This window comes from Rhyacophila brunnea, unplaced genomic scaffold, assembly GCF_057557595.1.
Source record: "Rhyacophila brunnea isolate RB1 unplaced genomic scaffold, BYU_Rbru_1.0 scaffold_3, whole genome shotgun sequence".
Classification (NCBI taxonomy): domain Eukaryota; kingdom Metazoa; phylum Arthropoda; class Insecta; order Trichoptera; family Rhyacophilidae; genus Rhyacophila; species Rhyacophila brunnea.
The window spans coordinates 45,587,851-45,659,939 of record NW_028232965.1 but is presented as its reverse complement, the minus strand read 5'-3'; the positions used below and the strand labels follow the sequence as shown (position 1 = coordinate 45,659,939).

Sequence of the window (72,089 nt, the reverse complement as noted above, 5' to 3'; positions counted from 1 at the left end):
AATAAGAATACGACCTAATAAAAACGTTATAAAATATTATATGTTTTAGGAATTCCTTGTCTACGATAAATGTATTTAAAATTCCACATTAAAATGCTATTTTTATAAATCAAAATACAAACAAACTAAAATTATCGTCAATAGTTGTCAATATTGAATTATGGTTAGTTCTACTTTTAAATCTATTCAACTCATATTATCTTGTCATCGCCTTTACTAAAAATCACACCGTGCAAAAAGCCGTTTATTATTTTCTGTTGTTTCTAGCAAAAAGTGCGTCCCTAATAGATAAATCAATAAAAAAAAAACATTTAGCAATCATTATTCGGTAAAATTTATGCTATGTTCTATCTTGACGTCGGGGCACCATTAATAACATCACATCTTGCGATATCTTAATTGATGACGATTATTGACAGTTGGTAATGGACGATTTCCATTCAGATTCGCACAATTTTCCGTACCATGATGGTCAGCACGTTATGAGATTTACGAAGCTGTTTTTTTATACTTTTTTCAAGGTTAAATTATATTTAACATCACCATATATTTACCATTTTTCTAATATACAAATTACCTGTCTACAATCGCATTGGTTTCCTCAAACCATAAATATCTCGGTTCATTTGCAATATTCCTACACCTTCTAACAACTATCAATCGTTATGTTTGACTGAATTCACCATTAATTCTACAGTCATCAAAATAAATAGTGTTTTGTGACGATTTATCGGGCGACTTACCTGTTTGATTACACTACTGATGTTTCTCAACTTTTTCATATATTTAAATTTGGTGAACCTATTGGATATCGTAGTGGATTTTAGAGACGTAGTAGATATAATATGATTAATTTTATCGTGCGGCGGTTAATCTATTCATAAAATCATGAGTATTGATTTGTTTTATAAAAAAAAATCATAATTATAAATATTATATATTACCACCTCAATACTACAACTAGATAATTCTGATTTGTTCATTGTTGGGAAAATTTACTTTAAAAAAAAAATTGTAAATTTAAATTTACATAACATAAATCTAGGCTATAATTATTATTTAAAATAAAAATGGATGTATGAAAAAATATTTTAGATATATTATTTTATTTATTTAATCCATTTATGGTTTTAAAGTTATTTAATATTTTCAATTAATAACTGTATTAATTGAAACCATTAAATTCTGATCTAGTTTTATCATTTCGAAGAGAAGGAAATCTAGAATCAAAATAGTTATCTTAAAAACAGTGAAAATCAAGTTATCTTGTTGTAATATTGAGGCGACGATTTAATTGATAAACATTAAAAAAGAATTAGTTTTATAGGTTATTATCTTTCCCAATTACTAATCCATTTTTATTATTCTAGTATTTGTTTTCTTGCATAATATTAAATAGATTCTTAATTTATTACTTTTCGTTTTATCATCAAATCTATACCCAACAATATAATATGGTAAATTGAATAAAAAAATATTAATAAATACATTCCATTTTCGCATAATGATGGTTTTCCGTTAAAAAAACTGTTTATTGGTTTAGCTTTAAAATAATATGTATTTTTCTTGTATTTTCTAATTAAGTATAATACTTCTCAAATGAATTAAAAAAAAATATTAGATGCTGTATTACTACATTCATCATCATCATCATCAGCCTGAATCTATCCACTGCTGGATGAAGGCCTCTTCAAGTTGCTTCCACTTCTCTCGGTCCTGTGCATTGCGTTGCCACGTACTTCCGCAGAACTTTATCATTTCATCGATCCAGCGGCCTCTAGGTCTACCTTGTGGACGTTTTGTACTTCTTGGATACCACTGGATGACTAGTTTTGTCCAACGATTGTCTCTTCTTCGAGCTATGTGTCCAGCCCATCTCCATTTAAGGCTTTTAATAAACTTAAACATTTAAAAAAAAGATGTAGGTCAAAGTTATACCGATAACAATTTTACCCTAAAAAAGATTTGATCACACCACTAAGTAAACATTCCAGTGTGAGTAATGTATCTGTGATTTTGAAAGACGTTACGATAAACTTTCTGATTTACCAAATGATAAGTGTGTTTGGTAAAACATCTTACATTGTTTTTGATGACTGGACAAAAAGTATAATAGTATTTAATTAGTTAGAAAAAAATTCAATTTGTACAACTTAATAAAGCCAAGCTGTGTAAGAGTACATATTATTTAATAATGTGTTCATCATAGTGATTTTGACATTTTGTAATCTATGTATAGGTAAATCATTCTACAGTGGCACCGTACGCGATTTGTATGTATATTAGTATTGTTTGCTACGGTGCCTTTTTCAATGCTAAAGATCATTAGCAATATTTGAGTGGTTCATAAGCCAAGTGAACCAAGTCAACTCTGGTCACATTTGAGTAAACCAGGCTGAAACCAAATATTTGAGTATTTCTAATTCTGTAAGGGTATGATTGCCCTGACAGAATAACTTAAATGTACTCAACATAACACTTCAAAATCGAAACCATGCCCTTACAGAATTTAAAATACCCAAATATTATGTTTGATAAACTATTTTTTTAACAAATTTAACGAATTTTAACGAATAAGACACAAGATTTGAGAATGTAACATTCTATATATTGAATATATATAATTTGAAAACATCTCATGCATATACACACTAGAAAAAATCTTTTTGTAGAAATACGACACCCGACGGGACTTGAACCTGTTTTTGCTGAATTCGCGCCAGTATACTTTTCCAATTAAGCTACGCGCATCTTAATTAATTAAAGCATACTGGCACGAATCCAGCAGATACGGGGTAAAGTCCTTCCTTTTATTTATTTACTCAAAATTAACCAAAATGGACTTGGTTCACTTGGCTTATGAACCACTCATCTACAACTGCGAATCAGTTTTTCTGTACCCATTGTGCCACTGTAGAGTGATTTTCTTATACATAGTTATTTAGGCTCGTACATCAGCTCCTTTCAGTAGTACAGACTATAATAAAGGCATGTATATACGAAACATTGTGAAGTGAGCTATAACATATACGCATTATTATGATGCTGTATTATAATATTGGGTTATTAGCAGTATTGTCATATTTTCTATGCTGATTATAGTAAAAAGGTGAAAAAATCTAGTAGGTACAGGAATATTTTTCGTCTCCAATCTTTCAAGAATATAGTATATTTTGGCATATTTGGCGCAAAATTATAGTAACGTACATACTATATTTATAATACGGTTGGTAACACTGATTATTATTATTGTACCTAATAATTTTATTAAGAAAACCTACTCCATACCTCTGACTAATTATTTATAGCAGCAGCAGCATCAAGAGTAATTTATATCACTGAATGGCCTCAGGCAAGGTGACGCTCTGGCATGCCTTCTTTTCAATATTGCGCTAGAAAAGGCGATTGGGGATGTAAAGATTGATGCCCGTGGCAGCGGCACGATATTTACTAAGCCTGTGCAGCTGCTGGCGTATGCCGATGATATCGACATCATTGCCATATCAGAATTGGCACTGAAAAAGGCATTCACAGTACTAGAAGCCTCTGCCAAAAGAATGGGTTTACAAATAAACGAGGCAAAAACTAAATACATGCCTGTCTATGTCACACCACGAGAAGTCGCACCAAAGTTAGATATTGGTGCATACAAGTTTAACACGGTCGACAGTTTCATATACCTTGGATCTCTTGTAACTCGACATAATGATATTACAGAAGAAATCAACAAGAGAATCATGTCTGCGAATAAATGCTACTTTGGCCTGTTAAGACATTTTACGTCCCGCATACTATCTCGCCGAACTAAAAACACTCTTTACAAGACACTTGTAAAGCCAGTGCTCACCTACGCATCGGAAACCTGGACATTAACTCTGAGAAATGAACGAGCCCTGAACATATTTGAAAGAAAAATTCTCCGCCGTATATATGGACCGATCAGAGATAGCACCAATTGGAGGAGAAGATATCATGCTGAGCTCTACGGGCTGTACGAAGATTGCAGCGCAGTTCAATCAATTAAGATTGAGAGACTGCGATTGCTAGGTCATGTGCACCGTATGAATGACAATGAACTGGCAAAGAAAGTGATGTCCAGCAATTCAATAGGACGCAGAAGAAGAGGGAGGCCAAAGATTCGCTGGTTGGATGGAGCTGCCAGTGACTGCCGTATTCTGGGGGTACCAAATTGGAAAGCGGCCACACTGGATAGGGACAGGTAGAGGGAGCTGTTGGAGGAGGCCAGGACCCACACCGGGTTGTCGCGCCCCTGATGATGATGATGAGCATCAAGAGTAATTATTGGCAAGTGTTTTAAGATTTCTACAACACGAATTGAAGAAAATTGTTTTAAAAGTTAACTAATGATGGGTCGCTCAATCATCGTATTAAATGGTATACATTTATATTGTATAGTTGCATAAATTGAATTTAAATGTTATGTCAATCGTAGAATGAGCATGCATAAATTTAATTTGGATAATAAACGAGCCAGTCATGGCGGTCACCAATGAGCTACTTTAAATTTAATATAATGTGATGTTGTGGTAGGCATATAAATTTACAATATAAGTAATACGTAAATAAAGCAATATTGTAATAGAATATTGGTATACATGCAATTATTTTCTTCTGAATTAAGAGCTTTGTTAATTTTGAAGAATTTATAGAACATTTACTAGAGACAATTCGTATATTAACAAAAAAGTACGTCAGAAATATGCGAAATTTACTTTCGCTAATCTTGTCGTAAAAAACACTTCCTATGATTATGATTGATATGCGGAAAATTTCGAAATATGATGTGCCTATAAATAGGCCCGAAGTTCTTCTTCTGGCATTAAGAATAATTAAGATATTGTGTCACTCAAAGCATTCATGTATGATTAAAAATATTACCTATATATATATTATTGAGAGAGTTGATGAACTTATAAAAGAAATCTAATATCAGGATGATAGTGTAACCAGTGTAATAATGCACCAATAAAATGTGATGTAAAAAGTGCTTAAACTAGGGCTGGTGAAACTTTTTACGTACTTACGCGTGCCTAAATTTTCCAAATATTATTTTTCAACTGTCTGAAGTACCGAGCAGTTTTTCACGGAGAAAAAATATTTTTTAAGAATGCTAATAAAAAAGTTTATAAGTTACAATTGAGTTCTTGAGATTCTATTTTTCATCGTGTTTCTAGCCGAAGGCATATCTTTTATTCTTTCAATAATTTTTTCCTTGTTTTCAAATTTTTCAAAAGAGTTCGTTGTAGTATTTTAACCACGCTTCTTTCATATATTACCTATCATTGAACAGTTTTCCATTTTAGCGATTATTTTTAAGAAAAAATAACAAGCAGTTACTTATATTTGAATGATTACCGAAAAAAGTCATCGGGTTTGTTGGTTGAATATTTTTAATTTCCCGTTAGGTCTCACTCTCAAACATTGTATATCGATCAAAATCAGAGTGTCACGACGCAGCTTCCCCGTCGCTTGATGAGTTCAGTGCGATAATATTATGTGACGCATAAACCCAAGACCAAACTATGCAATTATATATTACATTAAACGTAATGCTTATTTTGAAGAGTATTTGCCTGCTTTTTTTTATAAAAATCGATCTGCCATTTACCTATGTATGAATTTCGAATTTGCCGTAGGTTCGCCATCACTACCTTAAACTGTCATATTTAAATAAGCACTACTATATATATATATCCTTGAGTTTAACTAGATCTAATACAAAGGACCATCTGTAGAATCGCGATTCGCTAAGATGACTAGGAAAAGTCTATTTGGCCTTGGTGCCTCATAATATTTACATTCTATACCTATGTAATCGAATCGAATAAATACATATACTACACAACGCTATAAAAACATATATTATAACAATATAATAAAATTATATATAAACGAACTTGTTGTGATGTTTTAAAATGGTTTTCTTGCAGTCCAAAAATATTATAATTTCGATCGAGATTCGAGATAAAAAAATAGTTATCCGAATGGCGATTAATGCGTAATTATGTAGGTATTTAGGAAAAAAATTGAAATTACTATTTTATTCAAATCACTCGTATTAACCAGCCATTAAAATCTTAAATAAACGTCAATAGATGAATAAAATTCGTCTAGACTTAATTTATCGTTTCAACAGATGAATAATTATAAAATTATTTTAGTAAAAAAGATTAATTTGGCTATGATTTATTGTGTGAGATTTTTGGACGCGATAAATTAGTCGTTATAAAAAAGCTGTGAAAGAGTATTATTTTTGTTGCTTGAAAATAGAAAACAATATTTTTTTCATTGAATTAGTAATACGAGTTAATTTCAGTGGTAGTTTTTTTCTGAAATGAAAATAAAATAAAGAATACCCACTACAATCTTAATTATCGTGTATTATTAATCGCGCAGCCCATTACCGCTGCATGTAGTTGTTTTTTTATGTATGCACGTGCTCTCTAAGCCCCGCGCACGCAAACCACGCCGACTGACTCCTACATTTATTATCCATGCACAGAGTAATAATACTAAAGACAGAGCGTTTTATCCAGCTATATGAAGCCGTTTTATTTGCGTATAAACTCAAGTATATTATTATTAATTTACCTATGAAACGTTATGCTTCTCAGTACGGCTACTAAATTTGAACACACAGTTAGCCTTCTTTCCTACTAAATTATTGAAAAATTAATTAGTTAACTTTATTTTTCGCGTAAAAAATATATATTTCATCAATATGAGTTCCGGTTTTCCCATAAGCACATAATATTAAGTCAAACCAATATTTACCGGCTAGACTTCTAGCTTCATTAAGTCGATTATTCATAATAATATGTCTTTTATTTTTATTTATCGAATGCTTTCTCACTCGCACTTATGGCTAGTTTTTGTCTAGGCTTTGATAGTTGAATAGGAAATAGTTTAACGAATTTAAGAACCGTTCGTAATTTCATTATGAAAATCAAAAGCTCCTTACAAAGGTTTTCTTTGACATCTTTGGACTTTATAAATGGTGTTTTCTCTTCATCTTATCGCAATCAACATTTTGAAACAGTACTACGTATACGTCATTTTGTCAGTAGATTGCCACTGCAAAATATAGGTTCCATAATGAACGACTGTTTAATGTTTGCGTTTAAATTGTAAAAATTCTTCTCAGCCACTTTGAATCCACTGCTGGATGAAAGCCTCTCGTTGCTGTCTTCATTTGTCTCAGATATTAATCTTATATTATCTAGAATTTTCACAAAACTTGATTCATTGATTGAAGTAATAATTTTAGCCATTCTGTCATAATTTCCATTAATATATTTTCACATCTGTAAGTAAGTATAAAAATTACAACGTGTAAAACAAGCTACATCTTCACTTAGTGTGAAACTATTGTTTCAATAATTCTAAATAAAAATTGGTATGAAACCTACTAGTACCCTACTTTGAAAAAATCTAAACGATTCAAAAAGTTTAATATAAAAATAATAATTAAAGTAAATCTGTTTTTCAGATTTTATAATAATAATATTGCTATAAAATCAATAGACTATAAGTTTTTTTATTCAGAAGTGTTAACATCTAACTGTCTATTGTTTACATATTATATAAGACAAAGATTTTGTCTTATATTTAAGTGAATCGTTATTGTTTCTGTTTACTTATTGTGTACCTCCGTCTAATCGGTAGTCTTCGAAACAGAGAAATATAAAACCCCTACATTTTAAAAGGATTGGTTCCATTAACAAATGGAATAGCAAAAGGTTTGGTTTCGAGTTTTCCAAAAAACATAATGTAACCTAATTTCGACTAAAGAAATTTAATATGCAAGTTTTTCTTTTTAAATTAACTTGTATCAAGGATTCTTATATATTATATTCATTTTAACATTTTTTTTAAATCTTTACAATGTAGAACTCTAAGAGACTCAACGACGCTGTATGACATATTTAAACCGGTTTCAATAGTACGTATAACCATTGTAGAATAATAATATATTCTAAATGATTTATATTCTGGATTCTCAAAATAATAAAATAAGATTCAGCTTCGGCTTCAAAATAATTGTCGTGTTTTTAGTGTTCAGTACTGATTCAGTACCTAGCTCTGGACATGATTTAAAATACAGGAAAATCGTAAAGGTATTAAATTATTTGTAAGTATAATCGTTTGTTTGCAATTTCTTTATCCACTGCGCCATATAGTTGGTTGCAGATAAAAGGTCAACCACTTGGGAAATAATGATTTTCTTTTGTGTAATTAATTATTACAACCGTTGAATGTCGGCGCATGCAATGTTAAAATAATAAGATGAGGTTCATTAACATAAAATGCAACAAACATAATATGTTCGGTGTAAATATCTTAGGTAGGTACGTAGATTTTTTATTTGTGAAATGAGTCAATATAACGTTTGTTAGAAGTATTCCTCATCTAAATGTCAGCGGTGATTTTGAACACTGACAATAATTTATCAATTTTATTATTAAAGGTCTAAGCTATATATTATACCGGTTATTATAATTTTCTTGATATTGAATACAATAGATACACGGAATTAAGAAAAACGAACAAAAGTACATCGTTGAAACCATTTTTTGCGCCATAAAATTAGCAAATAAGCGAATATACATGCAATATATTATTATGTATAGTGAATTTCATAATCTATAGAATATGAATCATATATTTTAATGCAGGCGATCCATTGGCGACTTAAAAGTCCGCGTTCAAAAATTCATCAGAGTAAAATATTCCGGTATTTCACAGTAATGATATTTAAGTATAGGCTTACTGCAATGTTTTCTGATGATTTATGTGTAAATTTACATAATATAATATCGTGGCGGAGACAAAACAAATATCGTAGAACAAATTAGATTGCCTTTATTAATATATACTTACCCAATTACCTTAATTGGTCTATCAATAAAATTTAAATATCTAACTGCCCATTTATTAATTTATAAAATAATAAAATGGTCAGCAAGATTATCTTTAAAGCATTACACATGTTTTAGGTGCAAATGACGGAAGGATGGATATTTCGAGCTCACGCTACCAAACATGTTTGAATTTAACAGACCCAGATCGTCGAGGTTTTAGTCTGTAAACTTACAATGCATGCAAAAAAACTACGATCTAAAAACTATCTAATTTTCAAGTAAATAGATAATATTATATATACCGGGTGACGAGACTTTCGTCGTATATAGTATGTGAGACTCAGTTTATTTTGTGATTCGTCTACCTGAGACAATAGTATACACAAAAAAAATTGGTGCCAGACCGAGAAATAGTCGTGTTGTCCTTAAAATACCAACTTAAAGCGCATGGAGTAGGATCCATGACCACTTTCGTGGCAGGCACCTATGACTTTTTATGTTTACTAGGTATTGTCTCAGGTATACCTGAATAACGAAAAAATCTGGGCCTATCACATTATGCGGATGAATCCGATGCGCGCGTGCGGTTTCCGTCAGGTACGAAGTGGTAGCCACGACCATTTCCGGGTCAGGCACCATAATTTTTCGTGTATACTATCATATCAGATAGATGATTCACAAAATAAACTGCGTTTCTCATATTATGTGTACGAAATAGGTCCCAGCACATTAATCGAGGTGCTTTGTTTGCAAGAAAAAAGTTTGAAAGAAAAAAAAATATATCTGTAGCAGCCGTTCATACAAACATTTTATGTGCAGGGTTCATTTTTTATAAAATGGATAATATAAAACGCTAATTCGATATATTCGATATTCGGTATAAAAAAGACAATGATTCCGATGTGTGAATAAGTTTTTTATTTTAAATTAATTCCCACAACTATATATTATATATATTATGTAATCATTTTTTTTTGGATTGTTGAATCGGATTTGTAAATTAATAAATCATTTTTTTTATTTATTAAGAAAATCTCTACAAGTATGCACATGTAGCCAGAAGGAAAATTTTATAAGTAAAGCGCTTATCTTTAAAAATAATATAATTGTATAATTATTAATTAATATCGTATAGTTTTAGTGTGAGAATTCATTCGTGTGAAATATGAAAATATACTGTAGGCAGATAGATTGATGAAACTTAATATACTAAGGGGAATATAATATTCGCACAATTAAATATACAGTTTTCACAAAGTGCCGAGAACATTATTAAAAAGATGAAATTCACATCGGAAATGGATGGTTTCATAAATGAACGACAACTGTCAAATGGAAGATTTTCACTATGGAAAGAAATAGGTGTACTTGCCAATAGATTATTGTAGCACTCAAAAACGTATCGACGGAGAGAATATTTTCCTCTTCTTTGCAGTTAAATTAATTAAAAGAATATTTTAACATGAATAACGTAATAGTATCTATTACACATATTATATAGTAAGTGCCTATATATTTTTTTATTTATTTAAAAAAGACACATTGACCGCATAACAAATTATTAATTCAAGATATTCACAACATTAGATTTATAATAAAAAGTACAGGTAAATTAACTTTAAATTAAAGAAAGAAATAAAATTTAAAAAAAAAACAATATTATTTCAAGAAAAGTACAAATTAAACAATAAAATAGAATTAAAAAAAAACAAAATAAATAATGCATCGCTAAAAATATCTACATCTCTAGGGAGTGAATTGATCAGCCGTACAGCCCTTGCTAAATTGGTGCCTGGTGAACCTGACATGAGGAAACAGCCTTTATCCAAAATAGGACATGGCTGCGACTGAAAAAACGCAATCATATAGAAATACTCAATGTGGTGTGTTCTATAATTATTTTATAGATAGATACATGGTATTTTGAATGACTTCAAAAATATATTATCAATCTATATTCGATTTTATTGATATAGGGCTCTTAAAACGATATTTTTTACAGTTTTAGCATACTTTATTTAACAGATATGACATATTACATATTATGACATCTCACAGACCATAGTGAAATTAGCAACTTGAGTAAGGACTATTTTGCTTGGTGAAATATTGTTTCGTTTTGTGAATTCCCACTTTTTTCTATGTGATTAGTTGTCAAAACTATGTCTACTTATATTTTTAAGATGTGATACGTTACTTTTGTTTCGTGTTATTTAGTTTATGTGAAAACTATTTTCTAAATATTTGTATATTTTTTGTTGATGTTAATTTTTACTAACGCTATTAGTGATTAATTCCCACCCATATACTAATTCGATTTGTTTTATTCAAATCGATCAGATAAATGACGGTTTCACCAAGGGCTACTTTCCCAAACTTTAAAAGATTAATTTTTATTAATAGCTCCAACTGAACCTGTGAAATCAACAATGGTTGGGTGTAGGCACGCCTCACTTTACCTGTACCTTACTTCACTCCATCGCTGCTATTTCTGTCCACTTTATCTACTCATGATAAATTGTTGCAAATGCATTATTTTTGTGCGACGTTTATCTTAATTTAGGAAACGTTTGAGATATCGATATGAAACTCTGATAAATTAGTAGATACCAAAAATATAGCTATGAAAGTTTCATTATGTTTTTAGTTATAATGAAAAACAGCTTGACTGATATAAATAAAAAAGAAACTGTAATCGTGGGGTTATAGCAAAACGTTGGTAAGTCGTAATTGCATTTTAAAGTTTGTCATGCCCTCTAAAATCAGGCACAATGCTATTTTCTTTGTGGTTTATGTGCATGATATATATATCGGATGGGCTTGAATTTCCTTTCGAGCATACATATTTATATATAGACACATAATCCGCTGTTAACCCTAAATACCTAAATTATCGACTTACTAACTTTTGGCAGCAACCACACGATATATTTTTGTGCATATGTATAGTCAAAACACTAATCAAAATACAACTATTTCAAAATATCAGACATGCTCTTCACTTTTATTGTTAATGGTATAAATACCGATGCAGTAAAAAACAGATGGAATGTTTCTAAACAGAAATACTACTAAATTGTTTTCCGGAGAATTTAAATCAAAATTAAAAAATCCGCAATGTTGAACCCACTGTACTTACTACCCACTATTTTCTTTTTTTTCAAATCCTCTAAATCTTACGACCGTGGCAATGGCATACTTACAGTTTTCAATCGATCTATGGTCCGGGCTTGAGTTGATATTAACTAGAATACATATTATTTTTCGCGGCATCTGCGTAGGATTCCCAGTGTGCCAAGGCCGTCTACAGTCAAACCGCGGCACTAAAGTTTCGATAGTAGTGCTAGTTATTGCTTAATCTACTTTAAATGTAGTGCGGTAACCTCTTTGCAGTAAATTAATATTTACATTTGTCTTTCCATTCTTTTCAAATTGAACAGTTTACCAAATTGCATTCGAAGTATAATCAATAACTAACACTATAATCGAAAAAAAAAGTTCGGCGAAAATACGTGGCAGCGAATGACATAGGACCGAGAGAGTTGGAAAAAGCTTGGGGAGGCCTTCATCCAGCAGTGGATTGACCCCGACTGATGATGATAAAAATTGACAGTTTCATGCCGCGTCCTGAATATAGGTACTGGGCCTTGCAATGTGCGCTCGTATGTTAGCCATAAAGTTTTTACTGATGCTACACTTTTAGTTACAATTTTAGTTGTGTGAAATCAAAATTTATAATAAAGTTTATCCTTTATTCAACGATTAATTCACAAAATTTTAAAATGTTATATTCTTTATATTATTTTCAATATAAATAATGTTACATTCTCAAGTTTTGTGATTTATGTGTTGAATAAAATAAATAGCTTATTAAAGTATTTGCAAGTGCAAGTACGTTATAATTAGTCTTACCATACTTCCCGGTTTGACTGGGATTGTCCCGGTTTCACACATTGGTCCCGGCGTCCCGGCCGGTTTGGCATTTTTTCCCAGCCGTAGTAGCGTATATGTGATGAGACAGCGGGAAGGGTGCGAAAAAAGTTCATTCCAGCGAGAAGTACGACTGGTACCATGGCCCCCACAAGGGGGGGGGGCTGACAGGGCTCTAGCCTGGGGGCCCGGGCTTAAGGGAGAATGCGTGGCGGACCGACCAACCAGTGAGATAAACACACATTACGAAATTGCACTAAGAGTAAAAAATGTCGCCTGCGGTGCTATTTCACTTCAAGCATACTAACATTTCAAAATATGTACTTGTGCGATGCAATTTTAGATTATTTTTTATCGATATTCGACAACTTCACAATTTAAATGGGTATATTAAAAATACAAAAAATCGCTATAAAATACCCTAAATTACACAATTTGTATTACACAACTGTAGATCGTCACACTGGTTGGTGGTTAAATTTGTTTCTTTGCCCTATACCCCGTTCCTGTCCCGGTTTAGAGTTTCGAAATTATGGTAAGCCTAGTTATAACTAAAGTTTTGAGTGATCCTGGTGTCGGTTTGGTTTTAGGCCACTTAATTGATGCTTTGCGTTAAAAAACAAAAACCGATACATAACATTATAATACAATCTGATAAGCATTTCATCTTAGAACTACTAGTTAATTTCGTCGTTGTTTAGTAGGATGCCCGTGGTTTAATTGGTAGAGCGCGTTGGCGCGAATCCAGTGGTTACAGGTTCAAGTCTCGTCGGGTGTCGTATTTTTTAATAGATTTTTTCTAGTAAGTATTTTCTTGAAGTGTTTTAAAATTATGTATGATCAAAATTCATAGTTAACAATAAAAAAAAATAATAAATATTATGACATATGCATCTAATGCAGCACAGATTATTTAAATTACTTTTTACGATGAAAATGTCAAATATAATGATTTTTTTCTTGCACAAGGAAGTAAAATGGCGTAGCAGAGGCAAGAATTCTGCGACTCATTAATATTATGTTACTGCGAATAAATGAATGTATTATAATGAAAATCCAAAATGTACCACCATATATTTAGAAAACTGTCTAGACTTTAGTTGTTATTGGGTTTATTAGAGAAACATATGGGTAAAATAACGATTTGAATTTGAAAAATTCAAATAAAAATCAACGCAATAAAACACAAGATTGAACCAACTATTATTTTGAGGACAAAATACACCTAATAATTTAGTTTCATTTATTTGAATTTCAAATTTTATCATCGATAAGTGTCGATCATCATCATCATCTCTCTTTTTCATGGTCGTTCCTTCATGGCTGAGAATCATAGCCACCTTAAATTTTATAATCTTCTGAGCGACCAAGGCTTTCCACCCCTCTCAATCCGCTGCTTCTCGCAGGGCAGAGTAAGGGCTACCCCCAGTAAGCTCCTTCGCTTGGTAGCTCCAGCACACCGATGCCCATTTACCCTAAAGCTAATGCTCTACGTGAAATCCTGAACCATTTAACATAAAGTCAAAAGCAGTATAAAATTAATTTCATTATAAAAATCGACATATAGTTTTTTGTTTTTTTTTTCACGAAAACGGTAGTTATTCTAAACAAGAAGACAGTATAACGAGATTCATAAACAAAAATACAGCATCAATTGAAATTATTATAGAAAAGTTGATTAAACGTTAATGTCTCATTGTCTCAAGATGTGACATTGGCAAATAGCTGACTTCTTGCTTATAGGGCAGAGCAGCTCTGTGAGTTCTCTTTCATCAGCGACGATTAGTGTGGTATTATCTGTGAATCTTTTGTTTCTTATTTTCTGACCACGAATTGATTGTTATTCCGCCGAGATAAAACACATGCCTGACGGACTGGACTGCTTTTTCGATTCGGAAAATCTCAGAAAATGCGCTATTTACTTTTACTTTTGTGTGTCTATTATTATATGTTTTTGATGAGAGAGATAAGGTGTGCTGGAACTCCCATTTCCAGAAGTACCTTCCACACACAGTTCCATCTTGCACAGTCGAATGCCTTTTAATAGTCAATGAAGGTGAATCATTGGGGTATTAATTGAATAGTATTTACGGAGCTTATATAAACAAATCACGTGGAGTAGTTCTTTCATGAAAGTTTCATCAATAGTGACCGAGAAGTTTGTGAGTTATAACATAACGAACGAAACATATAGACATACAGTCCAATAAATTATTATTATATTAGTATTGAATATAAATTACAAGAGCGACAACTAGATTCATACAAACATACTTTAAAAGAATTTCCCTCGCTTGTTGACCGTCTTCGGGATCGCCCTAAAAATCCTTTCAATTTTATTAACGGAACAATAACCCTATGAACAATGGTTAAAAGTAATAAAGAGATGATAAAGACATTTAAAAAAAGGTAGTTAAAATTCGTGGAGTCATGCAACATGTATGCCTTTCCCGGAGTAGTTTCAACTAAACACCTGACAGAACATTGTGTTTCAGTTTCAGAATAGTTTCATTGTGACGTATTATATGATTAATTTTGTGATTTTATTTTTATGATTTTGTATTCTAATACATTAACAAACACACACGTCGATACATGTGTCAAATTATTATAATATAAAAAAAAATATCAACACTACAAATGAATGAATGAATGAATGGTCTCCATCATAAATTTAATAATATTACTCACTAAAATATTAAGACGTTGACATCAACCTCTAACTCTAAAAATGTCAACTCTACGAGAAAGAAACTCTTGCAATTATTATACTGAGTTTCTCAAACATCTGTTGACTGTGAGAAAATTTCACTACTGACTAATAAATTAATCGTTTTATTTTTCAATATGGTGGCCACAACGTTGCATACACGAATATTTTTAAATATGTTTGTTTTATTTACCTTGAACTCCTAATAGCTTATTAGTTAAGTGCCATTATGAATAACAAATAAATGCTTGTTAAAATAAAGTTCATGCGACACACCTAATTCCGCATTTTTATTTGAAAAAAATAATTAATAATAATTAGGTAAAACTAAAAAAATATCTAATAATTGTATGGAAATAATATTATGTTATTATATTATATAATATTATGTTATTATATCAAGGTATATTTTTATACATAACAAAACATAAATAATATACTGCTACTTTATGTACATTAGTATAATAATTTAATTTATTACTTTATTAATAATGTGGAAAATTAACGTTTTAATAATAATATAGGAAACATAAATACTATAGTATATATTCTTAGTGGGTAATGACGTTTAATAAAATATATTAACCATTAATAATTTACTAAGAAATGTAATATTAAACGGGTATTGGTATATTAAAAAAATTGAAAAGACTATAACATAAAATCATACTCGAACATATCGGGCAATAATAATAATTGTGTTATTATTTATTTTAACTATCCAGTGCTTTAACCAAAAAATTACATTAAAGAACTTAATAATAATATGTTTAAAATGTATTCGCAGTTTTTCTGTATTAAATTTTGTCGAATAGTATCGTCATAGTTCATAAAATTTTAAATCCAATTCGATTGACAAACGCATAATAATATTTGCTTGACTAGAAAACCAGTCGCAAAAATCTCGATCAACTTGACATAAAAATCTTTTGGCAAATAAAAATTTGCTGAAAAATGAAAATTGATTTCGATTACAATCAAAATGAATTAATTAAGTTTTAAAAATGATTCAACTATTTTAACGTGATAATATGACAATTGAAAATAATCAAAACGGTGTCCACATTATTTTGTAAGCATATTGTGCTTTGTTATACAACATACATTATTGAAAAACAAAAAAATTATGCATGCAGCCTATTAATTATGATAATTTATTTAGATCAGATTAGTATAATATAAGTATGAGAATCTTGACACTATCATTAGACTTAAAAAAATAGTTTTTATACCAAATTTGTCATTTTGCAATTTAGCAGAAGGTAATATAATATATGCATTAACTATCGAAAACATTCTTTATATTTATAGGTATGTATTCGGAAAAACTTGGATAATAATACCGTTTAATTGGTTGACAACTATTTGAATATGGTGCGATCTTCGTTAGGGATTGCAATATCGGTATTTCAAAGCGGTATTCCAGTATTTTTCGATACCGAAATACCGATCTTAAAAATTAGTGGAAACAAAAAGGTTTAATAAGACTATAATTTTTTTGTCGGGGTACATCGTTTGTTTGTATAATCATTAGTAAATTCAGCCCTAATGGCGAATATTTAATGATGGAATAATAATTATACATTATAATGGACTTACCCGTGCCTATTGTTTATGTTTATCTACTAAAGAGTAGATTACAAACAATGAAGAAATATAATTGTATTGAAACAGTTAGCAACGTCGTGTTAGGGTTTTCTTCTTACGGGATTAAAGTAAAGTGTAAAAAATGCAATAAACTAATAACACATTAGGTAGAATTGCCAGTGGGGTATATACACATCTAAGAATACATAATATAAATTTATTGAAAGATCATTCGAAGAAGAAAGTACCAATAGCTCAACTACTAGGTATTTGTAAACATCAGTATCTCTAGCGTATTTCAGCTTTAAATATTTTAAATTTTGCTATAAAATATTAATATTTTAAAGAGATTTTTATATCTAGGTATATTTTATTGGTAGACACTTCTGTTTTTTTCATATATTTCACGAAAACCGGTATTAATACCGGTAGCTAGATTACCATATTTTAGCTGATATTTTCGGAACGCTGGATTATCTAAATTTAACTCTATAGAAATGTTCGATTGAATACAAGCTAAGATTTTAAATTATATAAGTATATTAATTATTTTTTTTTTAATAAGTAAATATAAAATACATTAAATTATAAACTATTTACTAATTATAAACTAATCTATAAGAACGTTTTTATAAATATATTTTTTTAAATGTTTAATTTTCTTTTATATGTTTTTAGATAGATACTTACTTACGCATTCAATGTAAATTATCACAAAGCTATGTCCTTCTTGTATACAACACGTATGTTGGTTGGTTATACCGTATTTATGAAATAGTGGAGAATCGTTGATAATATAGAGGATGTTAGTCAATGAAAAATGAGACTAAACAGTAAATAATTATAATAAGTATATTATTAAAGTTTGTCATAAATGCACCGCTGAATGAAGGCGTCATCTATATCTTTCCATATTTTCATAGTTTTCTGTTTGTTGATATTATGCACTTTTGTCAAAATTAATAATTAAAAAAATCATCCATTAGAGTTTCTGAGATAGGTTATCACTTGGTTACCACTGGATGTTACTTTCTTAGTGTTATTTTGAATCGAAGATTATCTACCAAATTACGTATATCTCTCTATCCTGGTCCAGTCGTAACAGATCACCAACACCTTGGATATTGGGGCACTTTCGGATAGTGTATACCTACGCAAGAACATATTTTCCTTCTGTTTACGTCTCTGCTGCTCTCTAACTACACCTGTATTACATATAAGTTGGAGTAAATTAATCGTACATTTCATCATGGTAAATGTGACTGAAGTTTTCAGCCTTTTTGCTTTCGACGGTAGCAATCAGATATCACCGCCTATTTTACTACATTTTTATTAGCTCGTATTCTTGTTTGTCCAGTACAAATTTTTTCGTGTTTGTCCAAGATTTGTATTGGACGATTAAAGATTTTTAACTAACTTCCCGACTAGCTAGACATTTGAAACTTTTATAATATATCAGAACACGACGGCAATGCATTTTTTAATACTTTTAGCCATCTTTAAGCAGAATTGAATTCATTTTCAGTTAATTCTGTTTTATATGGAAAGTTATTTCGGAAAAAAATCGTAAAACACTATTATTGGTTGCTAAGGGGGTCCTAGCAACTAAATTATTAATATATACGTGCGTTACTATGGAAATCAATATGAAATGTCAAAATGACATTTCTGTATTCTATATTTATTCAGTATTTCTAGCAAGTACAAAAAAAGTATTTATTAATAGGTACATAGAATTGTCAAGATTATATGATTCAACGGAAAATTTAAAAACATGGTACTTACATAAAAAGTTCTTTTTATCTTGTAATTATTTCTAGTTATGATCAACTCTTCGCGTTATATAATATGTCGATCCCTTTACCAATAATTTAGACATTTGGCTAGATTTATTAACTATCTACTAATGATACATTTAGCTTTTATTAAGTTTAATTACCCGAATTACCCGAACCTTTAAAAACATTTGCCAACTATCTTCCTTCTTTCTTTGGACCGCGGAGTCTGTTAGCAAACAGTACCTTATTTTAGATATTGCTGTACTTATTTACATATTACATTTATATTATAAAGTGACAAAAATTATAATATATTACATCAATGACATACATATATATTTGAAAAAAAAATATATTATTTCAATACCATATTCATTAATATTCTTATAATTTAAATTATAACACAAAACTGAGACTGACTGTTAACGTAGTAAACTTTTAAAAAAACATAAACATTTCAATTGTATATAATATAACATTGTCACCGAGTTATTTAAATGCCCGATGAAACAATTTTGCCATACATAAAGGTTTTTTTTTATGTTTTCCATTCATTTATAATAATTACACCGCGTAATTTAGTGTACGAGTAACTCTCAAAATTCTATATATCACACAAAATTTAAATACAATGAATTAAAATACTCTGATTTCACATGTCTCATTATAAAAATATTATAATACCTTGAATTTACATAATAATAATGTTATTTTAGCAAACAATCAATGATCGAATGATAGGTCTTTTACTAGGTAATTTAATAATATTTTAAATTTAATAACTTACTTAATTTAGATAAATTGAGTCGACCAAATTAAAATCTTCGTTCATTTTTGCGATTATACTTGTAGTAGTTTTTTTGTCTCAATTTTGTCATATTGGAGATTTTAATAGCTCCACGGCGATATAATATTATAATAGTGCTTATTTGGAAGAAAAAACCTGTTGTTTTAATGAAAAAATGGGTATTTTTAAAAAGTGCATGAGTGTGATCAATTAATAAAGTAAATTAGCCGCACAAAGCATAATATAAATCCGGTGATAGTTGTTTTAAATTTTACGACTATACTGTCGTTTTAGCATAGTTACTTGTATGCAAAAACAAAATTATTTATATATGCCTACTTCAATATCTAAAGGTACATAACGACCATTTTGGATATTTTTGACAATTAGATGCAAGCCTGCTCGAATGTTAAAATATTTTCCGCAATGATTTTTTTATTTATCTTAAACACAGTTTTATTGAGTGGTCTCAATCATTTTTGATGTATGTATATGGATTAGTATAGAAATCCTTATTAAAAATATTTTTTACTGTTCTGCTAAGTTTACTACACTTAGGATTATGTACTTTTTAATGTAATTTAGATTAGAAAATATTTAAGTTTAACTTTCAATATAGGTTGTATTTATTAATTATATAGCCCAAGATTTATGAATATAACATTATTTTGTTATTGAACATTCATAATTTGAAAACTCATCTGAGAAAATAACGAACCAATAGAAAAAATCTTTTTTGATAAAAAATATGACACTCAGTAGAAATCAAACCGGCGTCTCTCGGGATTCGCGGATTTGTTATCTAATTGCGACATTTTTAACGAATGTCTCTTAACGAATACTCTCTGAAGCGCTTTCGAAATTGAGTTACCATTGGCGATCGGCTTTTGTATTTTAAATAAAAGTAGGCATTAATTACATGGATCACTCCAAAATTTTTTGTTATAACTTACTTGAACTTGCTAATAATTTATTAATTATTATAATTATAATAATAAAAATAATGTTACATTCTTAAATCGTGTGAATTATTCGTTGAATAAAAAAATAATTAATTTGTTGAACATATATAATTTTGAAAAACACTTTCTGAGAAAACATATTATAACCAACAGAAAAAATCTTTTTTGAAAAAAAGTAAGCCAACCCGACGGGGAATCGAACCCCGTATCTCCCAGGTTTACGCCCTATCCGTTGCATTACCAATATGCTACGAGGTGACATACTAATTGCGACAAATTTTAACTGTTAGTCAATTTTAATACCTACTCATCAGTGCTCTTCCAAATCATTTGTTATTGAATACACACAATTATTAACAAATAATACATTCTTAAATATTGAGTGTTATTGATTGAAATTATTAACGAGTGTAAGTATGTTGAAAAATTATAATTTGAAATGATCTTAAAGACATTAATGAATACAGTTTTGTACCTATTATCAATATCTAGAGTTCAAATTAGAAAAAATGGCTATCGAATATTAACGAAATTAGAGATCACATTACGCATAATTGTTTAATTTTGACGTACTTGGTATTAGATTGCTTAGTTTGTAAAGATTAAAAATATATAATTTGGAATACCTTATTACATAGGTTACTCATTATACAGTGGAAAAGCGGCTTGTAGGCGTAGTGAAATTGTTTGCTAACATTGAAACAAAGTATTGCAGAAAACAATTCAAATACACTGAGAAGCGTCAATGGTGCCACTGTATAATTATTCGCAAATTCACACCCATTAAAAAAAATATATGAAATGAATAAAAATTGACTGACTTGTGATGGATGTGAATTCCAGTCAGAATTTATACAAATATATATTAAACATTTTTTAATATTTATTTTTATGAAGTATCCCAAATTTTAATTTTAATATTTAACTTGCAGATATTCTTTTATGTAATTGTGTTCATAAACACATAGGTAATCTAATTGAATCTGTCACAAAAAATATAGTATTTGTTTTTATTAGTATCTATTAAAATTATTATATTATTTAGTATAACGTACGTTCGGAGTGGTAGACTATACCGAAAATGGCTGACGGCCGATACCTGTTATTTTATACGTAACCTTTGACGCGTATATAAACTTAGAGCCGAATCAGCTCTCGTGGATTCTACATATGATCCTCTAGAAGTTCAAAGTGCTTTTAGTGGTGTGTTTCTAACGTTTTGTGATTCATTATTTATCCACATGACGGGTGAATAAGTTATAATAATAAAAACAAAGTGAACTTATTTGACAGTTGGCGGACAGGACTTTTCTCAGTGCTGCCAGTAACTGAAAAATAAAATGAAGAAGGTGAGATCATATGGTAGTAGTAATAATATATAGTGACTTGATTGTGTGTGAAGTGTGGTAATTAATAATATAATATATAGATCGGTATAGTAGGTTAACCGCTTTTGAACTGGGTTACGTTACGATGCGTAGGCACTCATTTATTCAAGAAAATGTTTAATGATAATACATCGGATTATCTAAGTGAAAATTGTAGTCAATAATAAATATAAAATCAATAACTAAAATAAATCAAATTAATTGATTCAACTTTAAAAAGATTTACAATATTTGCTTATTTATATTAAAACCCAAAACAAAGCCTTTAATTTAAAAAAAATCATTACTCTTAAAATGTTTTTTAAAACTTTATTTAACTACAATAATTAAAATACAACAATCTGTCGTATTTTTTAAATTTATAAAAAGTGTGTAATGGGTAATTTTGTTGGTTTTACTATGTTTGATGAGAAATTTCATTTGGTCGTCATTCCAAACTATTGATATATTAAAAGCGCCAAAGTACCTATTTGATGGTTAAATTTCTTGGATTATAGAGAGCAATAATTAAGGGTTTAAACTCATCTCATGAAATAAATTAGTATGCACTTATCATAAACTGGCCAAAGACATACATATTTAATAATAACAATCACAGTGTTTATACGATTTTAAATAAACGGAGGATTTGTCGTTCGTAATATAGGCATTCGTTCAAATCCTTGACCCGTATACTACATCCAAATATGAATGTTGATTGGAAAAACATGAAGTAAATATTGTAACCCATTGATAGCAAACCTAGCGCGTTAACATCTGCTCTATAATGCGTAGTAAACAAACAATGGTAGGTGTACCTTGTATTAATTTTGCTCAGTAACGCAAAGTTTTTGGTGTTTATTTGTGTTTAAAATAATACTGACATTTTTGTAATTTACGATAATATCGTCCCTCTACAAATAGCCAAATTATCTCAAACATCTTTTTTAAATTTCAATAAAACCTACCTTTCTTGTTTGTTTTACATAATTAATTTCTTGTAGAAGGTGAATATTATAATTGTTGAAAACATTTATATTCGAGAATAGCTTTTTATGTTATTAAATTTTAAATATTCTATTAATAATTGTATTTTTAAAACAACGCACGAGATATTCTAGCTTAGAAGACTTTTTCATATTAAAAGGCCGCATTAAGTTGACTGTAACTTAATAAAGCCACGTTTTGTAAACATTAGTTAATTATACGTCAAACTATTTTGTAAGCTACTGACTAAAATACCGATTTATTTTCGTAATTTGGCGTAACAAATATTAATATTAGGTATTTAGAACTTTTTTTTGTTAATTTTAAAGACATCTTGACTGACTCTCTTGTGACTGATTTGTGTATGAACAGCTTGCTTAATTTTAAGATTAAAATACATAATTACAAGATGAAATGAACTTTTTATATACAAAGTTTTTAAATTTTCTGTTGAATTATTATGCTCAATATGCTCAAACTTGTACTTGATATAAAGTAAATAAAATACAAACAAATATAGAATACTGAAATGTCATTTTGACATTTCATTTTGATTTCCACAGTAACGCACGTATATATTAATAATTTAGTTACTAGGACCACCTCCTTAGCAACCAATAATAGTCTTTTACTTTTTACGGATTTTTCTGAAATAACTTTCCATACAAAACAGAATTAACTGAAAATGAATTCAATTGTGCTTAAAGATGGCTAAAGTTATTAAAAGAATGCATTGGCATCGTGTTCTGATATATTCTAAAAGTTTCAAATGTCTAGCTAGTCGGGAAGTTAGATAAAAATCGATTGCAAGATTTGTACTGGACAAACAACACCGGACAAACAAGAATACGAGCTAATAAAAACGTTGTAAAATTATTAAATAAAATAATTTACTATGGAAAAAATGGATTGATTGGAAAGGCCACACTTAATGGCATACAAGGCCGCGTGTCCTCTACCACTGGCTTAGGTTTGTGAAAATGATATTATAGTATTAAATTATTAAAGAATTAAAGTACAGGTATTTAAAGTATGTACCTATATTAAACGCGGAGTACCTACTTCGATGCCATGTATTACTTAAAAAAAAACAATCATCAACACAGTGTTACTTAATATTTCTTAATATTATTATTTCATAATGTTATATTGAGGCAACGGTCCTTACAATGTAGTATTCAGATACTTGATCTTTTGATGCAAACATAACAAAAAACGACATTTTCTATTTGAATGCCATAAAATGTGTGCATAATGTAGGAGGAAAGTAGGCAAAGTGATGTCATAATATACGCAGGTGCTGTATTGTGATTGACTCCGCGATAGCCTACCTTTTGTACAATAATAATATTGATAAATTATTATATAATTGCTGTATGGATTAAAATTTAGATGTATTAATCATTATATGGTAAGTACTACAGAAAACTGTATTAGGTTTTTATACTTTTTTGACATTTTTTTCCTAATAAAATCGTAATTTTATGCATTAAAAAATGGTCAGTATAATTGAAATACCTACTGAAGATTAAGCGAGTAAAGTGACAAATGATTTTAAAACGAAACAAATGCGTGAAACAGCATTCAAACATGTAACTCTTTTATATAAAAAGTTTATTCTTAAAGGTTAAAATAACGTTTATGGATAAACTGCAATTTAATACATTTTAACGAACGTACCTATGTATTTAAAAAAAATGTTCAATTATTAGAAAATCTTTTTTAATTAGATTTGAAGTTTGGTATTATGGTCACATCAAAGCTCGATTCGATATAACTAAAAAAATTCAAGATATTTTTATTAAAAAAAAAAAAATCAATATACGTTTACTTTGCATCGTTTTTTTAATAGTAAATTTACTCTTTAATGTCTTCATTGGGATAACTGTTAATTATGTATTTTAAATGAAAATCATCAATAAACTGTAGGATTATGGTCACTCTTAAAATTGGAGTATCTCCCATGTCTAAAATGATGTCATTATTTTCATAGTAACATAGTATAATCTCAATAATATTCAGATTACGTTGGCAACATTTATTATGTTGGCAACAATATTTTACGTCCCAACGCTTAAAATATTAATAAAAATAAAAAATACAGATATTTTATTTTATATTTATTTTATTTGAGATCAGGACCTTGTTCATTTTGAAAATAGTTATAATTAAATAATTTACAATCGCATAATATTTAACTTTGAAATCTATTTACTGAATTTTTCACCACCAAATTCGTATTCTCTTTATTTTTAATATGAAGATAAGTCTATTCGTTTCCTAAGTAAAGATTGTAGGCCTAGTTATATTTAACAATATTTTCTTACGGAGAATAGTTGTCAAGTTGAGTTCATCCAACACAATAAGGTATTTTATAGGAGTAAAACACATATCTAAAAATATATTCTAAATTCGAATCCTCTGCCCACGGCTTCGATTACAAAATCTTATATTGTCGCCTTAGTGTAAAAAACATTTTTTTAAGTAAATGAAGAACTTCGTTGATAATTTTTTTGTATTAATATTTTTTTCATTGAAATTATTTTTGTTTTAATATATCATACTCGTAATATAGATATCATCACTAAAATAGCACAAATGAATATACAAACACAAATCAAATAATTTAGTTACTTCACCATGTTCGATCATAAGTGGGTCATATGGACCTCCATAGAATGGATGTTGTATTGATAGATTTTGTTTTAAGAAAAATGGATGTTATATATAACCTTTTGGAATCATACTTATCACTTAAATAACGTAAACTGTCGTTTACAGTGTTTCTTTTTACAAACGCGGACCAAAAAAATATGTCAGTCAAAATATAATACAACCCCACTTCAAATGTTGGGTTTCTATGTAAACCCCGCTCCCCCCCCCCCACCCTCGTCCTTCTATGAAACGATTTATGACTATATTATACAATAGTGTCAGTCATTCCGGAAATGACTAGTTAAATTATTTTGAACCCTTGTAGGTGCACGAGTTCTGAAAGGTATTTATTACTTGAAATTTAATATACGCTTTTAAAAATGAATACTAACTATTTTTGAACTGCAGAAAATTTTTGCTTCCCACCCAAAAATCTTCGCGGACCACAGGTTAAAAAACTATGTTTAGAAGCCATATGGCTATCATTATTTTGTAAAAATGCGCTACAAATGTTGGACTTCGTCTTACGTACTTTCTGGGTTTTTTCGGATTTAACGGTATTAAAAATCCTTTATAATTCCTTAGTAAGGAGCCGGCTTGACAGTAGATCGATTGCTTGGGTCCCGTATTAGTTGAAATACGACCTAATGGCGGAGCGAGTTCAAAATATTTTTGAGACTCCTTCAGTTTAGGTTGTACGGATGGATAGTGGATACTCTCCGTGCCTTTATGCTACTAGCTTTCTTTTAGGTATACTTACATTCTATACTTTGAACAGTAGAAAACATCTATATTTGATCATGTATTTTTTCAGACTTATATGCGGTGTAAATGAGAACTCTGTCATTCTTGATAGTATTGACATGACGTGTTCCCCAACTGTGTAAGTAGCTATCTTAGAAATCGGGAGCATCAGTTGTTTGTTCGGCCAAGGTCCAAAACTAACGTGCTACTGGTGATTTTAATTTAGAGAGAAATAACTCAGTTCAACCAAATCGCTTCGGATGTTGATATTATATTTCGTGACGTATATTTTTTTTAAACAATTAACTTAAATTTATGACAAAATGAAAGATTGACCTTGTTTATCATAATAAATTCAATTTGATGCAACGCGTTTGTGTGATACTTTCTGCATAATGCTACTTGATTACCATTTATAGTCAATCACAATAAATATAAAATGATAATAGAAATATTGCGTTTATTTTCGAATGCAATATTATCATTTTTGAAAAAAAATATTTTTATATTGAAAATAATTTAGTACCTATATACTATGGTTAGATCTTATGAATTTATAAAATCAATCGTTAAATTCTTGACATTTTAATTTATAATAATTACATTATATTAGTACCTGCTTGCGGAATAAATTACAAGGACTTGTTACTTGTGTGAAGTCACCGCCGTCTTTAGATTAATAAAGCCCGAGCATAACTTTTTGCAATGAGTGGGCCACTTTTCAGCTGTTAAAATCAGATCCCTGATTGCTTGACATATTGATTCGCCCTTTCTCATTTCAAATGGAATTATACAAAATTCTTAAATCAAATATATTAACTATCAGTGTTATTTATAAATAATATACATTCCTGTTATTTATCAGCTGTCAAAGTCAGACTAGTCCTTCACACAAAAACCAGTGGTAATATCGATTTCCAAACAATATGTAGCATTGATCTATGTATTACATTTGTAGAAGGTGTGTTAATGCTAGTGTATTGTTTATCATGTACCTTACCAATTCAAATCAAACCATTCCCTGTGTGAACACGACAAGCGCGTCAGTATGAGCACTCTATAGAACAATGACAGTTCATACATAGACAACAACGGGAGGGACGAAAAAGTAGGACCAGTCGTTGTGAATGTATCGGCTTTCTACTTTAGTCGGCAATGGTGAAGTGAAATAAAATATTAATTCATAGACAGTAATTAATTATATTTATTGCATCTCACTTAACGCTTTCGCTGCTGAATAGATAATGAGATTTTAATTGCCCCCTTTAAAATGCACGTTAATTACATCGATCGGCCGCCTGGTCATTACGCACCGTGTGCGTCTTCCGCGTCCAAAGTATTAACTGCATGATTTATACCTGCGATGTTTATATTACTTTTAAGCCCAACAATTTCTACCTTAATATTATTATCTTATGGGGATTGTTTTGTTTTTGAAGTAGTTTGATATACCGCCAAGATTGAAGTAGTAATCAAAATGACCGCCGTACTTGTACTGTGCCGAATTCTCATGTGTGTTTGCATTCAGATAATGCTGATTATAAACCGAATGAGTTGAACGTATAGCTAACAGCTATTATCCTAAAAATAAAAAAATCGGTGTGTGTACTTATGTACGCGCGTTAGAAGTTATACTTATTTGGCGTAACAAAATAAAATAATAGCACACCGCGTTAGTCAAAATTCACATCAACCAAAAATATTCAAACAGTTAGAAGATAGTTTTCACATAAACCAAATATGTAATACCAAACAACAGTAACGTACCTATCACACTTAAAAATATTAAGCTTAGATTTGACAGCTAATCACATATAAAAAGGAGTAAGTACAATTCACAACGCGAAAGAATATTTTTCGCTAAGCAAAATAATCCATACTCCTTATTCTATGGTCACTATGGTCAGTTGTGATTAAGGAATCCAATCCCGGGATCCCGAGCTATTTTCGATACCTATGAATCCCGGGATTGATAAACATAATCCCGGGATTTCGGGATTGATTTTTTTATCAATTTTTATGGAAAATATAACAGAAAAAATACTTTTAATACAAAATAACTACATTAGAAATAAACTGAGTTTGAATGAAGTTTGATGTGTAGGTTGCCAATTCATTTTATTTTTACATAGATTATTAAAAATAAGAAAGATTGGTAAAAAAACAATGCTTCGCACTTTTAACAAAGTAATTCCACCATGATATCATACGTTTTACGGCAGTTTCATATTTGGCTGACTAATTAGATTTATGAAGCGGAAAGGCCATAAGTACGCCATGATTATTTGCTTTACTATTTTAAATCTCGCTGATCTAATCATTATGCCTTTACTATCAGAAATAGCAATCTCATATTAAATTCACATTATTATTTATATTACAATATTATTTACTCCATTAAACTTGTGTATTTCCAAGATTTAACGTATACAATTTAAACAATAAATGTCTTAACGGCCCACGTGCTCGTCGTAGGTCAAAATTGAGTTTTTATCGTATTTTCAAACCATGATCCTGGACACTCCTTAAACGTTATAGATAATCTATTTATATAATTTTGAAGCCTTATTATCCTTCATAGTTATTTTAAACATTTGATGACTGCATAAAGTATTTTTGTTACATAAAATAGTATTCTTTTAAACCTCTCGCTCTAATATTTTAGAATATAGTCATATTTCGGTACATAACTGTGCAGTGGTATTACGATTTTTTACATTTATTAATTTTTAAACGCATTTATGAAACCATTAGTATAATTTATTACGAGATAATTTTTGTAAAATATTCACGATAAAAAATTATATTGATAATCTCTGTGATCCCAAATTTGACAAGAATTAGGCATTTTATTATTCAAAAAATCGGCAAGATTAACACATTTTAAGATGATTCTAAAGATACTTATTATAAGTTATGTTTTTGACCAATTAAGTGTGATAAACATCTTATGAATAATGATTGCTTTATAATAATTATTGACCTAAGAATAAGGTAGTGTTTTTTTGAAATACGCCATTTCTTTTGTCATTCCCTAGTGGTTAACCTACAACATACGGCCGTAGCCATAAATTCAAAAACTATAATTGAAGTAGGAAGTAAAATGATATTGACGCGCGTGTTTGAACATGTACCGTTTAAAAAAAATAAAAAAAAATTCGGTTAGGTACATGTTCAAACACGCGCGTTAACATAATTTTACTCCCTATTTTAATTATAGTTTGTCAATTTATGGCTACGGCCGTATGTTGTAGCTTAACTACTGGGGAATGCCAAAAGAAATGGCGTATTTAAAAAAAACACTACCTTATTCTTAGGTCAATAATTATTATAAAGCAATCATTATTCATAAGATGTTTATCACACTTGAATGGTCAAGGACATAGCTTATAATAAATATCTTTAGAATCATCTTCAAATGTGTTAATCTTGCCAATTTTTTAAATAATAAAATGCCTAATTCTTGTCAAATTTGGGATCACAGAGATTATCAATATAATTTTTTATCGTGAATATTTTACAAAAATTATTTCATATTAAATTATACTAATGGTTTTATAAATGCGTTTAAAATTTAATAAATGTAAAAAATCGTAACACCACTGCACAGTTATGTACCGAAATATGACTATATTCTAAAACATTAGAGCGAGAGGTTTAAAAGAATACTATTTTATGTAACAAAAATACTTTATACAGTCATCAAATGTTTAAAATAACTATATAGGATAATAAGGCTTTAAAATTATATAAATAGATTATCTACAACGTTTAAGGAGTGTCCAGGATCATGGTTTGAAAATACAATAAAAACTCAATTTTGACCTTCGACGAGCATGTCCCCCCTTAAATAGTATAAATTATACTAGATTTATTTTTGACCGATTTTATCAATGTTATTTGTAAATATAAAATTTTTATATTAACAATGGAAAAAAATCCCAATCCCGGGACCAGTCCCGGGATCCCGTGATTGTCAAATTGTAATCCCAAAATCCCGGGATCAGAATTTTGGCTCGGGATTGGATTCCCTAGTTGTGATCACATCATTGCGCGAGACGTCATGTTTCAGATCTTTCAAATAATAAAGTATGATATAAGATAGAATTGACGTTTCAATAGCCCCATATCAATAAAAACTAGAATAAAGGAGGGCCGCTTATTGGAGTTCCGCTGGCTTATTTCTAGACACTTTAACTTATATCACTAAATAAATTATTTAATTATTTGTCGTTGTTTTTATTTTATTTTGACCAACAATAATAAATTTGTTTCCTAGGCAACGGAACAATTCTTCGTACATATAATCATAAATTCGCTGCCTAGGTAATGGAACAATTCCAAACTATATAATATTATACTGTATAATCGTCACGATTGTATTGTTATACTGTGGCGTAAAGGCAGTGCGTTCGGCTGATAACCGAACAATCGTGGTTCGAATCCGATCGAGTGCGATTTTTTTCGACAAAATAAAGGATGTGTTACATGTGACACACGAAAAATACACTCTGATCTGATTTTTCAAATGCGCCTAAATAAGTATAACTTCAAAAATAAGATAACAACATCCACATGAGGCGATGAAAATCCACACGGAAGAATTAAAGAAAAAATAAAAAGATGTTTATATTATATTGTATGTAGTAATGCAACAATGATGCGGAACCACTTTGTATTCAAAATAGTAGATAATATTACTTTGACACCGTATACCGGATAAACAAATGAATTGCCAAACCTTTCCAAATAATGCTAATTTTGACGGTCACTTGACATATTATTATAATACGTATTACGTAATATTATTAGTATAATATGTACTTAGGTAAGGATTAAGACAATTATATTCCTATTTATTTAAATAACATTCAAAGTAAAAATAATCACAATGTCTAACTTTTCTTTGTAATTGGAAGTCGACCGAATGTACTTGATGGAATTTGAATTTAATATATTTAAGTTTTATATTCGGTATACCATTTAAGTCGTTTTTTGCTACACATGTTTCGCCTTTCGGCATCTTCACTAGTGGGTAATTATATTTTTTTAAAGACTGACATTATTGATATATTTCATTAGTTAACTCAATATGTTGCCATTGTTTTCCCAGTATTGATGACTTTACACCTCTTGAATGTAGTTGATTGATTATTATCTAATGATCTATTATTAAAGTTTTGGCGATGTATACGCTTATTGATTGTATTGTATTAGTGATAGGGGTTTTTTACAAACACTTTAACTATTCATTATTTTTAATTAACTATTTTTTTATTCAACGAATAATTCACAAGATTTAAGAATGTAACATTCAAATTATTGAACTTACATAATTTTGAAAATCGATAATCGATTTGATAATCGTCTATACTGTCAAACCTGTCTATGTCGCTCAAAAAGTTAACACAGCCAAGAGAGGGACTGTTAAAACATAGCACTTTTCGATAGTTTAGACAGTTAACTTATTGTAACAATTAACCGCTGCAATACATAAACACTACCGTCGATAGCCGCTTTATGTATAGAATAGCTTCGTAGATATCGTATAGTTTGTAATATTCAAGTGGCTAGATTAATTTAACTAGGCAAGCAGCATTGATTTGATTGCCCAGTTATATCGATTCCACTGAGGTATGTAGCATTGTATTAGCACAAAAGATTCTATGAAGTCTAGAAGTATAGAAGTCTATGTTTTCTATATTAATAATATAATATCAATACAAAAAATTATCCTGTAAAAATATTTGGTTAAACGTTTTTCTTCATTCCTCAAATTTATTGAAATGTGCCCCATATCGTTGTTCGGGGGGTGCCTTTAATTTTAATTAGTAGGTATATTGCTTTTCCTGCGTGATCTGCGCTTCCTCTGTGGGATCTTGGGATCTTGGAATTGATGGAAGGAAGAATTAGGTTAGATTCCATGCAACTATTTTGTGACTCTGATTCACTGTTTTCGTTGTTACTCGTCTTTGACCACTTTATTGTAAGCATCTTTAAAATTGACATATAATATTAACATATATCTCCTGCACCTATTTGATTATTACCATTTAAAAAGCTAGAATGAATCTAAACTGACGGGCACTAAATCTCACATGTAAAAAGTTTCTTGCAACATTAGTGGATATTGCATGAATATTTGACTTTGCACCTCAAGATTTTAATCTGACTATTTTTTTTTTTTATTATATTTCCTAACGATTTCCCATAGAATAAAAATCTTTCATCAGTATTAAATTTATAGTAATAATAATACATAATTTTAGTATCAAGAAAAAGCAATAAGTTTTAAAAGTATGAATCAGTGTTTATATTACTCAATAATAATATTTTATATAACGTGTTTTTTTGTGTATTGATTGAGATGCACGTGAAATATTGCATCATATTAGCGCCCAAGGTTAGTTACCCCACAATTTTCAGATTTGACCCATTACAAAATTTTCGGCGCTAAGTTTATGTGTAAAGAAATCCATAAACTTTATAGATATTATGAAAATAATTGTAATTGCATGTATTAATAGAATACTTGAAATCAGTGGTGTAGTGGCAGAACGTAAAATTGTTTTCACTGAACCGAAACTACAGTGTGTTGATAGTGTTCGTTGTTTATACAATTCAACTAAGCCCGGCCTAATACAAGACATAGTAGATAATATTAAAAAAAAATAGTCGTTTATCTATTCTTCTTACTGTGCCATCCCTAGCGGAGGTAAGCCACCATCAAGGCAATCTTATCTTTGTCGTCTGCTACCCGGAACAGTTCAGTGGAGCTGCATTCGTACCAATCACGGAGGTTCTTAAGCCACGAAATGCAGCGCCGGCCTCTGCTACGCTTCCCATTGATCTTTCCTTGAATGACAAGTTGGGGAATGCCGTATTTTTGTCCTCTCATAATGTGGCTGAGGTACTGTAGTTTCCTGGTTTTGATACTACGTAGAACTTCTCGGTCCTTTCCTATTCGATTGAGAACTTCAACATTTGTCACCCGGTCAGTCTAAGGAATTTTGAGGATGCGTCTATACAGCTCTCCGTGACATCTCTTGGTTTAGCGTCCATACTTCCATACCATAGAAAAAAATTGAGAAAACATAACAACGTACCATACGCAGTCTCAGACCTAAGTTAAGATCTTGATTGTTAAGGAGGCGTCTCATTTTGAGAAAGGCGCTCCTTGCGATCTCAATTATAGTTATTATTTCCTGAGACTGCTCCCATTTCTCATTGACCCATGTACCTAAATATTTATAATGGATCACACGTTCGATTGGTTCGCTGTTAATGACAAAATTTGTGTTGGTATCTGTGGGTCTATTCTATACTTATCGAACACTAAATTGATAAATATTATCAAACTTAGGGTAGGTTTGTATCAAAATATTAGCACTTATTGTAACAATTACACGAAGCCGGTTTTTATTGTTGCAATAAGTGCGATATTTTAACAGCAGCAAGATAGGTGCTGTTAAAATATAGCACTTATTGCAACAATAAAAACCGGCTTCGTGTAATTGTTACAATAAGTGCTAATATTTTGATACAAACCTACCCTAAGTTTGATAATATTTTTCACTTTATCACTTTAGCGGTCGATAAGCATAGAATAGACCCACAGGTGTCGCTATTTTTGATATCTATAAAATATCTAAAATAATGCCATTAAACCGTACACAATTTCATATATAAAAGAATATTTTTTATCGATTATATTTTGTAATAGGCAGGGCTTAATAAATTTTAAAACTAACCGCTCATAATAATAATATGTATTTTTATTTCAACGAAAACAAATAAGTATGAATTAAAAAGTGTACACTATGTTTGTCAGATCGCCCATAGCATATCTAAACTATTATGGTTTGGTTTAGGCAGGGTTTGATTGAATTTTAAAAACTAACCAGTACCTACCATCCGAAAATTGTATTCTTAGTTCAATGAAAACAAATAATTAGGACTGACAAAGTTTAGTTTGAACTGTTTATGTCGAATCTTAACAGCCTACCTCCACCCCTCGCCACTGCTTGAAATAGTATGAATGAAGTAAAAATACAATATTTTAGTAATTTTTTATACATTATCTCTCTACCGATGACGATTTTAAAAAGCAAAATGCAAATTTTAAAAACCAATAACCTGAATAATTAAATTCAACATCTGAAATACAGATAGGTACGCTAAACCTGAAATGATCGTGTTTGTTAGTTTTATTTTCTGTTGGTACCTATGCGGAAACAAACTGTAATAATATTATATTTTATTTGAATGAAGAACACCTAAGTATCTGACTAAACTTTTTTTGTACACGTTTATCCTGATTATTATTCCGACTCACGAGACACGAGTCACGACTTATTTGGAATTGAAGTATTATTATATGTGTATCATATTGTTAATGAAAATGATTGTTAATCAGGAATGGGCAACCTTTTTTGGCGATGTCCACATAATTATATATGATCAGGCAAAGACGATAATGACTATGTCCAAACTAACAATAATATTACTCAATACTTGTACAACGTTCTTTACTTATATTATATGTATATTTTATAATCATATAATTAATTTTTTTCCGACCATGTCCGATCCTGATAAGATCATATGGGCCTCCACAGAGTAGAGGTTTGTTTTGACAGATTTTTTGTTTTTTACGAGAAATGGATGTCAGCCACTTGCTCAACCTATTAGGTCCATACCCTGACACACACAAATTGAAAAACAATATGTGTACTTACCAGACCCATGATTCGAACCTGGGACCCACGGCTTTATAGTCCAACGCTTAAGCCGCGTGGCTACACTTCCAATCATATAATACGAATAACATAAATACTACGTAACTAAAGATGTTTTATTGGAAATTTTAGTGTGAGAATAATTGACCTTGTATTTAAACTACAATACTTTAAGCCTTAGGGGTTGGTATTATTTATACATAATCGCAAAAGAGTTTTGAGTATAATCCTTGTCCAAATATTTGACTTGTGTTCCATATTCGAAAAAAAAATGTTTGTTACAACTTTAGTATGGTTATTTATAAATGTTTATAATATTATTTATAATTATGTGAGTTAGACCAAAAGGCTTCACTGGCCGTATCTGGATTGCACGTTTGGTTAGGTTAGGTCAGGTTGCCCATATATTATGGTGTAAATGATGGAAAAATAATTTAACGTAAAAATGATTTATTTCACTATACTTACATACATTTTACTTTCATTTAACAATGCTCGCTCTTAAGTGGGAAAGAAGAGCATCTGCAGAGTGCAGTGGAAAATTGAGTCCAGCCACGGGATCGAAACAGCGACCCACTGCATCAGCGACGGTCGCTCTACCAATTCGTACACCGTCCTTTTTGTATAAGTATGCGATAAATTCATATACATTGTGTGCCTAATGATAGCAAGTATGGCCAAAGGATGATTATAAAAAAAGTATTATTGATTTAATTTAATAAAACGCAATTTTTTGGTACTTTTTCCACTTTTAATAAATAAATCTTGACCGGTTTCGTCTGCCTCAGATGTACATTTTCAACGTTTTCGTTATAGATTCATTTATTAAAAGTACTAAAGTAATTGCATTTTATTAAATTAAATCAATAATACAATGCATTTCCACCATGAATTGGCAGTTAACACAATAAAAGAAAAAAGTAAAGTATATTATATAAAGTAGGTACCTAGGTAAAATATTTCACATCTGAAATTCTCAATTGATCCCATTTAAACAAACCGGTCTGATAATTTTTAAATTATGTATAATAAGTAAGCATATAAACCAGGGAATACAGAACAGGCAACTGATCTCGAGTGTGGAAGAATATGGGATAAACTTAAACACATGACAAGAATACGTCATTCTAAGCTTGTCCTTCGTTCTGACAACTGATCTCGGTGTATGCACTGTCACTCATTCAATATTGGCGTATTTGAAGGTTTCAACACACACTATTGCATGTCTATAAATAATGTGTGTTTCGTTTTTGTATGACACTCACACATTCAAAATCCTGCTTCAAAATGTAGTGTATTGGGGTACAGCCTATCTAAATTCTATTTATTAATCTGTTCTGTGATATCAATTATGTTGGATCCTAGAAGATCATGCGGGATTTCACAGAGTGGAGGTTGTATTAACAGGTTTTTTTTACGAAATTGACAGAGAAATAAGAAATTGACATTTCTTTGGTGGAGACGTTATGTTAATATTGACTGAGTGTTTGGTATTGTTTAATTTTTTTGTAAAATAAATCTTATTTTTCTCAATTTATTATAAAATAGCCGATCGTTGCTATTACAAAATGATGATCAAAATTAAAATCATAATACCGGATTTTTTCATTACTAGATAACAAATAACCTTGATTTAATTAATTATATACAAATTTTAGACCGCATTTAAATTATGTTTTTAAACCTGACGAGTTATTTCACCAGGGTTTTTATTTTTAGGTCATAATAAAATCAACGATGGATGTATCTTATTAAATAACCAATTTACGTAATGACATTTTTGTAAAATTTTACTGTATTTGAAATCACCTAGGTAAGTTCTGAGATTCTTTAGGATTTTGTGATATTTACAGTGGTGTATTGCTATGTAAAATATTGCCAGATTATTGATTTTTTATTACAATCATCCCCTAACTTTTCCTAAAACACATTGTTTCAAATAGTTAAATGCTGAAACTTTTATGACAACCATTATAATATATTGCGTAGGTACTTTTCTATAGAACTTCAGCGCGTGTGGAACCTTCCACCCATGCCCAAACCGTACATACCATCTCTTGCTAAACCCTACTTATCAGAAAGCATGACGAAGGCAATTTTTGCACCTACACCGATAAAGCTTTTCAACATCGCCCATTCAGACTAAAGCTCCAAACCCTAATTATCGGAACTCAGTACATCGAAGTAGCCTTTGGCGCGAACGCTCATACTGCTTCTGTCGGATATAACGCCCAATCGCAGCCATCTTCCAATCTCAGATGGTTGTGATAGAGTAATAGAGTACATATATAATATGTTAGTATTTGTTTTTTTTTCTCTTTGAAAACAGTGGCATAGTCCTAACCTATTTTTTACAACGTTTATCTTAGCTCGTATTCTTATTATTGTCCGCTGGTTGTTTGTCCGGTACAAATCTTGCAATCGATTTGTAACTAACTTCCCGACTATCTAGACATTTGAAACTTTTAGAATATATCAGAACACGATGCCAATGCATTTTTAAATAATGTTAGCCATCTTTAAATAGAATTGATTTCATTTCCAGTTAATTCTGTTTTGTATGAAAAGTTATTTCGGAAGAAATCCGTAAATTAATCCGTTTTTGGTTGTTAAGTGGGTCCTAGCAACTAAACAATTAATACTATTAATATATACGTGCGTTACTATGGAAATCAATATGAAGTGTCAAAATGACATTTCAGTATATTTATTCAGTATTTCTATCAAGTATAATTTTTTTTGATCGTTTAAGCTAGTCAAGTCAAGTTTATGATTCAACAGAAAATTTAAAAACGTGGTAAGTATATAAAAAGTTCTTTTTATCTTGTAATTATTTCAATTTTATTTTTACGAATTTAAAAATATCATTGGCTATTAAAACAGCCTTAAAACTGATTATTGAACAGGTTAACTTCCATAATCTGACTATGGTTAACAACCTCATTAATAAGATCATCTAGACTTGTTTTTTATGTATTTGTTTATCCCATTTTGTTTTGCTTTTTTACTGAGTTCATTTGGAGGGGAAGTGCTTATTTAACAACCCCTATGCTCTGGAACAGATAAAGAATCATATTAAAAAAGAGATGTAGTATCTGTCGGCTGTAATGTCCAAGATACAGATGGAAATTTATTCAATGACCGAATCTGTACATCATGGCCTCAACATCCTGAAGTGGGCCCCCAGGCCAGGATCTTTGACGGTTACTACCAATCACTAGCATTAAAAACAGTAGGTATGACGCTCTAAAATTCAAGGTATTCAGTAAATTTTTAACGATTATGGACCGAGAATCGACACACATTAATCAACAATTTATTGTATCGGATAACCACACACTTTAACACGTTTAGAGGAAATTTCTGGTGTGTTTATCTCACTTATCTAGCCAACCCACCACAATGGGCCTGCTAGACCCCTGTCACCCCCCCCTGTGGGGGCCATGGTGTACAGCGACCACGTCATGGTTGATATTAATAATTATGTAAATTGTGGACCCATCATTAATTTCTGACTAAATATACATGTTTAAAAAAAATCTAATTTGATTCTTTAATTTATTTTCGATACGCGTATCGGATCATAATATAACGACATTTGCGCCACTTGTATTAATTGTGAGTCAACGGATTTTCTATAGGACAGCTTTAGAACAGTGATGACTTACCCGCGGCCCACGTAATGATTTTCTGTGGCCCAGCAAGGATTTTATTGCGATAATATTAACAATATATCAATAAACAAATAGAATTTTAGTAAGTCTATATATATAATAATATATATAAACGTGTCTATCGTGTAAAGAACGACAACTCATTATGGCTCTAACTTGAATAATAAACTTAAAAAATATTTTAGGGTGTCTGTTTTAGAAATTTGTTTGTGAGCGCAAAATCCCAAAATTAGTCTCAAATGACCAAACATTGTAGTCATGATAGTCTGGCTGGTAAAGTATGTAGAGCACGCATATTTTTTTTACAGTTATTCCTATTAAAAAATTGAAAAATAATAATTCCACTTTTTGGATATTCATATGACTCGCTTATTAAAGAATGATAATTTAATGTTTTTTATTAACTAATAAAAGTTACCACAGTTGCTTTTATTTAATAGGTTTTTAAGAATAAATTCTGTTTAATTTATATTATCCATGCGATTAAATTATTGTATTTTTTCGCGACTTCGAAAGTGCCCCATTCATACTTTTATTTTACCAAAAATTGACACATCACCTTACAGTACTACGCTTTCAATTTGAAGATGAATCGTTGATTATTTTAATTGGTAATCATCTCTAGATAAAAAAGGTCTATTCACTGGATACACGTTGTTACGGTTAATCTAAAGTAGCAATAGAAATATTCAAATCTATATAATTTTCCTGATACTCTTACACAATGTCATCTCACATCTTGAAAGTTAACAAACTCAAGTTGCTGCGTTAGAAAATGACTCATCCGTAAATAAAAATAATAAGTTAGTGATAATAGTGGATCACTTAGCACTCTAAATGAGATACCGCAAATACAAGAAGTAATTTTAATTTATCAAAACTATTCTATTTTTTTACTTTTATCCTTTTGTTAATCAGCCGTTGACCAATAATTAAAAATAATAGAAGATAGCATGATATAATTCAAAATTTACTCTGTTGGTAAAATATTCAGGATAATAAAATTCACATTCTAGGCCTTAAGCCCTGTCAACATGATCAATTCGAAACTGTCGAATAAAAAATACAGGTATCAACTGCAATCAATTAGTGTGTGTACTAAATAGGACAGAAAGTTTGCTTGCGGAAAGTATTAAATGCAACGGCGCCACTATTTGGCATTTAAAAGAAGATCGGTATTTCATGATGAAAAGATAATTATGTAAAAAACAAGTCGCCATATTAAAATTTAAATTACTTCTTACTGAAAACCGGACGCGTGGCCTGCGTTTGAAGGACATCTACAAATTATTTTACTCAGCACAAAATGTTCTAAATATTATCTCACTTAATTATATTTTATTTCTTACCAAAAGGAAAAGCTTCTCAAATTTGCATGGTAATGGTCCGATTATAAATTGTCATCGTCACTATTTTTAAATATAATTTTCATCCTTGAGAACACACAAGGTAGTCTGACTATATCAAGATTTGAATAATTATACAATATTTTATTACACAAGGTGATTTTATTCAATATTCTTCTATTAGTATAGTAATGTATAAAACTTTATATAATATATATCTTTTAGGTTTTTTGTTCAATAAGTAAGATTATTGATCTTTCATAGAAACTATTTAAAAGTACGAGGGTGGGTCAATAAGTCCTTAGAAAAGCCGACAGGTGGCGCGACTAGTACTGTAAGCGGTTTGTTTTCATGCAGCGGCACTACCGATTCAGTATGCTGCGAAGTTTCAATCAGATTGGTCGGGTTGTTGTGTGTTACTCGTACATTTAAAAAAAAAATACAAAAATAAAAACTGTTTTAATGCTTTTTTCTAAGGAATTATTGACCCACCCTCGTATTATAAATTAAAACCTAACCATAATATTAGATAGTAATTATTATAATATACACATTATGTGGATATAATAATATATTATGTAGTCTAATGTTTTTGAAGAAAAAAAAATCGATGCCCGACGAGTCCAGAATCTGTAACCACTGGATTCGCGCCGATGTGCTTTATCAATTAAGCTACGGGCATACTACTTAATTACGATGAAATTAACTAATGGTTCTTATATGAGATGCTTATCAAATTACGTTAATGTCGGCTATCGTTTTTTGTGTTTTAAATCAAGGTATCAATAATTATTTAATAAACTATTTTTTTATTCAACGAATAAGACACGATATTTGAGAATGTAACATACTATATATTTAATATACATAATTTGAAAACATCTTATGCATATACATACACACTAGAAAAAATCATTTTGTAGAACAAAATACGATACCCGACGGGCGGAACCAACCTGCCACTGGTAATGCCAATTGGGAGGGCGATAACTATGTTCAACGAAATTGCTTCGGGTGTTGATATATTCCACTTACGTGAGAATGAGTTTAGGTGGACACTGTTTTATAAATTCTTAAAATAGGGTCTGCTTAACCCATCCGGTGTACTTCCTTGTACCTATCTAATTTATCTACTAATCTATCTCTTTTTTTTATGTAATACTAATATATATATATATATCTTTGTTTCTTAATGTCATGTTGTGAATGTCTTAAACTTATAATTTGTAATGTCCACAATATTAAAAAAAAAAAAAATGAAATTGAATTTAATTGAAATTGAACATGTATCTGCTAGATTAGCGCCAGTATGCTTTACCAATTAAGCTACGGGCGTCTTAGTTATTTACGACGATTTTAACTGGTAACATGAATTGCTTATCGAATTGCGTTGTAATGTTGGCTATCGGTTTTAGTATATTAAATTAAGATAGGTATCAATTAATTCCTTAATTACTAATTGACGCAAAGAATCCAGCATATACAGGTCCGTACCAGCATACCGTCGGGTGTCGTATTCTGTTCTACAAAATGATTTTTTCTTGTGTGTAATATGCATGAAATGTTATTTACAAATTATGTGTTCCTATCAATTATTATTAAGTGCCCTAATTACATTTAGTAATTAATTTTAGTTATAACGTACACGCGGTTAATTTTTTTAATAAATATTTTTTTTATTCTACAAATAAATCACAATATTTGAAAATGTATTAATCTTTATATTATTTTGTTAATATTATTCGTTGATTAAAAGAAATAGTTTATGGTCTTATATTATTTTAATACAAACTACAAAAAATTTAAAAAACAGCGATAGATTATTTAACTCCATACTAATTATTGCTTTGAATATTTTTGAACTTTATAGCGCCTCTACACGTGCATGGATTTACTAGCGGCAATAGTACTTATTTTAAACTATCGTGACAATAACACTGTTTACACGTAAAAGTGCTGACTGTGTCTCCAATCTCATTCTTCAATAGTAAGCGAGACGCGATGCTGTCATTTCATGGTGCTATTTCGTATTATTTGACTGGTAGTGGAAATCGGTCAACCTGAAAAATTCGTTCGTAGTTCGTCTTTTTGCCGGCCGGTTCACCACTATCTTTCTACTGCACAGGTGTAGATCGAAGTAATCGAAAATTCAGAAGCTTCCAAACTTTTTTAATTCATGCATGCAATCTTGCCAACTTTACTGCAGGATAATCCATGTTTACCCATACATTTTCTTACTGTCAACAGTAATTCCATGCATTTTTATATAAGTAAACGATCAGCATTTATTGTTAATGTTACTACCAGAGGCACCTAGAAGGAAAATACTAAGCTTGCAATTTGAAAAAAAATATTCACAATTTAGATTTTTAAGTGGCTTAATAATTAATCAACACGCATCTAAAATCTAAAACCATTAAAAATGTTTTTTTTTATTTAAAGTAAAAGATAAACACTTACAATAAAATACGCAATAAAATATTTCCTGAGTTAGAGGACCCCATTTTTTTAATAACATAATTTTATGGTTATGTTTATCATTAAAATTTCGTTTATTGCAGCGAAAATATTTTGAATAATTTATATAGTATTAATGTATTTTATATTTATTTTAAAAATCATCGATTTTGGTAAATTACAAAAATTTGTATCGTTATTATTTATATCGAATCGCACGGGCACAATATTGCAACTCCATAAAATACACTCGAAATTAGAATTCCAATATAGTATTTCTTTTAAATTAAAAAAATAATCAAATGAAAATATGTATAAGTATATAAAAATTCTTCTTATTTATATCAAATCAAACTTTGGTATTGTAACCTAACCCAACAAGAACAAAATATAGTACTTGTAATACTAATTGTAAACTAATTTTATCTAATTGACCGACGTTATGGGGAGGGGGAGTTAATATAATCTATGCTCTAAAATGAGAGTTATATAAACTGATTAAATAATCAAAGACTTTTCGCCTTCTTCCGAGTATGTATCAAAAAACGTGAAATTGTATACAATCAATTTTATATTTAAAAATAAAAACAAGATAATAAGAACTTTTTAAATACGACGTTTTTAAATTTTCTGTTGTATCATATAAACTTGACAATTCTATGTATTAATAATTTAGGACAAATAAGGCAATTGTCGACAAATCATTTTTTTTCTATTTTGCAACAAACAAACAAATATAGAATACTGAAATGTCATTTTGATTTCCATTGTAACACACGTATATATTAATAATTTAGTTGCTAGGATCACCCCCTTTGCAACCAATAATAGTGGATTGGATTACGGATTTCTTCCGAAATAACTTTTCATACAAAACAGAATTAACTGAAAATGAATTCAATTTTACTTAAAGATGGCTAAAAGTATTAAAAGAATGCATTGGCATCGTGTTCTGATATATTCTAAAAGTTTAAAATGTCGGGAAGTTAGTTAAAAATCGATTGAAAGATTTGTACTGGATAAACAACCATCGGACAAACAAGATTACAAGCTAAGAAAAACGTTGTAAAATAAACGTTGTAGAAGGTCTGGTGGTTGGTATTTAACACTATTATTCTAAAAGCGGTTTTATTACACAATGTTTGTAAGATGATTTCTTTAATTATGCTTTCATTTGAGGTTTGCCAATTCATATAATTATTTATAATTAATTATGTACTCAATAATGAGTTCCAAGTAGTTATCTAAAACATTTAGCTATATGTATAATCCCTTTTTATTGGTCATCAATTTTATCTGAAAAGATGACTGCGGGTATTTTCAAATGCGTTCATGGCAAACAAGATTGTAATGAATACGTAATATCGCACTATTGAGAAATATTCAATATTTGACCCTTCTTGTTTAATATGTACTGAATTAATAATATTTAGGATTGATTTATTTTATTTATTTCGTTGTGTAAACGTAATATTATAATAAATGCCAAGGGCTATTAATTATAATTTAATTACGAGTATACTCACTCTAGCCGGTAATTATTTTTGATTTATATAAAATACTAAAATATTTAATAATTAAGAACATAAATTGCTTGTCCGGAAACTTGTACGTATACAATTCGCCGTATCACACTTCACCATGTTAAGTATATGTGTTATGTTATCGGAAATATATAGCCGTACATTAAAAACCGTCCAACCTCTCTGGGTCGTATAGTACTGACATTAAATTCATGTCTCAATAAAACACGGTTCTTGTCGGTTTACACTTTACAGGAAGCCAGCAGCTAAACAAATTTTGAAAATAGCCGATATACTGAATTATTTATTAGGTTATATTAGGTTTCCATTCTTGAATTCATGAATTTTGCCAAAATTAGCTATGAAAATTGAATTAATGTTCATATTGAATCTAATAAAATTGGAGACCGTATAGTATACGGCCATCTCTTTCCGATAAGAAAGCTCATGGGGAACTGTGCCACGGTGAAATGTTTCACGTACAATTTATATTGTAACCCTTTCATTGTGTGTCTAGTACTATTAAAGACATTAAAGAATCATACAACACTAAATCTCGATTAGATATAAATATGAAGAATTTAAAATAAACCCATTTGCTTTATAAAAGCCCTGAAATTATTAAATAAAATAAATATGACACTACGATGGATTATTAAAAAAACATCTCTTATGCGTTCGAGAAAATTTAATAAACTACATTTCAACGAACGCTCAGTTTGTGTAGGGAAATAACTGGTAACTAAAATTTCAACCTTTTTGTTCATGCCCTTTCATTGACAACGCAGGCAACGCATGTGGATATGTGTTTAATTAAATACATACATTGATAATATAAGTATTTGTATATAAAATATATTTTGTCTGTGTTCCGTTAATATTAAATGTAATATAAATATATATTTTTTATAGTTAACTCATACATAATTTAGTTTAATAACAAACGAAATAACTAGACAAAAGACAAGAGGAAAAATCGGCGCAGTTCAAGTCCCACTCATTTTTACCACGTTTTTCTTAGCTCGTATTCTTGTTTGTCCGGTGGTTGCTTATCCAGTACAAATCTTGCAATCGATTTTTAACTAACTTCCCGACTAGCTAGACATTTGAAACTTTTAGAATATATCAGAACACGATGCCAATGCATTCTTTTAATACTTTTAGCCATCTTTAAGTAGAATTGAATTCATTTTCAGTTAATTCTGTTTTGTATGAAAAGTTATTTCGGAAGAAATCCGTAATCCAATCCACTATTATTGGTTGCTAAGGTGGTGGTCCTAGCAACTAAATTATTAATATATACGTGCGTTACTATGGAAATCAAAATGACATTTCAGTATTCTGTATTTGTTTGTTGCAAAATAGCAAAAAAATGATTTGTTGACAATTGCCTTATTTGTCCTGAATTATTAATACATAGAATTGTCAAGTTTATATGATTCAACAGAAAATTTAAAAACGTGATTTATAAAAAGTTCTTTTAATGTTGTAATTATTTTCGTCTTCATTTATATCTAAGGTAGAGTCTTTCATAGTAATAGTCATAGTAATATTTGATATTTATTTTTCTTTTTAAACTTAGATACCTAGACGAATATATTTGTATACAATGTTAATTAGTCTTATAAATAATTTGTTTACAATTTTAACGTTTTTTTAATTTTTTTTTTTCAGATTGGCATTCTGTATCTCTTCGTGTCTATGGTGGCTTTGAGCAGTTGTCAGCTATTCAATGATATTGAACCGAGAAGTAGAGGAAAAATCACTTTCGCAAAAACAATTAATTTTGATAATGACAAACTTTCTGTGAGGCCTCAAGGGAAACCCCGAAGTCAGGGACCACAAAATAATGACTATCTTCCACCAGTAGAGTCAACACCGGCACCACGTTCTACAACAACGCGTCCAACAACTCGTCCAACAATAGCAACAACAACGCGCCCGACAACGCGACCAACTCCTACAACTACCCGCCCAACAACAACGCGTCCAACAACACCAACAACTACACGCCCGACAACGCGTGCAACACCTCGACCAACAACTACGCCACGGCCAAAAACACCAACAAATAATGAATATCTTCCACCTACAACTACCCGTCCAACAACACGTACAACAACGCGCCCAACTCCTACAACTACCCGCCCAACAACACGGACAACAACGCGTCCAACAACACCTACAAAAACTCCAGCAACGTATCTTCCGCCAGTAAAACCAACTAAGCCAGGATATCTTCCACCAAATCCGCCAACTTTCAGACCACCATCAAAAATCTCTACTTCCACCAATGGACCGACTTATTTACCACCTACGACCACCAGACCACCGTACCGTCCTCCAGCCAGCTATATGCCTAGCATGGGAACATATCCACCAACAAGATATTATACCTATTCAACTTATTCGTCAACGACTTGGAAACCGAGACCAGCACCTTCGACCTTAAAGCCACTTACCACCACACCAAAACCGACTACCGGATATTACTATGTGAAACCGGAAATAGATTTCGTTGTTGAAGATTTGAGGAGGTCTTTAAACACAATTTGATGGAGTGCGGCTCAAAAAATGTTGGTCAATATTGTTTATAAAAATAAGGCCCCCTGTACCTTTGTATCAGAGATCACTAGATTTTTTTCTTAATAAAAATTATGTTTCATATTTTTTTTGCAAATGTGAATCATAAAAAGTTTTTTTATGGAATTTTTCTTATCTTAATTCCAACAAAATGGACTATCTTAAAATGTGTTGCCTTCAATTTTAATGTAAATAATTTTCATTTTTTCTGCACTGTTTGAAAAATATATATAAATGAAAATATTTATTATAAATTCTTGTTATTATTTATTCCATTCCTATGTAGGTATAATAAAATTATTGTTAGTAAATTTAAATGGAAACAATTTTTCTCTCTATCTTTTGTTACATTATCATGACAATTGATAAATCCAAATCCTAAAAATTTTGTTACTTACTATTTTTTGCCAAAAAAAAAATATAAAAAATTATTTTGTAATAAAATTATTAATACCTTCCTAATTTTGTAATAATACTAATACAATACAGAATAATAATACACATATTGTTTTTCATTTGTGTATGAGTCAGAGTATGGACCTAATAGGTTGAGCAAGTGGCTGACATCCATTTCTCGTAAAAAAAATCTGCTACTACAAACCTACATACACTTTGTGAGGTCATATATTATGATCTTATTAGGATCGGACATGGTCATAAAAAAAATAAGTATTTTTTTTAAATATGGATCACATAAGCATAATTTATAATAATAAAATTTTATTATAATAAATCAATAAATTGATGAGTGACTGCAAAAAGATGAAGAATAATAATTATCAAAAGACAGCTTATTTTATCTTATTTCACTAAAACATGGCATGACGTCATATTATTCAAATGTTTAAAGATACTTTTGAATTTATTATGTACATAGGGGAGTGACAAATTGGGTGTGGTATCCAGGGATAAACAGCAACACAGCTCTAGTATATATTTTGTCAAAAGTTCTATTTTTTTTTTTAATAATTCTGATTTTACTATTGGTAAATATAATTATATAGTTTTCCTCTTAACCAACCAAGTCTAAGTCAACTTGTGTAAAATATAATATCATTTCGATAGATCGATAATCAGGATAATAATTATATATCAAGTCCCTCTATGATCAAGTTGTGGCGATAATATAAATGGCGAGTACTATCGTTACTAGATAATTATATTTTTTTGATTCCAATACGGTAAACTGTTGACTGAGTATTTAGTTCGTGTTGATCAATATCTTACCTTTTGTAATGAAATAATAATCATCCCTAACAAACCGTTCACTGGATTGCATTTGAAATACAAGGTGGCGCAAAAGTAATATTCCTATTTATTTTCTCAATAACTTATTAAATAACTTTATTGAAATATATTTTTTTACATTACATAATATGAAAAATTAAAATGACCACTTGATTCTTGTTTATGAGAATTGTTTCCATTAAAAGTTGCCCTGTTGCTCTGGCAATTCTTCCCAGTGAAACCAAATAAATGGATCCCTTTTTTATAATAGTAGCATATTTATTGTGTTACCATAGTCCTCGATCAATTGCTCCTGAAAGTCACAGCAGGGGTTTCAAATATATATGGACCAATCATCCAAACAGGCTTAACAGTACTTCCAGCCGATATTTGATTTTGATGCAGATATACCTACTATTGACTATATTATCTGGGATTATCAACACTCCAGAATTATTATTATTAAAAAAAAATACGAAAAATCGTCTGTATTATTTTTGAGTTCGAATAATTGATTGATTGTTTTGGAGCTTAATTGTATTTTTTTTTGCTCTTGTATCATTGTATAACATTCCATACATACATTACTTAGGACCTGTAACCCAAAAATATATTTAAATAACAATTTCAAAAATATACAGGTTCATCAAATAGGACAGTTTCTTTTGCGCCAGCCTATATAAGCAATACTTATTATAGGGAATCATAATTTCTCCCTGCAACCCGATTATAGGATGTTTAATGCTTTATTAAATGTACCCATATAAAAAAATATCATTTTGCATTGCTTGAATATTTTAATGGGGAATTTGAAATTAAGAAACACTATAATATTTAACTACATAATTGAGTGATCATAATTTACATTTTAACTCTTACAGATACATAATAATTTTTCTATTTTTAAAAATCTTTAAATCCATCTTTTTACATTGCGTAATTCTTCTAGCATTTACAAGGTAGACTTGTAATATTAATATTAATCTTAAAGATTTTACCATGATAGAAAAAATATTATAATCGACCATATGACAGAAAATATTAAATAGGTAGGTAGAATGATGTCAGTTTTCTGAAAGTGCAGGCGGCTCATTTATGTGTTGGTATTGTTACTTTCAAATGACACTAACACCGTTCCAAAGTTATTTCGTAGTGGCCACAATGCCGGAAGAATCTGTCCACCATCTACCTAATTAAAAAGGAAAAAAACTGCCGATTTGGAAGGATGATGAATTAAATTAAGAATACACAAATAATAAAAAAATATATGAAATTTGGTGGATAATAATTAAATTCAAAACAAGTACCTACATTTTTTGAAAACTGTAAGATCTTTGAATCTGCATTATAGATAGGTAAGTATTTTTAATAAATAATTGTTCAATCGCACATTGTATGTTTTAATAAAAAAATTACCGAAAGTTATTATCGACTTCAATTGACATAACAAATACTTATCATTAAGAGATGAATAGGCTTAGTGTAACTAAAAAGCTTTAATTATTTTTTTGATATACTTATTAAAATATTATACCAAAAATATTATACAATTTAAAAGATCTACCAGTTATCACCACATGTCGTAAATTTTTGGAAGCTATTTTTATTTTTCTATAAAATCACCCACAAAAAATATATAACACGACATCTACTGGTAAACAAATATATTCTGATGAAATGCTAAATTAGATAAACTTTGTGTAGACACATAAAATTATGTGCATATATATCTAGTTTCATTTTTGAAAGATAGATATCACAAATTAAAAGGACGTATATTTTTTTAAATTTTATTTCAAAGATACTTATCCTAAAATATATGTGGTCATAATTTCATTATTTTTTTAAAGATATTGATTGATAATTTTATTAGTAGCGTTAGAAAATCACTGTTATGTTCAAAGAGTTTGGTCAATATTTCGTTGGTAATTCCAAAAACTTTTTAGTGTTGTTGAATAATTAGTGACCACAGAAATATTTATAGTTTGTACATGTGCGCATTGAAAATGACAGCTATAAATAATATAACAGCTTTTTAGCCCTGGCAAAAATATTAATACACATAGGCACGAATCTTCAATGACTCACAGCTAATTTAATTGTGAGCATTAGTAACATAGATTTGAGTTATATGTTTTCTGATTAATTTCATCTTGACTTTCATATATTTATGCTACGTCTCTACAGATTATAGAACAAGGTTTTCTTTATTATGTATAGTCTTTTGTTTTGTCATTTTTTATATACTTGCGAAATCATTTTCATTGTAAAGTTTTACGAGTTTTATTATAATATAGCGTTTGCGGTATTTCAAATAACTTACTTCCAAGACTTACAATGTATTTTATTATAAATGATTTTACTATCATTCAGTAGGTAATAAATCTAATATTGATATTTTCTCGGAAATATGGATATTTTATGACCATCGTCATTGAATCTACGCCCTAGGGTGGATCCTGACCGCTACGATTTCAGTCTTCCGTGAGTTCACTTGACTTGTGGTATTCCTCGATTTCAGGACACCCGGGCTAATCCCACATCCCCTTCATCTGTATTTTTATCTGAATTATAAGTTTGTATGAATTTACGTGTGCAATTTTAATTTAATTTTCCCGGTTCTTGAGGAGGACCGGGAGGGGTTCATACCTCAAATTGCAAGGGTGTTGTTTTATAATAATTGATTTTAGAAGCTACTATCTTTACATATTCTCATGATCACGAGCCATCCCCTTGGCCCACACCGCACCGACATCGCTGCCGCTTTTGTTCCCAACGTGACAATCGTCATGCCGCCCGACGGGGCTCCTTTTGAAGCATCTGGGTCCATCGGCTTCGACATGAGGGCTGAGAAGGTTGCGAGTTTTGGAGTTCGGGCGTTATGTTTGGAGTAAAGATTTTATACCCTTTTATTCTGACACGTTTATAGCATCATGTTAAGTGACCGTGCATAAATCGAGATTGTAAATCGAGAAACCTTACCCAATATCCATCCACCCATCAACGTACATGATTCCATTTCCCTCTTAATTTTCTTATGGTTTCAAAAATAATTGTAATAAATATATAATTGGTTATTCAAGCAGGATCTTTCGAATTGCATAAATTAATAAGGTTGCGTGACTTATGCAATCTTTAACTAGTTTCATGAACGTACCTCTTCTGAGATATAGATTTCTTCTTCTTTCGACCATTTCCGATCCTAATAGGAACATATGGGCCTCACCAGAGTGGAGGTTTGTATTAACAGATTTTTGTTTTTACGAGAAATGGATGTCAGCCACTTGCTCAACCTATTAGGTCCATACTCCGACTCATACACAAATTGAAAAACAATACGTGTACTTGCCAGACCCAGGATTTGAACCTGGGACCCACGACGCTATAGGCCGACGCTTAATCCGCGCGGCCATCGTGGGAGTTATAGATTTTATATAGAGTTTTTATATTAGAGATTTTATATTATAGAGTTTATAGACTTATCTGGAGTTATCCAAATTAGTCTAAAACAAAACCGGGTATCCGCGCATCTCTAAGCTAACCGAAAACCGAGTAATTTAACCCGGTTAACCGATCAAATTATTTGTATAATAGGATATAATAAACATTAATCAGAAACCCTTCGACAATTAATGCACATTTTATTACATTGTTTTTGTTTGTAATGTTTTTAGACATCATTTTACAAAAATACCGACTTGAAATTAATTCTATTTAATTGCATTATAAACCGAAATACAATACGATATCACTTAATTACACTAAAACTTAAGTCAAACTGTGCCTTTTGCGGTTTACATAGGGAGATCACTTATAGGCCATCCATGGACTGAAACCGTATGCGGTTTCAATCCGTGTGCTATACTAAGCTTATCTTTTCTGGTCATGGAAATATATTTCCACAAAGTATATTATAAGCATCTGATCGTATCCGTTTATGTTTATACCATACACTTACACAAATTTAGTGAATATATATTTTCATGAACAAAAATCATAAGCTTAGTATAGCACACGGATCTAAACCGCATACGGTTTCAGTCCATGGATGGCCTCTTAAGGTACTTCCTGGTTACAATAAGTGTTAATAATTCTACACTTTCCTATCCTATTTAGCTGCCGTAGCGGACCGAAAGCAGCCTTGTGTATAGAATAGACCCGCTTGATTTGAATCATATTTAGTATCATATTATAATATTGCAACAAATTTGCGTAGTAAAATTATATGGATTTTTTTATCTTTGAAATAATATTATGTTCAATGAAAAAATAATTCAAATATTATGTGGTTATAGATATATATTGCATTTTGTATATTATTCTAAAAATTTCCTTATTAAAAACTAGTATAACTGGTGATCGTATTTTATTAATTTTACCAGAATGACCATTAAGTCATAACTTTCCATAAATTGACCTCTGCTATTTAAAACATATTAAGTGCATATTTAAATTTTCGCAAAAGTCTACTTGCTATTATAATATATCGATGTCTGCCTCAATATATTATATTCATTATTCAACTACGTCTACTGGATGACACTTGAATAGCGTGGGCTAGTTACTGGGTTGGCGAACCTTTTTACGTACGCCTGTCAAAATTTCCCAAATATTATTGTTCAACAGTCTGACGTGCCGAAGGAAAAAATAGTTTTTAAAATTTTTATGAAAATGCTCTTTATCAGCGATTTCCAAACTGGAGGCGCGGAGTGTTGCAAAGGGAGGCGCCAAAAGTTTAACACAATTAATGTAGCCACGGGTTTACAGTTTGCAAATGCATAACATAAAACGGCCGCTAGTTATAAACTACTTACATAAAAATAGTCGTATAAAAGATTGTTTGCAAACCTGTCTGAAAATATGGAGACTAATTTTATAATACCTCACTTTTATACTATTGTAAAGCGCGCTGGCTATATCGTGAAAAAATTAAATAAAAGGGTCAAATCAAAATGTTGAAATTTGAGGCAAATTTGTTTAGGAACGATAATTTTGATGTTAAATTTGTCTATTTGGTTGAAATTAAAAAAAAATGAGTGAATAAATCAATGCAAGAACCACTAATGCATTTACAGATTTACAAAGACAAAGTGGCGTTCATAAAAAATTGGAGCTTTGGAAATCAAAAATACCAAAAAAAACCAAGTTCGCCATGTTTCCACTTTTAAATGATTTCTGCGCCAGATATATTGAAACAAACAAAAATCTATATAGTGAGTTCTTGGTTAGTTTGCTAATGCACTTTTCACATTATTTTATTAATAGTAATATTGATTGTAATTGCGTTGCAATTTAATGTGTTACCTAAATGATGATTGAGATACTTAAATGATAACTCCCATGTATAATTTAGGAAACCCTACATCTGCCCTTAATCTCAACGATATGTATGTGAGCCAGCCAAAGATCCTGGCACTGTGGGCCCGCTTCAGGATGTGGGGCCTATGATAGAATCTATTTGTCAATGAACGATGATGAATTTGGATTGACTTATATTGAATTTGATTGTGCTACTAAACTAGCACATTCATAGCATGAAAAACAAATTAATATAAAAATTAATATAATGTAAGTAGTAAAACCTTGTTTATCTAATGAAATAAATGGGGGAGGCGCCAAGATTAGATTTTTAAAAAGGGAGGCATGGTAGCATAAAGTTTGAAAACGACTGCTCTACATACCCTTCACGGAACGCACACACAGCTTTGTCACTTTTTTCAATTACGCCATACATTTCGGTTCACCAATTTCGAAACTGTCTGCCAGAATTACTACTACTAGATCCACTAAGTCTTTGTGAGTAGAAATGAAATTGTCTGTTATTGTATTAATTAGTTTGATTATTTACCTACAAATTGACACCAGAATTGCTCTGATCAGATGAGGTATTCTCTCTACAGTGATCTCAAACATTGTAAATCGATCAAAATTAGAGGTTCGCGGCGTGGCGTTCCCCGCCGCCTGATGAGCTTAGTGCGATACTATTATATGTGACGCATAAAGTCTAAGCACCGACCTATGCAATTAGATATTCAAATTAAACCTAATGCTTATTCTTGAAGAGTATTTTCTGCTATTGTTTATACGTACAATGCGATCCGTCATTTATTATTATTTATTATTATCTGTTCAAACGCGCGTCACGCAAAATCATCTTAATCAGGTTTGCTACCACTGAGCTAGTATATGAGGGATGCATTTATTTTGTGATTCGTCTACCTGAGATGACAATGTATAGTTTCATTGCCAACTTAAGTAGAAAGCCGATACATTCACAACGACTGGTCCTACTTTTTCCGCCCCTCCTGTTGTTGTCGATGAATTATCTGTCATTGCCTGCCATTGTTCTATAGAGTGCTCATATTGACGCGCCTGTCGTGTTCACACGGGAAATGGTTTCATTTGGGTAGATGAGTTACATGATAAATAATACGCTAGCATAAACACACTTTTTACAAATGTAATGCTTAGATCAATGCTACATATTTTTTGGAAATCGATATTACCACCGGTTTTTGGGTGAAGGACTAGTCTGACATTGACAGCTGATAAATAACAGGATTGTATATTATTTATTAATAGGTAACACTGATAGTTAGATTTGATGTGAAAATTTGAAACGAGAAAGGGCGAATCAATATGTCAAGCAATCTGGGATCTGATTTTGACAGCTGAAAAGTGGACCACTCGTTGCTTGTGCAAAATGTTATGCTCAGGCTTTTTTAATCTAAAGATGGCGGTAACAGTTTACACGAAAAGTTATGATACCAGTCCTGGGGATGGTCGTGGTTCCCACTCCAGACCCTCCGAAGTTGGTATTTGAAAGGCACTATGTGCCTTGCACGCAGTTTCGTACCTGTACTATTATAAATACGCATGTTGACTTTTGTTACACCAAACCTACCCTGCCCTATGTATATTCCAGTGGCGAAGAGTGGAGGTAGGCTGTTAAGAGCCTCCATAAATAGCGTACACTAAACTTTCTGTCATACGTATTTGTTTTCGTTGAACTTAGACTACAATTTATTTACAAATGGTATTTGTTATTTTTTTAAATTCAATTAAACGTTACGAAAACTACGCCATAATAGATAATAGTAAAAAAATACACATCTGTGCATAAAATATCTAAAATTATGTCATTAAGTCACACATAATTTTGGATATTTTATTGATAGATTAATATTATGTATCAATTATGGTGTGAACATATTATTTACTTTTGAAAACACTCATGAGAAAATATAGCCAATAGAAAAAATATTTTCTAAAAAAAGTAAGATACCTGGCAGGAATCGAACCTGCGTCTCTTGTGTATCGCACCTTGAGCATTACCACTAAGCAACGACTGCCATGCTAAATTGCGACAAACTTTTGATTGTTATAGCACGTGCGCTCACGTGATATCGTTCTGGCATGATGATCGTAATTCCAAATTTGACAGATTGCAACTAACAATAATTTTGTTTTAAACGTTACCCCCTAACTTCACCCGGTTTTTTAACAGAAAGTCGTTTTGCCACCAAAATATCCACCAATATGAAAGCTTATAGACGTTATGTAATGCACAATGATAGTGTTTATTTTTATTTTTATTGAAGTAACACCCTTTTCATACTAAATAATACAATAAATCACTATTTTTTAAATGGAAGAAGTTACGGTACAATTCCCTAACTTCGCCTAGTGTGTTATAGTAGGTCCAGTACAAAATTATTGTCTATGGATACTCATGAAATTCATTAAAAAATGACCTCAAGGAAATTTATGTCTTATGCCAGAGACAATTGGACATATTTTAAAGAAATATCTTCTTAGGTGAAGATATGAATCACTTCAATGACTGTTTCATACAACCTACCAGTTTATGTTAGGGCTGCCAAAACCCAAAGCATTATAGTATCATTTTTATGTATTGATTTAGATAGTACATTTTTAATAAAGGAAGTTTGAGAAAAAATATTAACTGGTGATTCAAAGTGATGAATAGTTTTTAGTCTAAAAACCATAAAAATAAAAAAGCACAATTTTTTCAAGAAAAGCATTTTTTTGTGACAACCCCAAAGCCAGAGGAAGTGTAAGACAAGTAGTTCACAAAACGTAGCCGAATATCGGAAATCGCACGTTACATTTGGCAAGCAGACTCTATCACTATAGTATAGTAAAAATATGAAGAATCTACCTCTACAAGATTCGTAGAAATCAGCAAAAGTTCAGAGGTATTCCGAAAAAATCTCTTCAAACCGGACTCTAAAAAACGTTACTAATACGAACACGGCTAAAATAATGGCGGTTTTAAAATTGTGTGTCGACAGGACGAATATTATCTTTAAAATCGCCTCAGTGGCTTAAAATGGTGCAACAGTCAAAACATGACTTTCTAGTGTTTAATTGATTTAGGTGAAGTTAGGGACACTTGGCAAAGTTAGGGGGTTCTACGGCATCATACAAGTTTCCATTATAATCGAGTGAAGTATTTAGTTCATTTTAATGGTCGGTAGAGAAGGGTGGAGATAGGCTGTTAAGATCCACAACAACTTGTTCATTTGTCGAAACATACTTGACAAAATAAATAATAAGAATTTCAGTGGTTAAATAATAAGATTTTTAAATTAAGCAAAATATCTAAAATCATGCAAAATACATGTTACCATACATATTCTCGATATTTTATAGACAGAAGAATATTTTTAATCGATTATGGTTAGTTTAATGAAAACGTATGACTGACATAGTACAGTGTCCACTATTTATATCCAATCTTAACAGCCTATTTCCATCCCTCGTCACTGATATATAATATTATAAATATTTTCAAAACTGTCAGATCCCTGATGTGCATTCTTGTTGTAAAATACAATGAATATTTTTCATAGTTAATAATAATTCCATTTTATAGTAATTATAGTATTTTAATAAAAATAATAAGAAATTAATACTGACTTCAATTGTTCAATAAAAAAAAAACTCTCACGATCAAAAGAATATGCTTACTATTATTATATAAACAAAAAGATAGCATGAATTTATTTTTTTACAGAAAATATTTCAATAAAAATATTATGCAGCTCAAAACATCAACTAGCAATAATTATCACCACATGTCGTATATTTTTAGAAGCTATTTTTCTTTTTCACTCAAAATATAAAATAAAAAAATACGTAACACGACATCTATTGGAAAACTAATATATTCGAATGAAATTCACTGCCAACTTTACGTAGACAAAAATATTATGTTTCTATATCTAGTTTAATTTTTTTGAAGATAGATATAAAAAATTAGAAACACGCGTATAAATAAAAGAAAATCATGGTAAAATATCGTAAAATAAAAGTCATGATTTGATTATGTATATTTTTAGAGACAATATTTTAATAACTGTTCTGTTCAAAGACTATGATGGTTATTTCAAAAACATTTTATTGATTTTGAATAAAATTGGTAACAACATAAAAAATAATATGATGTACATTGACGTACTGAAATGATCGATAAAAACAAGGCTTACAATATGTAAGTTGTACGTAAAACATTTCACCGTAGCATAGTTCGCCGTGAGCTTTCTTATCGGAAAGAGATGACCGTATACTATACGGTTTCTAATTTTATTATATTCAATATGAACATTAATTAAATTTTCATAGCTGATTTGATAAATAAAAGAATGAAAGGCTGACGTAACCTATCCCAACGAATAATCCAGTATATCAGCTATTTCCAAAATTTGTTTGCTGTTAGCTTCCTGTAAAGTGTAAACCGACAAGAACCGTGTGTTATTTAGACATGAATTTTGATACAACATTTCACGGTGAAGTGTGATACGGCGAACTGCATATCGCACCCGGGGAATAATAGTGGCACAACTCGAAAAACTTGTTTTTGCGGGAGAGCAGTTTGAATGTTTTATTTTGGTTTGTTAAATCAGTTTTTTTTTTTAATTTACTTTATAATCACGTGAAGTTGGCACACTTCAGTCATCTCATTTTGAATGCCATCCGCAATAACAATGGCACAATGATCATTGTGCCACTATTTCTGATTGAATTAGATATTCAAATTAAACCTAATGCTTATTCTTGAAGAGTATTTTCTGCTATTGTTTATACGTACAATGCGATCCGTCATTTATTATTATTTATTATTATCTGTTCAAACGCGCGTCACGCAAAATCATCTTAATCAGGTTTGCTACCACTGAGCTAGTATATGAGGGATGCATTTATTTTGTGATTCGTCTACCTGAGATGACAATGTATAGTTTCATTGCCAACTTAAGTAGAAAGCCGATACATTCACAACGACTGGTCCTACTTTTTCCGCCCCTCCTGTTGTTGTCGATGAATTATCTGTCATTGCCTGCCATTGTTCTATAGAGTGCTCATATTGACGCGCCTGTCGTGTTCACACGGGAAATGGTTTCATTTGGGTAGATGAGTTACATGATAAATAATACGCTAGCATAAACACACTTTTTACAAATGTAATGCTTAGATCAATGCTACATATTTTTTGGAAATCGATATTACCACCGGTTTTTGGGTGAAGGACTAGTCTGACATTGACAGCTGATAAATAACAGGATTGTATATTATTTATTAATAGGTAACACTGATAGTTAGATTTGATGTGAAAATTTGAAACGAGAAAGGGCGAATCAATATGTCAAGCAATCTGGGATCTGATTTTGACAGCTGAAAAGTGGACCACTCGTTGCTTGTGCAAAATGTTATGCTCAGGCTTTTTTAATCTAAAGATGGCGGTAACAGTTTACACGAAAAGTTATGATACCAGTCCTGGGGATGGTCGTGGTTCCCACTCCAGACCCTCCGAAGTTGGTATTTGAAAGGCACTATGTGCCTTGCACGCAGTTTCGTACCTGTACTATTATAAATACGCATGTTGACTTTTGTTACACCAAACCTACCCTGCCCTATGTATATTCCAGTGGCGAAGAGTGGAGGTAGGCTGTTAAGAGCCTCCATAAATAGCGTACACTAAACTTTCTGTCATACGTATTTGTTTTCGTTGAACTTAGACTACAATTTATTTACAAATGGTATTTGTTATTTTTTTAAATTCAATTAAACGTTACGAAAACTACGCCATAATAGATAATAGTAAAAAAATACACATCTGTGCATAAAATATCTAAAATTATGTCATTAAGTCACACATAATTTTGGATATTTTATTGATAGATTAATATTATGTATCAATTATGGTGTGAACATATTATTTACTTTTGAAAACACTCATGAGAAAATATAGCCAATAGAAAAAATATTTTCTAAAAAAAGTAAGATACCTGGCAGGAATCGAACCTGCGTCTCTTGTGTATCGCACCTTGAGCATTACCACTAAGCAACGACTGCCATGCTAAATTGCGACAAACTTTTGATTGTTATAGCACGTGCGCTCACGTGATATCGTTCTGGCATGATGATCGTAATTCCAAATTTGACAGATTGCAACTAACAATAATTTTGTTTTAAACGTTACCCCCTAACTTCACCCGGTTTTTTAACAGAAAGTCGTTTTGCCACCAAAATATCCACCAATATGAAAGCTTATAGACGTTATGTAATGCACAATGATAGTGTTTATTTTTATTTTTATTGAAGTAACACCCTTTTCATACTAAATAATACAATAAATCACTATTTTTTAAATGGAAGAAGTTACGGTACAATTCCCTAACTTCGCCTAGTGTGTTATAGTAGGTCCAGTACAAAATTATTGTCTATGGATACTCATGAAATTCATTAAAAAATGACCTCAAGGAAATTTATGTCTTATGCCAGAGACAATTGGACATATTTTAAAGAAATATCTTCTTAGGTGAAGATATGAATCACTTCAATGACTGTTTCATACAACCTACCAGTTTATGTTAGGGCTGCCAAAACCCAAAGCATTATAGTATCATTTTTATGTATTGATTTAGATAGTACATTTTTAATAAAGGAAGTTTGAGAAAAAATATTAACTGGTGATTCAAAGTGATGAATAGTTTTTAGTCTAAAAACCATAAAAATAAAAAAGCACAATTTTTTCAAGAAAAGCATTTTTTTGTGACAACCCCAAAGCCAGAGGAAGTGTAAGACAAGTAGTTCACAAAACGTAGCCGAATATCGGAAATCGCACGTTACATTTGGCAAGCAGACTCTATCACTATAGTATAGTAAAAATATGAAGAATCTACCTCTACAAGATTCGTAGAAATCAGCAAAAGTTCAGAGGTATTCCGAAAAAATCTCTTCAAACCGGACTCTAAAAAACGTTACTAATACGAACACGGCTAAAATAATGGCGGTTTTAAAATTGTGTGTCGACAGGACGAATATTATCTTTAAAATCGCCTCAGTGGCTTAAAATGGTGCAACAGTCAAAACATGACTTTCTAGTGTTTAATTGATTTAGGTGAAGTTAGGGACACTTGGCAAAGTTAGGGGGTTCTACGGCATCATACAAGTTTCCATTATAATCGAGTGAAGTATTTAGTTCATTTTAATGGTCGGTAGAGAAGGGTGGAGATAGGCTGTTAAGATCCACAACAACTTGTTCATTTGTCGAAACATACTTGACAAAATAAATAATAAGAATTTCAGTGGTTAAATAATAAGATTTTTAAATTAAGCAAAATATCTAAAATCATGCAAAATACATGTTACCATACATATTCTCGATATTTTATAGACAGAAGAATATTTTTAATCGATTATGGTTAGTTTAATGAAAACGTATGACTGACATAGTACAGTGTCCACTATTTATATCCAATCTTAACAGCCTATTTCCATCCCTCGTCACTGATATATAATATTATAAATATTTTCAAAACTGTCAGATCCCTGATGTGCATTCTTGTTGTAAAATACAATGAATATTTTTCATAGTTAATAATAATTCCATTTTATAGTAATTATAGTATTTTAATAAAAATAATAAGAAATTAATACTGACTTCAATTGTTCAATAAAAAAAAAACTCTCACGATCAAAAGAATATGCTTACTATTATTATATAAACAAAAAGATAGCATGAATTTATTTTTTTACAGAAAATATTTCAATAAAAATATTATGCAGCTCAAAACATCAACTAGCAATAATTATCACCACATGTCGTATATTTTTAGAAGCTATTTTTCTTTTTCACTCAAAATATAAAATAAAAAAATACGTAACACGACATCTATTGGAAAACTAATATATTCGAATGAAATTCACTGCCAACTTTACGTAGACAAAAATATTATGTTTCTATATCTAGTTTAATTTTTTTGAAGATAGATATAAAAAATTAGAAACACGCGTATAAATAAAAGAAAATCATGGTAAAATATCGTAAAATAAAAGTCATGATTTGATTATGTATATTTTTAGAGACAATATTTTAATAACTGTTCTGTTCAAAGACTATGATGGTTATTTCAAAAACATTTTATTGATTTTGAATAAAATTGGTAACAACATAAAAAATAATATGATGTACATTGACGTACTGAAATGATCGATAAAAACAAGGCTTACAATATGTAAGTTGTACGTAAAACATTTCACCGTAGCATAGTTCGCCGTGAGCTTTCTTATCGGAAAGAGATGACCGTATACTATACGGTTTCTAATTTTATTATATTCAATATGAACATTAATTAAATTTTCATAGCTGATTTGATAAATAAAAGAATGAAAGGCTGACGTAACCTATCCCAACGAATAATCCAGTATATCAGCTATTTCCAAAATTTGTTTGCTGTTAGCTTCCTGTAAAGTGTAAACCGACAAGAACCGTGTGTTATTTAGACATGAATTTTGATACAACATTTCACGGTGAAGTGTGATACGGCGAACTGCATATCGCACCCGGGGAATAATAGTGGCACAACTCGAAAAACTTGTTTTTGCGGGAGAGCAGTTTGAATGTTTTATTTTGGTTTGTTAAATCAGTTTTTTTTTTTAATTTACTTTATAATCACGTGAAGTTGGCACACTTCAGTCATCTCATTTTGAATGCCATCCGCAATAACAATGGCACAATGATCATTGTGCCACTATTTCTGATTGAATTCAAGTAAAATGTGATAATATGATAATGACAAAAATGCTTTTAAGGCCACCATTATATTTTTAAGAATTATGCCGCTATTTGTGCCGATATATCTTGGAACATTTCTGCATACTTTACTAAAAAATGACAAATTTGGATTTGTGCCACTATTATTCCCCGGGAGCGATATGTACAAGTTGCCGGACACAAAAAACAAAATAGCAGTCCATTTTGTCAAATGATTTTAATTATTGTCCTATTGCACACTATGTATTTACCGTTATTTGTAATAAATTGTTGATACATTGCATAAAAGACTTTTTAGCACAGGTTTTTTTTTCAGAACACGTTACGTATGTTAGGTTCTTGCTTCATATGAATGTATAATGACTTACAGCTAATTTGATCATTAACATTAGTCACCTATTTTCATTGTCACTAAAATTTTATTAGATTACGTCTCTATAGATTAAAGAACAAGGTTAAATTTAGAGTCTTTGGTTTTGTATTTTTTTTTATTTCGTGCTTCATTGATAAGTTTTACAACTAGTATAACATATTATGATGATTGAAGTATTTCAAATAACTTACTCCCATGACGTATTTATTTATTAGAAAAGATGATTATGCCATTACGGTTATATACCAATGCGCTTTTAATATCGTAATGCATTAAATTTACTATCATTCAGTAATAAATCTAATATTGACATTTTCCTCAGAGTAAATTATGTATGTTTTACTATCATCTTAATTGAATCCAAGCCTTGAGGCGGAATCCTGACCCCTACGAGGAGTAGATTTCAGGCGTCCGTGATTCAACGAAAATTATTCACATAACATCCACGTAGATATTTATATTTTCCACCCATAATATTATCTTTCAAACACGGTGCATAGTAAAGTTGTTACAATATAAATCCTAAGCAGCTACATATCGGGATAAAAGGAGAGAATCTTTTCATTATGATACGTTAAAAGCATCATGGATAGTGGTCGTGTATACTTCGAGATAGTAGATTGAGTAACCTTAAGGGGGAGAGAATATATAAATAAAAAGGATTTCAAATTATACACATTTATATTTTTATAAAAATCGATGTTTTTTTTAAATAAATTTAAAAAATATTAAAACGATGAATTAGTCAAAAATCTAAACGACGAAAAATTGAAAATTTAATATACTAAATATTAATAATAAATATGACCATAAAATATAATATACTAATAAGATGTGACCCTGCAACGAATTAAAATTTTATTACATTTTTTTACAATTGTAAGTTTATTTTTAAATTAAAAAATAAATAAAAAATCTTTTTAATGTTTTCAAATACATATTAATTATTTAATAGAGTTGATATTTTAAACTATCAAAAAAAAATCTCAAATTGCAAGCTTCGTATTTTTCCGCTAGGTTCTCTGCTGGCGTGCCTGTCCCCTTAACCAATTTGCCTTCTTTAGCTTTCAATAATTTTATTAAAATGCATACTTAATAATAATATGCAACATTTATTTGGAAAAAATATAACTAGTTGTTCAAGCAGGATCTTTCAAACTGCATAAATTAATAAGTTTGCGTGATTTACTCAATCTTTTAAAATAGTTCTTCCCAAACTTGCAGAGTCCCCAAAAAGATTTCATTTAGAATCGTTGTATTTTAATAGTAGATATACATTTATATAGTTTCAATATTAAATTACTATATATCTTCTTTCTTCTTCTTCGGCCATATCCGCCTTTAGTCTTCTTGCTTCGTTCCAGGTCAAACCAGCATCCCATAGCTCCGCCATATACACTGGGTATATATAGTATGTAGCGGCCTTTCAGGACACCGGAATCCGGTTGGCTTGAAGAACAGACAAGCCAGGTTGAGGTTCTCTTCTGGCATCCGCAGCACGTGATCGAGTCAGGTCCAACGTCGCCTCTCCACTCTCAGCGTAATGAGATGCTGCTTGGTGCGTTCCATTATCTCCTTGTTGCTCCTAAAGTCATATTACCGCACACCCACTATCCATCGCAAACATCTGTTTTCGAAGCTCAGTATACGGTTGCTCTGAGCCTTCGTAAGGTGCCATGATTCGCTACGGTAAAGCAGCACCGTCAGAATGCAAGCGTCGAATAGGCTAATAGGGAATAATAAAGATATTATATTCTTATATATCCCTACAGAAAAAAACTGAATGATTTAAAAATAGGTAAGTAAATAGCTACTTGTAAGTACATGCATATAATTATTATCAGATAGTTGATACGAATCAATGTAAATGATCTAATTCAATCTTATTTGAATATTACTGACTGTAATAAATCACTTACAAATTACTAAGTTCAATCGGGAACCTCATCAAATATTTGCGTAGCACAGTTTGGAAAACACTGCCATAAACCATTACTTTTAACAAATTATGGTCACTCTTTGTAAGATAGTCGTGACCTCTGGGTTTTTTTTTGTTTAAAAAATTAAAATTTTAGAAGCTGTTACAATAGATCGAAATAAATTATTTTACGCAATAAATTTAATCGCTAATTTTATTTGGAAAACAGTTAGATAGCCCGATAACGGTTATGATAGATAAGACGATGTGCACACTGTCAAATGTATGCCAATGCAATTAGAATAATAATATGCATTTGAAATATAATAATATACATATAAATTTCATTTGAATTGTTTGATTTACCAATAAAAATATATTATATTTTCTTTTATTTATTTGAAGACCATATATATATATATATATATTAAAAAATATATTATTAATTTATTGGCATAATAATTAAGATGAATAATAGTTTAAATAAAAACAAACTCGATTGTGTATTACATATTCAAAAAATCTTTAGAAAAATATTATATTACTTATGTACATTTTCTAGGATCTTTTCAAATAAGTAATAGTATGTATATTTTTGAAGTTGTTCCAAATAATAATTTGTGTTCAATTAATAATTTATTAAGATTTTTATATTGTCAATACCAAAAAGAATAAAGAATATGTATACACATACATGCAATGTAAGAATAACACTTTATTTACATATTTCATAATAATACTAATTTAAATAGAAATATAGGTTCATGGTTTTCATATCAATTGAAAGCATTTCTATATTACCAGCATACCTTTTCACGACCATACTAAGTTGCCACGTTAAGGGAATAGGTTAAATTAATATACGAAGACAATTATACAATAATTTTGTTTGAGCCAATATGTCAAAATTCTCAGTCCACCTTACAAAGTTATATGTCTAAAAGGAACATTTTAATTCAGTGACTCGATCGACACTAGAGAAATATAAATAACAAACATTCAATAATTAAACCAATGAACAAAAGTACAGAGTGATCCCGAGTGCCTGCACATACCGTGCCCTCAAAAGCTACGAATGACATAACCATGATGGTGTGTGCGCCAGTAACCTAGGAGCAGTGCGGGACTTTACTGCTCATCATCAACAAGGTTAGTGCCCGAAGATTCCAAGCCCACCCTACCTCTCCGAATAACCGCCACCAATTATTATAGTGCATTCAAAATATCTCCAACCTGTATTATAATATAGTAATAATTAGTTAACCACATGTTTTATCTACGCCATATCGTCACCTTACTATTAAAACCTCGTAAGTCTGTTTTAGAAGAATGTTGAGGAGAAGGAAAAAACGTAATAAAAACTATATTTTAAACACCTCTCTAATCGATTAATCTGCTAACACTAGTTACGAAATACGAGGTTTTTAATTCCATGTTTGGAACTACGAGACTTACGAGTTTTTAAAATTTGTCGATAGATGGACAGCATACTAGTCTAGAGAAATGAGGTTTTTTTTGACTTAAAATATTTTTTTGTTGAAATTTTGTCGATCAAACCTCATTTTCCATAATATCGGACTTACCAGGTCTTAATAGTAAGGTGACGATACGTATTTTTACAACAACATTTGGCGGGTTATATATAGATACATTAGGAGCATAGGATAATTCTATAAGGACCTGAATGCATATTTGAAATAATAACCAAAACTGCAATACAGGCTTAGTTAATTTTTCAACCACAATTACCTATTGCCAAAAGATTATTGGAGTCTATGAGAAACATCGTGGAAAACAAAGTTTGTGAAAAAATAATATCTTTCTTCTTTCACCCTGTCAAGCCCTAACATTGAGGCATAGGGCAAACACAAGTTTCGCGCCACTTCCTTCAGTCTATTGCCAAATCTCGTGCCTCCTGCTACGCCAGACCTGAAGCGCGTAGATCGATTTTGTATCACCACTGCAGGGTGAGAGAGGGCCGGCCACGGTGACAAAACCGTTGAGGCTGTGCCACAAGAGTACGGAGTGGTCGCACTCTCTGGCAGTATCCGGAACACATGTCCCAGCGATGTGAAGCGTCCTTTGTCATCTTTATGACTCAATCACCGAAGGCTGCCATGTCCACTTACGAACGCTAGTGTTTGTAATATACCCCTAAGATTCGGTACTTATGAGTTGACTCTGTCAGAAATAGATATCTACGAGCGGAGACGTTTACGGGAGCCTTTTTATTTTTCGCTTCTATTAATAAAACAATAATAAGTGATCGGAAAATACCTACACATCTGCAATTTTATCGGTATTGGTCTGGAATTCCCCACTAATATTCTAACAAAGTTCGTAGAGATTCTTTTGAAAAGATGCGGAACTAAATAAACTCTGGGATTTCTTGAAGCCACGGGATTTCTTTAGTTATGACTGTATGCCACATTATTTTTAATCAAACGTTCTTTTGTCCATTATTATTACGTCAGTGGACATTTTTTATGCAAAAGAAATAATACAATTATTGGAATGAGAGGAAAAACAAGATATCCGTAAACATGGATTGAAAAAAATATTAAAGAACTTGTTATAACTCTGTTGCAGACTCTGAAGTTTTTCAAAATTTTGTATTTTTGATACAAAATTCGTACTTGAATTTAGAATTGAATACGAAACAATACTTTTATTAATAATTCTCCCCAACTGCAAGGATGTCAAAAATGAGGATACCTATATAAAAATAGGGGATTTTGATACCCGAAGCCATCTATAAATCATCTTAGTATCTAGGTAATAATATCATCAATTTTATTCATTTCCAAGCATTTCCTTAGCGGAATTTTTTAACACCTTGGATAGCTTAGATTGCTTAGAATAAAGGCTTAGATATTATAATTATTTTGCATGAGTCATAGACGAAGGGATGGCTTCTGAGGATTTTCAAAATGATGTTTTTAAAATTACAACTTCATCTATGAGGAAATTATAAGTAAATAATTGTTTTTATAGTAGTTAGTTAACACAAATAAAATATAAAGTAAATCAATAAACGAATAAACGAATAAAATAATGAATGAATGGATTAACGAACGAATGAACGAAGTGACTATATAAAAAAAATAAGTGTTATTTATTATTATTCTTGTACCTTTCTAAGAAACGTGATGATAAAAACTAATAAAGGTCATATTTTAATCCTTATACCTACGTCAATTAGATATCTAGGCACAGTTGCGTTACAAACTGGATTTTAAAACGGTTATGGTCAATAACCCATTATAATTAATCCTTGATACCACCACACTGGTGCAGTATAATTAATATGTATATCTTTTCAACGAAGCACATAGTATAAACATAGTTTTGAAAATTAAATTAGTTAGAGACCAACTTTACTGTGATGACTAGGAAAGGTAGAAACGCCTTGATGATGTTTTTGCACAATTTACAATGATGATAATATTAATTAAAGTGGCAGTTTTCTATAAATCAATCACCATCAATCATCATCTATAAATCAATCAGACAGACCCGGGGTTCAAACGCAACAATATTATAGGCCATCATGGGTGTAAATCTGGCAATTATAAAATTGCTGTATTTTCAACGATAAACATTTTTGCACGAGAAGTCCAAACTTGATGGCACCTCATACCAAATAATATTTAAATCACAAAATTTAAATTACTAAAACCTATACAGAATAAAGGTTTTTATTGGCTTTTTACGAGGAATAGTAAACTTGATCTGTATTAAACATACAAATATCGTGTGAATTTTTCCGGGCGCTAGGTACGAACCAGTAACACACGGCTTCATATTATGTATAATCTGCTATAGATCCACCAGTACAAGTTGACCGCTGAGTGAGGGTGCCACATGGTAACATTTGACATCATTTAATACCTTTTATACTGAGATGAACATACCTAGTTCTAAATTCGAACACTTGACGATTTATGAGGTATATCTATACTACTAAAATAAAATTATCGTCAAAAATTATTGGTGCATTACAATAAAAAATATTTTATTAACAATCGCCGAAATGACCTATCTACCTACTAAAATGTGTCCTTTACAATAGGATGTGGAATAGGAGTTGAATTATTCTAAGAATTAGACTGTACATCAAACATTTATTAGTTCACAATTATTCTAGATATACCGGATTAAAAAGAGATGTGTCATGAAAGGATACTATGTATTATAAAATATACCATACGAGAGTTGAAGGTTTCCGAAGAAATTTCATTGAGTTCAATTCTGTTGCAAAATTTAGGGTTTCATAAAAAATATATAATTATTTTATGTTCAGAATTGCTGTAAAACGCGTTTTATTATTAATTGCGTCATTTCGTTATTACTCACCTCGAATATTGGCCTCTGGAGTTTATTGCACAAAACATATTAAAGAAGATTTTAAAAAAAAACCAGTTATGTCAAATTCAATGGCTATTTTATATCAACCCGTAAAAACAACTATGCTTCGCTTTTAAGATCTATTTCAAATAATTTATTAAGCGAATTTGAATTTTTATTACTTCATCCTTAGTAAAGTATAGACTTTTATTTCTGGTATTTCTCCTATTACTGGAAATTTAATTTAATAAAAAAAAACAACAACACGAACGATTTTAGCAAATTTAAAAAATGATCGTATCTTTGCATCACATATTTTAATGCTATTGTATCAGAATAAATTTAAACGACATTAATCACTTTTTATTATGGAAAAAGACGTTTTCATAAAACCTGATTTTATAACAATTAATCATTTTTAAAAGTATGTATGACTAATATTTTTTTCTGGTAGTTTCAACATGAAATGTTATGACACTTTTTAATAAATTGGTATGTTATGAATTAATTGATATTGAATTGACTTCAATTTATCAGAGTTTTAAGAAATACAATAGTTTTGTAAGTCTATCGATTTTAATTATTTTACCAATTTTATACTTCGACCAAATAATCTTCAGACGCTATAACACATTGTTGGTCTATCTTTAAGCATCATTAATCCCATTTAGGTAAAAAAAATGATATTTTTATCAAACTCGATAGGATAACCAACATATTCTATTATAAGCCTTTTACATCAATAATTAAATGTTGTTGATAGAACTGAAGAAATGCAAAAAACTGTGTTATGGACTTACAAGGTTTGCGAGATAAACGATAAAATAGGTACGTCGATGCAACAGTCATTTTGTAAGTTTTATTTTAGCAAAGGTGTCCGGTAAGGCGAAACTGTTTACCGTTACCCCGTAAGATATATTTAGGTGATTTTACTTCAAGAACTATTGAGAGAAGTATTGTTTTCTTTACAAAAGTTCTGCAGACAGGATAGGATGTATGAGTTTGTAAATAAAAGCCACAGAGTAGGTAAATGTCTCGAAGGAAAAAGTAATGATAAACTGTTTTGCTGATCGAAAAGCAATCTTCATTATTGACATCTAAATTGAACAAGTCATCAATTACGTTTATCTATATTGATGGAGGGGTATGTTTGATAAGATTGAAAATATCAAAACAAACAAATGGGAATAAAGGAAGGCAAGAGTATGTACGGGATGTGAAAGAATTCAGCAGGTTGATGCAATAGCAATAGATTGGACATGTCGTTGAGCGAGTGAACAATATGGAATCATACAGTGGTACCCAAGGGGCAGTAAACAATCACAGGGTAAGCTTAAAGCCCTCTGTATTCACTATCTCTCCAAGTTCGGCAGATGTATTCGGTAGTGATAAATTAGGGACTGAGAAGAGTAGAAGAAACTTAGAGATGCATCCATCATGCAGTAGGTAAATATTATTAAAATAAGATATATACTTTTTCAAATTGATAGTTTAAAAAAAGGTTTGAGGGTAAGTTTCATTTCTTTATGCAGGAAATCATCATATGACACAAGATTATTATAATATATATTTTATCACTGATAAAATCCATTGTTGTTCTAAGAAATAATGGGCTGTAAGCAAGGTATTCTAAGGCTTTTTAGTACACAAGTAGTAAAAAAAAATGGTCGAACTAATCGGAAGCTATTTTATGGCATTGAGGTGGAAAAAATATCTACCTTGATGAGAAATAAACTTTTTATCTACATCTATTTTTAATATATGAATGAGAAAAGGTGGTAGGTAGTAACCCACTTATAATGAGATTACAATACAATAACGTGAGTTACTTACTAGTATCCAGCATAATATGTAGAAATGGAAATGGTGCTATTGAGAGATACGAAGAGGGCGTAGATACTACGATACAATTACGAACTGTGCGCTTTGTACCGTAGCCCGCACATTGTATAGTACATCAGATTGTGAGTACTTAGATGACTGGACCATGTACACAAGATGGACGAGTCACGCATGACAAATAAATTGACATTCGGGAAATGAAGACCTGGTCGACCTCGTACAAGATGAGTGGATAATGTCAAGTTGGATTTAAAGATCTCGGGTATCCTAAACTGGAGGGAAGTAGCTTTGGACAGACCTGGACAGAGGAAGCTAAGATCCACATAAGGTTATAGCGCCAGAAATAAATAAATAAAAATCGTAAATTATAAATTAATATACATAATATTTTTAAATTTAAATTTTTTATTAGTAATCAGTTCATAAACCTAAGCACATAGTCATATATTAATAATTATTCACAGGATGTGATTTCATGTTTTTCTTCAATGAAAAGGCTTAAGTGGTTATTAACTTACTTACGTATTTATAATACAGAAGATGGCCTACAAAAATATTTATTGCTCAAGTATCAGTGGATGGCCAATAATTAGTAAATTTCAATATCAATCCTCCATAAATATTGTTAAACGAGAATTCATTTAAAAGTCATGGTTTATCAATCAATTATCTAACGATACGTGTGGATTTCCTTCGCGACGTAAATTTTGTTAAGTAATAAAAACGTATTTCATTTATTTTGTTAACAAAATATCAATTTTGGATTGCTTCATTTTGCGAATTTCTCAAAAAAAGACAGATTTTTTTAGGAGAGCTAAACTATAATTGAATTTTAAACATTTTTGTGTGTTAATTTTGATTCTTTTCTAAAAACTACTAATGTATTAGCCCATGATTTGATTCCTCCCCTTTCTTCTTAACAGCATTCCACTTAACATTAATAATTGTTATTTGCAAAGCTTTGGAGTTCGTAATCTTATATTTCGGGTCACCTCTCAAAACTACATCAGCTAAAAAGGCAAACAAAATCCTATTACAATTAACTATTTCTTTTATTCAACGAATAATTCTCGAGATTTTAAGAATGTACTATTCTAATTATTGAAAATACATAAAACACTCACGAGAAAACATAGTCAATAGAAAAACCTTTTTTTGGAAAAAGTAATACACCCGGCAGGATCGAACCTGCGTCTCTTGGATATCACGCCTTGTGCATTACCACTATGCTACGACTGCCATGCTTAATTATGACAAGTTTTAACTATTGACCTTTTTAATACCTGCTCATAAGCGCTCTCTAAAATGAGTTACGTTAAATTGAAATATTTTAATTTAGAATACAAAAATTGATTGCCCACCGTAACTCAATTTGGAGAGAGCTTATGTGCAGGTATTAAAAAGACCAATAGTTAAATTTGTCGCAATTAATCATGGCAGTCGTAGCATAGTGGTAATAATGCACAGACTATATTGGCCATATTTTCTCATGAGTATTTACAAAATTATATATGTTCAAATCTTATTACAGTGTACAAAATAAAATACAGTTATATAAAACCCTCTTCTAGGCCATAATGCCATATGGATCG

The 72,089-nt window shown here is 30.5% G+C and overlaps 1 protein-coding gene across 1 annotated transcript; it reads left to right on the top strand.

The window, feature by feature from the left end:
* The first annotated feature begins 21,795 nt into the window (after positions 1–21,795).
* On the top strand, positions 21,796–46,961 carry LOC147068425 (uncharacterized). The gene is made up of 2 exons (XM_085952060.1): positions 21,796–21,985; positions 45,802–46,961. The coding sequence occupies exons 1-2, from the start codon at positions 21,977–21,979 to the stop codon at positions 46,681–46,683; spliced, it is 891 nt and encodes a 296-aa protein (XP_085808186.1). The 5' UTR covers positions 21,796–21,976; the 3' UTR covers positions 46,684–46,961.
* Positions 46,962–72,089: the final 25,128 nt, after the last annotated feature.